The sequence below is a fragment of the Helianthus annuus genome, chromosome 13 (genome assembly GCF_002127325.2).
Source record: "Helianthus annuus cultivar XRQ/B chromosome 13, HanXRQr2.0-SUNRISE, whole genome shotgun sequence".
Lineage (NCBI taxonomy): Eukaryota > Viridiplantae > Streptophyta > Magnoliopsida > Asterales > Asteraceae > Helianthus > Helianthus annuus.
In genome coordinates, this window is record NC_035445.2 from 71,443,035 (window position 1) to 71,515,123 (window position 72,089).

The window sequence follows — 72,089 nt, forward strand, 5'->3', positions numbered from 1 at the left end:
GTGTGAATATTAAACCCGTATAAAACAAGTCTCCGAACTTGTTGGGGTCAGAATCACATTCCATTCACGGTTTTCGCCTTTCACGCGATTAAACCGTATCTACCCCTCGAAACTGACCGGTCTAGGCTACGACTAATATAAAGACCCGTTAGGATTCTAATAGGTTATTTTAAAACCTTCGTTCCAGAATAGGAGCCCCAGTAAAAGATATCTGTGATTTAACCGATTAAGGACAATACTTGCAAAGGTAAATACTTTTAACTTATTTTCCCTTATACGGGCTTGGGTTACGGTATATAAAATACCGCTTGATTGAGCATCAAATCTTCCATCGCTTAGGTGGTTAATTGAATAATTTGATCGGCTCATTTAAACAGTCTTGTTACTTAAAAGCCTTTGGGGGGTTAATGACCATGTCCCGGATATCCTTGGCATCATTCGAAGAAATGGCCACGACCTTGACAGTCGGGTGTAGGCGTACACCCGGTATTATGTCTATACTATTAAAAGACGTAGCCGATGGTTTACCCACCTCGGTTTTACGCAATGTGGTGTGTCTATTGATCGTTAACCCGGACTAGATCCGGGCTACTGAACGCATAGAAGGAACATGTAATTCGTTCACAAGATTATAATTTTAAATAATTCTCCCAAGTTATAAAAGAATTTGTGCCTCGTGCATTCAAATCAATTTTAATAAACATTTTTCAAAAGTGTCGGTTGAATGTATTTACCAGTGTAAACTGACGTATTTTCCCAAAAAGATTAAGTGCAGGTACTACACGTAATCGGCTGGCAATAGCTCCTTAGCATCTTAAGAAGTCTCGCAAGCTTGATGTCTTATCTGTTGAACAATATTTTTATTTATTTTGATCCCTCCTGTGGATACTATTCAACTACTTGTGATACACATGATATTACAGTAAATGGTTGAATCATATTTATCTTTATGCTTCCGCTGTGCATTTATATATTGTGGTTTGACTATATTGTTGCCAACTACGTCACGGTAATCCCCCACCGGGCCCACCGGTGATACACGTGGAAATCGGGGTGTGACAGGTTGGTATCAGAGCCAACATTGAGTGAATTAAACACGATCCTAATGTGTTTAATCTCAGTGACACAATTGCACATACTTGAGTCTAGACAAGAACATAGGACAAATTCAAATTGTTATTCCAAGTTTGTCTTTTCTTTTATTATTGTTATTTAAAGTTTTAAAAAGCAGGAAATATGCCGCCAGTGATTTTCCGAGGAAGAGGAAGGGGAAGAAGAGGCAGAGGAGGGATCGTTACTTACCACGATCACGAAGCTGGACCTTCAAATACGCGAGCTCCTTCGACCACAAGGAGTGAAGAACCGCAAAGGCGAAGAGACCTTTATAAACCTGCGAGGCATTCCACCTCGCATAGCTCGATGCCATCGTACCGGCACTCATTCGGGCCAAATTCCGAAAATGATCCCAACAACCCGCAACCCTCCTTCATACCTCTACAGCGTTCAGTATCGCACTGAAATTTTGACGACCCTACTCCATACTTCAGAGGTCAGTTTAATCCAGCTGACTACATCCAGGAACCTTCAGGCTTTGTTCCGTTAGGACCACAAGATCACTTCTCCGAAGATCATATGGACGAGGATACTGATCCGACAGAACCTGCTCGTGGTACGCCCACGCATCCAATAGAAATCTCTGATGGGTCATCCTTTCATGGTACACCCTATCAGGGACCATATAGCTTCATGGCATTGTTTAATCAACACGAGTGGCACCACACGCCACAGACATCACAACAGCCGCAACATCCGCAGGATCCCTCCGAGGATCCACGTTTCGTGGCAGTTACGCCACCACCTCCGCCACCGGTACAGCCAGTAATGCCTGATCCGCCAAGGCGTAGGAGGACAAATGCTCGTATGTCCACACGAGGAGGGGAATTCCACTTCAGCACCCCTCGACACTCTAGTAGTAGCCACTACCCGCCACTACAAGAAGAAGGACCTTCAAGTCCTGTACAGGAGGCGAACTCCGCACCAGATGCACCAACTTCGCCACCATTTGGGTATGACCACCCAATACCTGCATACATGGGTCCGTCGGCTTACAACCCGTTCGAACCGTCATCACAAGCACATTACAACTACAACTATGAGCGCGACCCATATGTGGTAGCGGCTAGGTATAATGCTCGCTATCCCGACGGAGCTCATGGAAACATAGGAGTACCGGACTACTCAGCTCATAGGTATCCAGCACCTCCCAGACCTCCAATTCCGCAACCGGCGCCACAACCGCGTTTCTCTCCTCCCGAACAAGAAGAAATATTCCACCGTTTGAGCCGTGTGGAAAGAGACTTCGAGGAAGAACGTAAGAGCCACCGAGGATTCCTCAAGGGCTTAGCAAACCTACTGAAGGGCAAGAAGAAGAAACGTGATCATTAGTCCTTATGTATGTTCTAATGTAATGTTTATTTTAAAAGAAGTCCTTGCGTGGACGTTTATCGTATTTCAGTCCCTATGTGGACACTTATCTTGTATTAGTCCCTGCGTGGACTTGTCTCTTATTTTAACCTCTATGAAGGTATGTACTGTTTAAAAGTCCCGTTTAGGGCGGTGTGTAATCGTATTAAAGATTAAGGAATGTTATATTATGAATTTCATTTTGTTATTACTATATATGAAATAAGTCAAAATCATTCCTTTTAATTTGATCTGCCTAAATAAAGAATCTTCAGAGTGAAACCTAGCCAGGTGTCTTTTAAGATCCGGCCAAGATGGTAAGACCTAATTAAAAGATTCAGATTCCCTGTTAACCTCTGTAAGCATGTTAACAATCATGACAGATGTGATTCGTTAAAGTCACACACGTCATTCTTATACAAGAATCCTTTAAAGGATTCCAAAGCCCAAATTAATGATATAATAGATCATGGGTTAAATCACCAATAAAGGTGATCACTTGTTAAACATCCATAAGCGATGTAGTGCCTACGGGCCATACATATTGTCATAATAAGGCAAAAGACAGTGGTGGTTTAAGACTCCCTGTCAGAGGGAGTAAAAGGACTACGGTTCAAACCTTCATACCCTGATTCTCCGTAATCTCGGCTAATATTATAATAACGTCCTCGTGACTAGGCTTTTATGCCACTAGCAATATAAATTATGATTAGGATAAGTATGTTCAAATCCTAAATATAAAGTGGGTAACAAATTAACCGGATGTGGTCTTCGTTACCATGGTTAATGAATTGCCATAAAAGACAATTCAATAATAAACTCCTAAATAGAATTTTCATTATCTTCTGCAGCAGATACAAGCTGCTATGGCGAATCCAAATGGAGAAAATAGTCACACAAGTGAAGATGATATGATAATGCCCAAGTAAATTTAACGGGCGCACAACTCAAGGCTCTTGTCGACAACGCTGTGCAAGCAGCTCTAGATCGACAATATACAGAATCTCGAAGCAGAACAGTTTCCAAACCACCATCAAAGCCAAAGACACACTCAAAAACCCACAGCAAGCCACTATCCAAGCCCAAGAAGGACGAAGATAACCACTCGTCCAAACCCAAGAAAGACGACGACAATCACTCGTCAAACGAAAATAGTGTTCGTCGCGAAAGGGAGTATACTGATGCTTCCCGTACCAGGGGCTGCACATACAAGTACTTTGTGTCTTGTAAACCCCGAGACTTTACGGGGGAGAAGGGTGCCGTCGAATGTATGACATGGCTGGATGAGATGGAAACTGTGGTGGACATCAGTGGCTGCGCGGAAAGGGATGTAGTGAAGTTTGTGTTGCAGTCATTTAAGGGCGAGGCCCTAGCTTGGTGGAGGGCGCTGGTTCAGGCCTCGGGAAAAGCTGTGCTTTACAGCATGACGTGGGAGGAATTCGTTTCTCTCATCAAAGAAAATTACTGCCCTCAGCATGAGGTGGAGAAGATAGAGTCCGATTTTGTGTCATTGGTGATGACAAATCTGGACTGCCAGGCCTACTTAACGAGCTCAACACGATGTCTCGATTGGTTCCATATCTAGTCACCCCGGAACCAAGGAGGATTGCTCGTTTTATCGGGGGGTTAGAATCCGCGATAAAGGCTAGTGTGAAGGCCTCTCGGCCAATGACCTTCAGGTCTGTGACTGACCTCTCTTTGTCCCTCACGATGGACGCGGTCCGACTGAGATCGCAGAGGAACAAAGAGGCCGAAAAGAGGAAGCGTGAGGATGATACCTCGCGAAGGTCGGGAAAGAAGCACCGTGGGAACGGTGATGGCAAGAGAGGAACAGAGTCGAGAAAAGATGGGCAACAAACCGGAGAGAAGCCCAAATGCAAAAACTGCCAAAAATTCCACTTTGGGAAATGCAGGTTTGGGCCGAACTCACAGTCCCAGTCAAAGACACATACTTGTGGGCTGTGCAAGTCCAAAGACCACAAGACTGTGGACTGTAAGAAGATTAAAGACGCGACCTGCTACAACTGTAGTGAGAAGGGGCACATCAGGAGCAACTGCCCCAAGCTCGCCAAGAAGACCGAGGAAACCAAAAAGAATAACGCTAGAGTCTTCAAAATGGATGTGAAGGAAGCGTTGCAGGATGACAACGTAATCACAGGTACTTTTCTCGTGAATAATATATTTGCAAGAGTACTTTTCGATTCAGGCGCTGATAAATCCTTTGTAGACCAAAAATTTTGCAAATTGCTGAAAATGCCTATCAAAACCCTAAATGTGAAATACGAGGTAGAGCTAGCAGACGGCACTGTAGAAACCGTCTCCACTATATTAGAGGGATGTATGATGTCCATTAAGAACCATTCTTTTCCTCTATCTCTACTTCCCTTTAATCTGGCTGGTTTTGACATTGTTCTGGGTATGGACTGGTTATCCCACAACCAGGCCCAGATCGTCTGCAATAGAAAACAAATTGTGCTAAAAACCCCGACTGGTGAATCGCTCACCATTCGAGGGGATACGCAGTATGGATTGCCCGAGAACGTAACTATGCTCAAAGCTTCAAGATGCTTAAAAAGAGGCTGTGTTATCTACATAGCACAAGTGATTATTGAAGAACCCAAACCAAGGATAGAGGACATTCCTGTCATTTCGGAGTATCCAGAAGTTTTCCCCGAGGATCTACCTGGGTTGCCACCAGACAGGCAGGTGGAATTCAGAATAGATATCATCCCTGGAGCAGCTCCTATTGCTAGAGCACCCTATAGGCTAGCACCGACAGAAATAAAGGAATTGAGGACCCAGCTGGATGAACTGTTAGCAAAAGGTTTCATCAAGCCTAGTTCGTCTCCCTGGGGAGCACCTGTCCTTTTTGTGAAGAAAAGGACGGATCGATGCGTCTGTGCATCGATTATCGTGAACTTAATAAAGTCACGATAAAGAATAGGTACCCGTTGCCAAGGATCGACGATTTGTTTGATCAATTGCAAGGGGCTAGTTATTTCTCAAAGATCGACTTGAGGTCGGGCTACCATCAGCTGAAGGTCCGAGATGAAGACGTACACAAAACAGCATTTAGGACTCGCTACGGTCACTACGAGTTCCTAGTGATGCCTTTTGGGCTCACAAATGCACCGGCTGCGTTCATGGATCTCATGAATCGCGTCTGTAAGCCGTACTTAGACAAATTCGTCATCGTATTCATCGACGACATTCTTATCTATTCAAGGAGCGAAGCTGACCATGAGAAACACCTACGATGTATCCTTAAATTGCTGCATCGTGAGAAACTCTATGCCAAATTCTCTAAATGCGAATTCTGGCTACGAGAAGTCCAATTTCTTGGACATGTCGTAAGTGAGCGTGGTATCCAGGTGGATCCCGCTAAGGTAGAGGCGGTCATGAATTGGCAAGAGCCAAAGACGCCCACAGAAATCCGTAGTTTCCTGGGATTGGCAGGATACTACAGAAGATTCATTGAGAATTTCTCAAGGATTGCTGCGCCCTTAACTTCTCTAACCAAGAAGAAGGAAAAGTTTATTTGGGGCCCTAAGCAGCAAGAATCCTTTGATATTTTGAAACAAAGGCTGAGCAACGCTCCTGTGTTGACGCTACCGGAAGGTACTGAAGAGTTCGTAGTTTACTGCGACGCGTCACACACTGGCATGGGGTGTGTGCTCATGCAGAAAGGCAAAGTGATTGCCTATGCTTCAAGACAGTTAAAGGTGCACGAAAAGAATTATACCATCCATGACTTGGAGCTGGGTGCCGTTGTATTCGCGCTAAAACTGTGGAGGCATTATCTATACGGAATCAAGTTTGTGATCTATTCAGATCACAAAAGCCTTCAACACCTGTTCAACCAGAAGGAGCTAAACATGAGGCGACGCCGTTGGATGGAGACCTTAAATGATTACGATTGTGAGATTAGATACCATCCCGGCAAGGCGAATGTAGTCGCCGATGCCCTGAGCCGGAAAGAAAGGATGAAACCCATCCGAATCAATGCTAGGAGAATGGAAGTAAAGAATAACTTGATTGAAAGGATATTAGCTGCACAGCGAGAGGCTGTGATGGAAGCTAATTATCATCAGGAAAAATTAGGAGTAACTGAGGAGCAGTTAACTCTTCACAAGGATGGACTTTTGAGATTGAATGGGCGGATATGGGTTCCTATTTATGGAGGACTACGAGATGTTATCCTCCAGGAAGCCCATAGTTCCAAATATTCTGTCCATCCTGGAGCAGATAAAATGTATCAGGATTTAAAGGCAAATTATTGGTGGATAGGCTTGAAAAAGTCTGTAGCCGCTTATGTAACCAAATGCTTAACTTGTGCGCAAGTCAAGGCTGAGCATCAAAAGCCATCTGGCTTGCTACAACAGCCTGAACTTCCTGAATGGAAATGGGAGTGTGTAACTATGGATTTTATCACCAAGTTACCAAAACGAGCAAAGGAAACGACCCAATATGGGTTATAGTCGATCGACTGACTAAGTCAGCTCATTTCTTACCCATCAAGGAGACTTATAGCTCCGATACATTGGCCCAGTTATATGTTGATAAGATTGTCGCCTTACATGGCATACCTGTGTCTATTATCTCCGATCGAGATACTAGATACACGTCTCATTTCTGGAAAAGTTTCCAACAATCTTTGGGCACACGTTTGAACTTTAGTACGGCTTACCATCCTCAGACAGACGGCCAGAGTGAGCGTACTATTCAAACGTTAGAAGACATGATGCGAGCATGTGCTATCGATTTAGGTGGTAGCTGGGATAAGAACCTACCCCTAATCGAATTCTCCTACAACATTAGCTACCATACCAGCATAAAGGCTGCGCCTTTCGAGGCATTATACGGTAGGAAGTGTAGATCGCCTGTTTGTTGGGCGGAAGTGGGAGAGGTCCAATTATCAGGACCAGAGATAGTTTTCGAAACAACGGACAAGATTGTCCAGATTCGGGAACGTCTCAAGGCTGCCCGTGATAGGCAGAAAAGCTACGCTGATCCAAAGCGTAAGGATTTTCACTTCGAGGTAGGTGAAAAAGTGCTACTAAAAGTATCACCCTGGAAGGGGGTGATGCGTTTCGGTAAGAAGGGTAAGCTGAGCCCGAGATACATAGGACCTTTCGAGGTTATCGAACGTGTCGGGTCAGTTGCCTATAAATTGAACTTACAGAAGAGCTCAATGGAATTCACAATGTGTTCCACATCTGCAATCTAAAGAAGTGCTTCGCTGATGAATCATTGGTGATCCCACACACAGATGTGCATATAGATGAGAGCTTGAAGTTTGTGGAGAAGCCTTTGTCGATTGAAGACCGACATGTGAAAAAGCTCCGAAGAAAACATGTACCGATAGTAAAGGTTAAATGGGATGCCCGGAGAGGTCCCGAATTCACGTGGGAAGTTGAATCCACGATGAAAGAAAAATATCCCTATTTGCGCATCAGCTCTTTCAATTCAGCCCAAGTCATGGCGTACGCTGCAGCCTCTCCTAAGGTTTGAACTTGGAGATTCCACCATGATAGGGCACCATTAGTAAAAAGCCCAGTGATGTATGTGACTTGTTGTCCCGGTGCACATTTGCTCATTCTTATTGTTGTAACACCTCGAAATTTTGTGTCCAATAATGTATTGACACGTGTCGTGAGTTTACACGTGGCATTTAATACTGAATAAAGGACCAATGTTGACAAACCTTGAAAGTATATAAATTCGAGGGTTATAAATGTCAAACAAGGGTAAGTATACTGTAGAGTAACCCTAAATGGTGCTCGTACCTTCAAACGAATAAATCATGGATCGTACGTAAGCGAAACGCGGAAGAAAGTGAGAGATTACAAGCTGCGGGGGTTAACTGTGTCAACATGTTTAATTATACCTCTGAGTGACCCCTTGACGTACCCGAGGCTTTGTAACAGTAAAAATACGCTCACTAGAAGGTAATGTATAAATTCCGCGGAGTTCCGTTTTAAAACGAGAAAGTTATGATCAAATTCGTACGGGAAGGGTTAAAAGCGTCAACAATGAAAGTTAAGGCTTTCCGAATAATTAACAAGATAACCGGGGACTTAACAATGCGGGTAAATAACACGAGGCCCTTAGTTGTAAATAATCAAGGGCCAAATCGCAAAGTTACCCCTTCAAACCCGAAAGGTCAGGTAATTAATTACCGAAGATTTCGTTATTAATTACCAGGATTTTGTCATGATTATAAAAGATTCAAAAATCCAGAAAAACAGACCTAACGCGGGCCGTGATAGAGTTACACTTAAGTTTACGCGGGCCGCGAGCCTTTTTATAACTCGTTTCTGACATGAGGATCCAGGCGACCCGCGTAAAGGGGAGCCTGATCCTTCACGCGGGCCGCGTGAAACGCCCAGAAGCAGAAAACTTGGACTAGCCTGCCTTTTGAGCTAGTGAACGCCCATACATGTAATAAGTGAGGCATGGGCACCCCCTACTCGACCCATAGCACTCTAGACCACCTGCCCATCATCCATACTCACTTGTAGGCTGAGTTGTAAGGATCTTAAAGCCAGTCTTGTACTATAAATAGGCCTATGATATGCATAAGTTCATCACACTTCAATACACATTCTCTTGATCATTTCTGAAGCTCCCAAGTCTTCTTCTAGCATTCCAAATCGTGCTCAAGCTTATGTAAGTTGTTTAGAACATTTATGGTTTAGTTTTGCTTAGTTAAATAGCTAAAAATCAAACCGTCGTAACCACGGTTTGACTTCGAGATAAGTTCTCATTGGCTCAGTCCTAGCTCGAATCAAAAGAAGCTCTGTGTTGGTATTTATGTGGGTAATAAACCCCTAAAAGGGTTCCCACTGATCACCACTCTAACTAGTTCAAATATCGAGTCAAACGTATACTTAAAAAGTCAACAGAAAGCTATTTTTGCGATTCTTGCATAAGCTGTAATATAAATGATATGAAACCTGTTTGAATACTCATAAAACATAATATTAAGTATATAAACTTGTCTAAGCTCGTTTGATTCGGCCATTTGCTATATTGACCCGGTTCGGAGCCGAATGTCACAAAAGTTTGACTTTTGCTTTGACTTCAGTTCTGACCCGTTTTAGTGCAATGTAGATATGCTTTAGGACTCTCTTAGGACCAGGTCACGTGATGGTATCACCTTCTGTGACCGGTTCGTTATTTGTCCGAGTCTTTTACGCATTTCCGTTAATTACTTAAAAGTTGACCGTAACGCCCTTTTTAAAATAAAACGAGTATTTCAGACACGTGAAGGGACCATAACCTTGCTTACTAAATTCTAAGCATGTACCTAAAGTTTCACGCCAATCCGAGGTCTAGAATGGGAGTTATGCTAAATAGCGCATCTATAAGAAACTTTTGTAATAAACGGCGCAATTAGCATAACGCCTACCTAAACCAAGATTTCGTCAGAAAAACTTTTACTCACTGTAGTAAAATAATATTTTGGGATTTTTAAAGATTTTTAATTAATTTTAACCTGCTCATAACCTGCGGTTATAGCTACGGTTCGGTAAATACCGAATATGCCCTTTTCGGCCAAAACTTGAGTTCTACAAGGTCTTTTGACCCGATTCCAGTTGCTACTGATTTTAATTAATAAATAAAGTATTTTACACTTATTAAACTGGTCATGAAACTCAGGTTTTCTGTAGAACTCAGAAAGCCCTTTTAAAGTCTTTAAAATGACCGGAAAACCCCTACGGGGCGTATAATGAACTAAAACTTGTTACGGGCATTATGGAAGGTATCCTACTGATACCACAACCTCTTTAAAGTATATTGACTTAGGAAAACAGTGTAGGACTCCTACGGTTACCCGTTGCGCCTATTGCGCGCACGGTTCGGCTTATGTAACTAGTTTACATAAATTAGCCGATACGGGTCAAACCATATCATTTTGACCCCAAGATTCAGAGTGTGAATATTAAACCCGTATAAAACAAGTCTCCGAACTTGTTGGGGTCAGAATCACATTCCATTCACGGTTTTCGCCTTTCACGCGATTAAACCGTATCTACCCCTCGAAACTGACCGGTCTAGGCTACGGCTAATATAAAGACCCGTTAGGATTCTAATAGGTTATTTTAAAACCTTCGTTCCAGAATAGGAGCCCCAGTAAAAGATATCTGTGATTTAACCGATTAAGGACAATACTTGCAAAGGTAAATACTTTTAACTTATTTTCCCGCTTAGGTGGTTAATTGAATAATTTGATCGGCTCATTTAAACAATCTTGTTACTTAAAAGCCTTTGGGGGGTTAATGACCATGTCCCGGATATCCTTGGCATCATTCGAAGAAATGGCCACGACCTTGACAGTCGGGTGTAGGCGTACACCCGGTATTATGTCTATACTATTAAAAGACGTAGCCGATGGTTTACCCACCTCGGTTTTACGCAATGTGGTGTGTCTATTGATCTTTAACCCGGACTAGATCCGGGCTACTGAACGCATAGAAGGAACATGTAATTCGTTCACAAGATTATAATTTTAAATAATTCTCCCAAGTTATAAAAGAATTTGTGCCTCGTGCATTCAAATCAATTTTAATAAACATTTTTCAAAAGTGTCGGTTGAATGTATTTACCAGTGTAAACTGACGTATTTTCCCAAAAAGATTAAGTGCAGGTACTACACGTAATCGGCTGGCAATAGCTCCTTAGCATCTTAAGAAGTCTCGCAAGCTTGATGTCTTATCTGTTGAACAATATTTTTATTTATTTTGATCCCTCCTGTGGATACTATTCAACTACTTGTGATACAAATGATATTACAGTAAATGGTTGAATCATATTTATCTTTATTCTTCCGCTGTGCATTTATATATTGTGGTTTGACTATATTGTTGCCAACTACGTCACGGTAATCCCCCACCGGGCCCACCGGTGATACACGTGGAAATCGGGGTGTGACAGGTTGGTATCAGAGCCAACATTGAGTGAATTAAACACGATCCTAATGTGTTTAATCTCAGTGACATAATTGCACATACTTGAGTCTAGACAAGAACATAGGACAAATTCAAATTGTTATTCCAAGTTTGTCTTTTCTTTTATTATTGTTATTTAAAGTTTTAAAAAGCAGGAAATATGCCGCCAGTGATTTTCCGAGGAAGAGGAAGGGGAAGAAGAGGCAGAGGAGAGATCGTTACTCACCACGATCACGAAGCTGGACCTTCAAATACGCGAGCTCCTTCGACCACAAGGAGTGAAGAACCGCAAAGGCGAAGAGACCTTTATGAACCTGCGAGGCATTCCACCTCGCATAGCTCGACGCCATCGTACCGGCACTCATTCGGGCCAAATTCCGAAAATGATCCCTACAACCCGCAACCCTCCTTCATACCTCTACAGCGTTCAGTATCGCACCGAAATTTTGACGACCCTACTCCATACTTCAGAGGTCAGTTTAATCCAGCTGACTACATCCAGGAACCTTCAGGCTTTGTTCCGTTAGGACCACAAGATCACTTCTCCGAAGATCATATGGACGAGGATACTGATCCGACAGAACCTGCTCGTGGTACGCCCACGCATCCAATAGAAATCTCTGATGGGTCATCCTTTCATGGTACACCCTATCAGGGACCAGATAGCTTCATGGCATTGTTTAATCAACACGAGTGGCACCACACGCCACAGACATCACAACAGCCGCAACATCCGCAGGATCCCTCCGAGGATCCACGTTTCGTGGCAGTTACGCCACCACCTCCGCCACCGGTACAGCCAGTAATGCCTGATCCGCCAAGGCGTAGGAGGACAAATGCTCGTATGTCCACACGAGGAGGGGAATTCCACTTCAGCACCCCTCGACACTCTAGTAGTAGCCACTACCCGCCACTACAAGAAGAAGGACCTTCAAGTCCTGTACAGGAGGCGAACTCCGCACCAGCTGCACCAACTTCGCCACCATTTGGGTATGACCACCCAATACCTGCATACATGGGTCCGTCGGCTTACAACCCGTTCGAACCGTCATCACAAGCACATTACAACTACAACTATGAGCGCGACCCATATGTGGTAGCGGCTAGGTATAATGCTCGCTATCCCGACGGAGCTCATGGAAACATAGGAGTACCGGACTACTCAGCTCACGGGTATCCAGCACCTCCCAGACCTCCAGTTCCGCAACCGGCGCCACAACCGTGTTTCTCTCCTCCCGAACAAGAAGAAATACTCCACCGTTTGAGCCGTGTGGAAAGAGACTTCGAGGAAGAACGTAAGAGCCACCGAGGATTCCTCAAGGGCTTAGCAAACCTACTGAAGGGCAAGAAGAAGAAACGTGATCATTAGTCCTTATGTATGTTCTAATGTAATGTTTATTTTAAAAGAAGTCCCTGCGTGGACGTTTATCGTATTTCAGTCCCTACGTGGACACTTATCTTGTATTAGTCCCTGCGTGGACTTGTCTCTTATTTTAACCTCTATGAAGGTATGTACTGTTTAAAAGTCCCGTTTAGGGCGGTGTGTAATCGTATTAAAGATTAAGGAATGTTATATTATGAATTTCATTTTGTTATTACTATATATGAAGTAAGTCAAAATCATTCCTTTTAATTTGATCTGCCTAAATAAAGAATCTTCAGAGTGAAACCTAGCCAGGTGTCTTTTAAGATCCGGCCAAGATGGTAAGACCTAATTAAAAGATTCAGATTCCCTGTTAACCTCTGTAAGCATGTTAACAATCATGACAGATGTGATTTGTTAAAGTCACACACGTCATTCTTATACAAGAATCCTTTAAAGGATTCCAAAGCCCAAATTAATGATATAATAGATCATGGGTTAAATCACCAATAAAGGTGATCACTTGTTAAACATCCATAAGCGATGTAGTGCCTACGGGCCATACATATTGTCATAATAAGGCAAAAGACAGTGGTGGTTTAGGACTCCCTGTCAGAGGGAGTAAAAGGACTACGGTTCAAACCTTCATACCCTGATTCTCCGTAATCTCGGCTAATATTATAATAACGTCCTCGTGACTAGGCTTTTATGCCACTAGCAATATAAATTATGATTAGGATAAGTATGTTCAAATCCTAAATATAATGTGAGTAACAAATTAACCGGATGTGGTCTTCGTTACCATGGTTAATGAATTGCCATAAAAGACAATTCAATAATAAACTCCTAAATAGAATTTTCATTATCTTCTGCAGCAGATACAAGCTGCTATGGCGAATCCAAATGGAGAAAATAGTCACACAAGTGAAGATGAGTATGATAATGCCCAAGTAAATTTAACGGGCGCACAACTCAAGGCTCTTGTCGACAACGCTGTGCAAGCAGCTCTAGATCGACAATATACAGAATCTCGAAGCAGAACAGTTTCCAAACCACCATCAAAGCCAAAGACACACTCAAAAACCCACAGCAAGCCACTATCCAAGCCCAAGAAGGACGAAGATAACCACTCGTCCAAACCTAAGAAAGACGACGACAATCACTCGTCAAACGAAAATAGTGTTCGTCGCGAAAGGGAGTATACTGATGCTTCCCGTGCCAGGGGCTGCACATACAAGTACTTTGTGTCTTGTAAACCCCGAGACTTTACGGGGGAGAAGGGTGCCGTCGAATGTATGACATGGCTGGATGAGATGGACACTGTGGTGGACATCAGTGGCTGCGCGGAAAGGGATGTAGTGAAGTTTGTGTCGCAGTCATTTAAGGGCGAGGCCCTAGCTTGGTGGAGGGCGCTGGTTCAGGCCTCGGGGAAAGTTGTGCTTTACAGCATGACGTGGGAGGAATTTGTTTCTCTCATCAAAGAAAATTACTGCCCTCAGCATGAGGTGGAGAAGATAGAGTCCGATTTTGTGTCATTGGTGATGACAAATCTGGACTGCCAAGCCTACTTAACGAGCTTCAACACGATGTCTCGATTGGTTCCATATCTAGTCACCCCGGAACCAAGGAGGATTGCTCGTTTTATCGGGGGGTTAGAACCCGCGATAAAGGCTAGTGTGAAGGCCTCTCGGCCAATGACCTTCAGGTCTGTGACTGACCTCTCTTTGTCCCTCACGATGGACGCGGTCCGACTGAGATCGCAGAGGAACAAAGAGGCCGAAAAGAGGAAGCGTGTGGATGATACCTCGCGAAGGTCGGGAAAGAAGCACCGTGGGAACGGTGATGGCAAGAGAGGAACAGAGTCGAGAAAAGATGGGCAACAAACCGGAGAGAAGCCCAAATGCAAAAACTGCCAAAAATTCCACTTTGGGAAATGCAGGTTTGGGCCGAACTCACAGTCCCAGTCAAAGACACATACTTGTGGGCTGTGCAAGTCCAAAGACCACAAGACTGTGGACTGTAAGAAGATTAAAGACGCGACCTGCTACAACTGTAGTGAGAAGGGGCACATCAGGAGCAACTGCCCCAAGCTCGCCAAGAAGACCGAGGAAACCAAAAAGAATAACGCTAGAGTCTTCAAAATGGATGTGAAGGAAGCGTTGCAGGATGACAACGTAATCACAGGTACTTTTCTCGTGAATAATATATTTGCAAGAGTACTTTTCGATTCAGGCGCTGATAAATCCTTTGTAGACCAAAAATTTTGCAAATTGCTGAAAATGCCTATCAAAACCCTAAATGTGAAATACGAGGTAGAGCTAGCAGACGACACTGTAGAAACCGTCTCCACTATATTAGAGGGATGTATGATGTCCATTAAGAACCATTCTTTTCCTCTATCTCTACTTCCCTTTAATCTGGCTGGTTTTGACATTGTTCTGGGTATGGACTGGTTATCCCACAACCAGGCCCAGATCGTCTGCAATAGAAAACAAATTGTGCTAAAAACCCCGACTGGTGAATCGCTCACCATTCGAGGGGATACGCAGTATGGATTGCCCGAGAACGTAACTATGCTCAAAGCTTCAAGATGCTTAAAAAGAGGCTGTGTTATCTACATAGCACAAGTGATTATTGAAGAACCCAAACCAAGGATAGAGGACATTCCTGTCATTTCGGAGTATCCAGAAGTTTTCCCCGAGGATCTACCTGGGTTGCCACCAGACAGGCAGGTGGAATTCAGAATAGATATCATCCCTGGAGCAGCTCCTATTGCTAGAGCACCCTACAGGCTAGCACCGACAGAAATGAAGGAATTGAGGACCCAGCTGGATGAACTGTTAGCAAAAGGTTTCATCAAGCCTAGTTCGTCTCCCTGGGGAGCACCTGTCCTGTTTGTGAAGAAAAAGGACGGATCGATGCGTCTGTGCATCGATTATCGTGAACTTAATAAAGTCACGATAAAGAATAGGTACCCGTTGCCAAGGATCGACGATTTGTTTGATCAATTGCAAGGAGCTAGTTATTTCTCAAAGATCGACTTGAGGTCGGGCTACCATCAGCTGAAGGTCCGAGATGAAGACGTACACAAAACAGCATTTAGGTATCTCTACGGTCACTACGAGTTCCTAGTGATGCCTTTTGGGCTCACAAATGCACCGGCTGCGTTCATGGATCTCATGAATCGCGTCTGTAAGCCATACTTAGACAAATTCGTCATCGTATTCATCGACGACATTCTTATCTATTCAAGGAGCGAAGCTGACCATGAGAAACACCTACGATGTATCCTTAAATTGCTGCATCGTGAGAAACTCTATGCCAAATTCTCTAAATGCGAATTCTGGCTACGAGAAGTCCAATTTCTTGGACATGTCGTAAGTGAGCGTGGTATCCAGGTGGATCCCGCTAAGGTAGAGGCGGTTATGAATTGGCAAGAGCCAAAGACGCCCACAGAAATCCGTAGTTTCCTGGGATTGGCAGGATACTACAGAAGATTCATTGAGAATTTCTCAAGGATTGCTGCGCCCTTAACTTCTCTAACCAAGAAGAAGGAAAAGTTTATTTGGGGCCCTAAGCAGCAAGAATCCTTTGATATTTTGAAACAAAGGCTGAGCAACGCTCCTGTGTTGACGCTACCGGAAGGTACTGAAGAGTTCGTAGTTTACTGCGACGTGTCACACACTGGCATGGGGTGTGTGCTCATGCAGAAAGGCAAAGTGATTGCCTATGCTTCAAGACAGTTAAAGGTGCACGAAAAGAATTATACCACCCATGACTTGGAGCTGGGTGCCGTTGTATTCGCGCTAAAACTGTGGAGGCATTATCTATACGGAATCAAGTTTGTGATCTATTCAGATCACAAAAGCCTTCAACACCTGTTCAACCAGAAGGAGCTAAACATGAGGCGACGCCGTTGGATGGAGACCTTAAATGATTACGATTGTGAGATTAGATACCATCCCGGCAAGGCGAATGTAGTCGCCGATGCCCTGAGCCGGAAAGAAAGGATGAAACCCATCCGAATCAATGCTAGGAGAATGGAAGTAAAGAATAACTTGATTGAAAGGATATTAGCTGCACAGCGAGAGGCTGTGATGGAAGCTAATTATTATCAGGAAAAATTAGGAGTAACTGAGGAGCAGTTAACTCTTCACAAGGATGGACTTTTGAGATTGAATGGGCGGATATGGGTTCCTATTTATGGAGGACTACGAGATGTTATCCTCCAGGAAGCCCATAGTTCCAAATATTCTGTCCATCCTGGAGCAGATAAAATGTATCAGGATTTAAAGGCAAATTATTGGTGGATAGGCTTGAAAAAGTCTGTAGCCGCTTATGTAACCAAATGCTTAACTTGTGCGCAAGTCAAGGCTGAGCATCAAAAGCCATCTGGCTTGCTACAACAGCCTGAACTTCCTGAATGGAAATGGGAGTGTGTAACTATGGATTTTATCACCAAGTTACCAAAAACGAGCAAAGGAAACGACACAATATGGGTTATAGTCGATCGACTGACTAAGTCAGCTCATTTCTTACCCATCAAGGAGACTTATAGCTCCGATACATTGGCCCAGTTATATGTTGATAAGATTGTCGCCTAACATGGCATACCTGTGTCTATTATCTCCGATCGAGATACTAGATACACGTCTCATTTCTGGAAAAGTTTCCAACAATCTTTGGGCACACGTTTGAACTTTAGTACGGCTTACCATCCTCAGACAGACGGCCAGAGTGAGCGTACTATTCAAACGTTAGAAGACATGCTGCGAGCATGTGCTATCGATTTAGGTGGTAGCTGGGATAAGAACCTACCCCTAATCGAATTCTCCTACAACAATAGCTACCATACCAGCATAAAGGTTGCGCCTTTCGAGGCATTATACGGTAGGAAGTGTAGATCGCCTGTTTGTTGGGCGGAAGTGGGAGAGGTCCAATTATCAGGACCAGAGATAGTTTTCGAAACAACGGACAAGATTGTCCAGATTCGGGAACGTCTCAAGGCTGCCTGTGATAGGCAGAAAAGCTACGCTGATCCAAAGCGTAAGGATTTTCACTTCGAGGTAGGTGAAAAAGTGCTACTAAAAGTATCACCCTGGAAGGGGGTGATGCGTTTCGGTAAGAAGGGTAAGCTGAGCCCGAGATACATAGGACCTTTCGAGGTTATCGAACGTGTCGGGTCAGTTGCCTATAAATTGAACTTACCAGAAGAGCTCAATGGAATTCACAATGTGTTCCACATCTGCAATCTAAAGAAGTGCTTCGCTGATGAATCATTGGTGATCCCACACACAGATGTGCATATAGATGAGAGCTTGAAGTTTGTGGAGAAGCCTTTGTCGATTGAAGACCGACAGGTGAAAAAGCTCCGAAGAAAACATGTACCGATAGTAAAGGTTAAATGGGATGCCCGGAGAGTTCCCGAATTCACGTGGGAAGTTGAATCCACGATGAAAGAAAATATCCCTATTTGTTTGAGTAAATCTCGGGTCGAGATTTATTTTAAGGGGGTGAGGATGTAACACCTCGAAATTTTGTGTCCAATAATGTATTGACACGTGTCTTGAGTTTACACGTGGCATTTAATATTGAATAAAGGACTAATGTTGACAAACCTTGAAAGTATATAAATTTGAGGGTTATAAATGTCAAACAAGGGTAAGTATACTGTAGAGTAACCCTAAATGGTGCTCGTACCTTCAAACGAATAAATCATGGATCGTACGTAAGCGAAACGCGGAAGAAAGTGAGAGATTACAAGCTGCGGGGGTTAACTGTGTCAACATGTTTAATTATACCTCTGAGTGACCCCTTGACGTACCCGAGGCTTTGTACCAGTAAAAATACGCTCACTAGAAGGTAATGTATAAATTCCGTGGAGTTCCGTTTTAAAACGAGAAAGTTATGATCAAATTCGTACGGGAAGGGTTAAAAGCGTCAACAATGAAAGTTAAGGCTTTCCGAATAATTAACAAGATAACCGGGGACTTAACAATGCGGGTAAATAACACGAGGCCCTTAGTTGTAAATAATCAAGGGCCAAATCGCAAAGTTACCCCTTCAAACCCGAAAGGTCAGGTAATTAATTACCGAAGATTTCGTTATTAATTACCAGGATTTTGTCATGATTATAAAAGATTCAAATATCCAGAAAAACAGACCTAACGCGGGCCACGATAGAGTTACACTTAAGTTTACGCGGGCCGCGAGCCTTTTTATAACTCGTTTCTGACATGAGGATCCAGGCGACCCGCGTAAAGGGGAGCCTGATCCTTCACGCGGGCCGCGTGAAACGCCCAGAAGCAGAAAACTTGGACTAACCTGCCTTTTGAGCTAATGAACGACCATGCATGCAATAAGTGAGGCATGGGCACCCCCTACTCGACCCATAGCACTCTAGACCACCTGCCCATCATCCATACTCACTTGTAGGCTGAGTTGTAAGGATCTTAAAGCCATTCTTGTACTATAAATAGGCCTATGATATGCATAAGTTCATCACACTTCAAAACACATTCTCTTGATCATTTCTGAAGCTCCCAAGTCTTCTTCTAGCATTCCAAATCGTGCTCAAGCTTCTGTAAGTTGTTTAGAACATTTATGGTTTAGTTTTGCTTAGTTAAATAGCTAAAAATCAAACCGTCGTAACCACGGTTTGACTTCGAGATAAGTTCTCATTGGCTCAGTCCTAGCTCGAATCAAAAGAAGCTATGTGTTGGTATTTATGTGGGTAATAAACCCCTAAAAGGGTTCCCACTGATCACCACTCTAACTAGTTCAAATGTCGAGTCAAACGTATACTTAAAAAGTCAACAGAAAGCTATTTTTGCGATTCTTGCATAAGCTGTAATATAAATGATATGAAACATGTTTGAATACTCATAAAACATAATATTAAGTATATAAACTTGTCTAAGCTCGTTTGATTCGGCCATTTGCTATATTGACCCGGTTCGGAGCCGAATGTCGCAAAAGTTTGACTTTTGCTTTGACTTCAGTTCTGACCCGTTTTAGTGCAATGTAGATATGCTTTAGGACTCTCTTAGGACCAGGTCACGTGATGGTATCACCTTCTGTGACCGGTTCGTTATTTGTCCGAGTCTTTTACGCATTTCCGTTAATTACTTAAAAGTTGACCGTAACGCCCTTTTTAAAATAAAACGAGTATTTCAGACACGTGAAGGGACCATAACCTTGCTTACTAAATTCTAAGCATGTACCTAAAGTTTCACGCCAATCCGAGGTCTAGAATGGGAGTTATGCTAAATAGCGCATCTATAAGAAACTTTTGTAATAAACGGCGCAATTAGCATAACGCCTACCTAAACCAAGATTTCGTCAGAAAAACTTTTACTCACTGTAGTAAAATAATATTTTGGGATTTTTAAAGATTTTTAATTAATTTTAACCTGCTCATAACCTGCGGTTATAGCTACGGTTCGGTAAATACCGAATATGCCCTTTTCGGCCAAAACTTGAGTTCTACAAGGTCTTTTGACCCGATTCCAGTTGCTACTGATTTTAATTAATACATAAAGTATTTTACACTTATTAAACTGGTCAGGAAACTCAGGTTTCCTGTAGAACTCAGAAAGCCCTTTTAAAGTCTTTAAAATGACCGGAAAACCCCTACGGGGCGTATAATGAACTAAAACTTGTTACGGGCATTATGGAAGGTATCCTACTGATACCACAACCTCTTTAAAGTATATTGACTTAGGAAAACAGTGTAGGACTCCTACGGTTACCCGTTGCGCCTATTGCGCGCACGGTTCGGCTTATGTAACTAGTTTACATAAATTAGCCGATACGGGTCAAACCATATCATTTTGACCCCAAGATTCAGAGTGTGAATATTAAACCCGTATAAAACAAGTCTCCGAACTTGTTGGGGTCAGAATCACATTCCATTCACGGTTTTCGCCTTTCACGCGATTAAACCGTATCTACCCCTCGAAACTGACCGGTCTAGGCTACGGCTAATATAAAGACCCGTTAGGATTCTAATAGGTTATTTTAAAACCTTCGTTCCAGAATAGGAGCCCCAGTAAAAGATATCTGTGATTTAACCGATTAAGGACAATACTTGCAAAGGTAAATACTTTTAACTTATTTTCCCTTATACGGGCTTGGGTTACGGTATATAAAATACCGCTTGATTGAGCATCAAATCTTCCATCGCTTAGGTGGTTAATTGAATAATTTGATCGGCTCATTTAAACAGTCTTGTTACTTAAAAGCCTTTGGGGGGTTAATGTCCATGTCCCGGATATCGTTGGCATCATTCGAAGAAATGGCCACGACTTTGACAGTCGGGTGTAGGCGTACACCCGTTATTATGTCTATACTATTAAAAGACGTAGCCGATGGTTTACCCACCTCGGTTTTACGCAATGTGGTGTGTCTATTGATCTTTAACTCGGACTAGATCCGGGCTACTGAACGCATAGAAGGAACATGTAATTCGTTCACAAGATTATAATTTTAAATAATTCTCCCAAGTTATAAAAGAATTTGTGCCTCGTGCATTCAAATCAATTTTAATAAACATTTTTCAAAAGTGTTGGTTGAATGTATTTACCAGTGTAAACTGACGTATTTTCCCAAAAAGATTAAGTGCAGGTACTACACGTAATCGGCTGGAAATAGCTCCTTAGCATCTTAAGAAGTCTCGCAAGCTTGATGTCTTATCTGTTGAACAATATTTTTATTTATTTTGATCCCTCCTGTGGATACTATTCAACTACTTGTGATACACATGATATTACAGTAAATGGTTGAATCATATTTATCTTTATGCTTCCGCTGTGCATTTATATATTGTGGTTTGACTATATTGTTGCCAACTACGTCACGGTAATCCCCCACCGGGCCCACCGGTGATACACGTGGAAATCGGGGTGTGACAATTGTCGTCTCCGTCTTTTCAGTCCAACGAGTGAAAGCTACGGCACCTCCAGTGCCATCAAAGTTTTGCGGCTTGCAATCTAAGAATTGCTTGAAAGTACACCCATTAGGAGGGTTGTTGTTGTTGTTCAAAATGTTTCCGCTTGAGTCTCCTTGAGAAGCAGCATATTGTGCAATTGCGGCAACGATGATTCCTTGCAGTTCTACCTGGTTAGTCGGCATGCGTGTGTCACGTCGTGGAGGCATTTTCTAGAGGATGTTCCATATTGGTCAGGTCATAGTAAGTATGATAGTCTTACGTATATGTAGTAACATTCATCATTCACATAACATCTCATGTCATAATCATAACAAATAATCAACAATGCATGGATTTAAAAGACTTGCGATTTAAGTTTCATAAACAAACCACCAATACAGTTTCACAGTTTCACCATATGTCAAAATATACTAAGGGCAACATCACCCTTGTCTGGGTACAATAAATCAAAAACCAAAATCGTGGTCTCAAAAAGGTCTTCATGATCATGGCTCTAGCGCTGTCTTCCCACTAAGAGTAGCCGGTTTGTAGAAGATCTGAAATCTATGTTGCCCCGAGTATATCCCTAAGCTGACGGTGGAGGAGGAGGTGGAAAACGAGAGAAAATCAATCGGCCCAACTGCACTAAATCCTCCTCAAGTGCATAGGCAAAACGCAACACGAAAGCAACCTGTTGATCGTGAGGGAGGAAATGAACGTCTGACTCCTGAGATGAGGGAAAAGAAGTGTGCGATGCTGAAAACTAAGTCTGACAGGGACAGTGAGGATGTGGAGCTCTCTCCAACCGCTGGACACATCGTCTCAAGGCGTCACGCTGTAACTGAAGTGACGTGAGTGTGTCCTCTACAGAGTATCCGTCATAGAATGGATGATAAGGGTCGGATACAGGCATGACATGGGGTGCTGACCATAGGGATGGTTCACCCACCGGGGCTGAAACCGGAAGTGTAAAAATGTTTGTAAAAATGTTTGTGCCCTGGATCTGGACTTTTAGTGTATGCAAATGTAAAAACGTTTGAAAAACATTTTCGTGAGAGCCCTAATGATCATAGTCTAGACTCGAGAAGGAATCCTAGTTCGCTATGATCGAGGCTCTGATACCAAGCTGTCACACCCTGGCTTTTGCGGAAGCGTGGGTTTATTTGGTGTGACTTCTTAATACCATAGCAACAATCACAACATGCTATATGATAAAAAAAAACATATGATGTTCATCCATTAAAATAGTTAAAAATGCATAACATATTGTCTTGAAACAAAAACATCAACCACAGGATACGTTACAAAACATGACTTGTTCAAAAAGAGTTCATAAGACTCGACGAAATGCTACCAACGACACAAGGATTTGAGACATGCAACTCGTCCAGGAAAGAGTTACACTTCCCAAACCTACGACTCCGGATGACATCCTTATTAAGTACGCAGCTAATCATGCATCACTTGCCAGATCCAAGTTAATTCCCTGAAATACATGTAGTTTAAAAAGTGAACAAAAAGTTGAGCGAGTTCATGTGTAAGTCTGTGTGTATAATCCGTTCTAGTAAGTCTGTAAGTAAAAATAGTCCCTGGTATGTAGCAATAAGGAAAAATGATCACCATTGGGTTGCAAATCCAATAGTATATGCGAATTATGCAGGAAGACTCAAACCTAGCAAATTTGTCTCCGGTATGAAGACATAGTCACCACTATGGGCCCCCGGCCTCATGGGTGTGGGCTCGCTACACCCAAATAGATCTATCACTCATGTCCCGTGGTCCTACAATGAGGATTAATGGCCTTAAGTGTCATGCCCACCACTCACTTGATCGCGTAATAAAAACCCCTCCTTAAGCTAATCATACCTATTATAAAATGTCTGAAATAATTTGTAAACATGTATTCCACCCCCAAAGTATAAAACCAAAAACAGTAAAGGAATAGGGGGTCATGAACTCACCGTAGCGCGTCTTGACTCGAATCTTAACTCTTTCCACTACACGACAACCTACAACGTACTAATGTCTATTAGACGAGCGGGCCGTGCCTTGGCTTAGAGTTTAGTGTTTTGATTTGCGTTACTTAGGTATTATATTGTTAAAATAAAAATAATTATTTTAACTTAACTATCGTTCTTAGAAAAATAGTTAGACAACTATTTCGAATCTATTTTTCTCGAATATTTTACTAAGTGTTCGGATTCTCGGAAAATTTCGGCAGAGTCTCCTCTGTAAATAGGGGTGTCTATGCTTAAATAGCATATCATTTTCTTTTACATATATTCAATAGTTCATTTTTCAATAACCAAACCGACATATCGACAAGCAAAACGTTACTTACTTTATTTCAGCTTCATTACTCAAAACCGGACTGTTTTCAAGGATTTTTATAAAATAGTTAACCTTTTCTAAAATTTCTCAAATTTTTACAGAAGGTTCTATATGTTCCAACATTTATTGTGTAAAAATATCAAAGTCCAGTTCGTTACCCATATTTTATAGAAAATCATTTTCTCGACTGCAATCAGATTTGTTACTTTCTGATTGCAGTTTACGGAAATATTCACTAAAAATTAACCGTAAGTCCGTTTGACGAAATTCCAGTTGGAGGGTCGTCCTGACAATGGTGTCCATCTACTGTAAAAGTTTCATGAGTCGGCTTTACTCAGGTTTCAGGTTATGACTTCGAAAACAACATACTTTTTCTGCAGTAAAAATGCAGCTTGAGCTGCTTTCCAAAAATAGTCTTTTAAAAATAGTAAACGGTCTCGAAAAATTACGATTCCAGTGCCATTTGTTTAGTTATTCCAAAATACTCATTTTAGCCTTCAGAAAATCCGTTTTTCGATTTAAAATGATCCCGTTACAGCCTGTTGAAGTTGGCTGGAAATCCAACTCAGCAAGCTATTTACATGGTAGAAGTGACTAAAAGTGCATAAACGAAGATCCTAACCATGGTTTATTGGTGAACAAATGTTAAAACTTCAATCATGCTTTAACCAACCCTAAACCATTCAGATTTCAACCTCACACAACCTTTTTATATGTGGTTTTTAGGCAGAATTTTAAGTTCACATTTTAGTGTTTAAGCTTTTGGGTGACATGAACATTCAAACAAACATAACAAGAATCAAGGTGAAACAAGAGTGTGAAGAGACTTACTACTAGCACAAGGCTAGGGTAGTAATCTTAGGATGAGATGTTGGTGAAATGTTGGTGACAAAACTTGAATCAAGCTTCCTTGAAAACCTTCAATCTTGCACTTCTATGGATGAATCCTTAATCTTTGAATGAGAGCTTTTGGAGAAGAAAATGGAGGTGGTGAAGGAATGTGGTGGTGAATTCGGTTATGGAGAGGGGGGGGGGTGTGGCCGAAATTAAGGGGGGAGGAGAGAGGAGGTTGGGTGTAATCTTTGTAATGATGGACATCTCCTTGGAAACGTGCAATCTTGAGCTTAGGGTAATCATACCCAATCTCTTGGCCAATAGAACAAGGATTCTCTGTTCACATAATCTAAACAAAATATTTTTAAATCATTAGGGCAGATTTTCGGTTGGGGGGGGTAAAGTGTAAATTTTTGGTAATTAGTAGGTAATTGATTAAAAGGTTAAGGGTATTTCTAAGTATAGTGGGTGTATGTCATGTTTACATGGTATATAGGGATTTTGGTGACCATAAATATTTTAAAATGATAAAATAATATTTCTGACAATATTTTCGTGTCTCGGGTAATGTCTGGTTGTTCGGTTTCGCATCGTTCCGTTAAAGCGTTTAATTGTCCCGTAAAGCGTCTTTTGTGCATCTTTTTGTAACGAAATTAATTCCAACACTTAGGAAAGTGTCCAGGACCATTTAGTCAATACTCTGTATAATATGAGTGTGTTAAAAGCTGAATTGTTACTAAAAATGCGGAATTCTGTAATTAAATTGCGTTTTAGGCACTTTCTGGCACTCAAACTATCACCTAGTGACATAGTCTTATGGTCCTCACTTCCCTACACTCCATATTGGTGTAGTATTTTATCTCTGGCCCATACTGGCCTAAAAATAGTATATGTCTAAGTGCTGGCATTGTCAGCATGTGTCTGAGTTATCCGCTTACTGTGCTAACTGTGCTTTGCGCATCAGGTTTGTCACTAAGAGTCTGTGTGAAATGAATAGAGTGATTGTATGTGTCGCGCCCCGATGATTCCGCCATCGGTTGGGGTGTGACAGATTGGTATCAGAGCCATAACTATAGGGAATTAGGCAAGACTCGACCTAGTCCGGGTCGACGTCTTAGAGAATGACCTAGTCTATAGTCTAAGCACCCACAGGCTGCCTCGTACGAACCCTGTAGGGTTTGTATTGCGCCTACCTGATGCTTTCAATCGAAATAGCAAAAACTACGACTTTGTGTGAACCCCGCATACTACGACATTCATACAAAGAAGCTTTTCCTAAGGCTGAAATACTACTTAGTCTTTCCTAAGGCTGACACAATACACATGTTTTCGAAAATACTCGCATCTCACAACCGAGTGATCCGGTCGAGACCAGGTGTGAAAACCAGTAACTCTCGATAGGATTGCTCACTCAGCGCATTATTCTGGCACGAGAATCTTTCGTTGAGTTAGGAGTGACATCCATACCTCGACGAAAGCCTCCATTTCGAAATTCTAGTGGAGCTCACGGATTCATTCGATGAGAACGACCACAATTGGGAACGAAACCGTTAAGTCAAGGGTGAAACCCGTACCTTAATGAACCGTTCCACTCCCTAAAATATTTTTCAAAAGCTCTCACTAGGGACTCGACCATCACAATGACTCGAGCCACGCGACGACTAGGAGGACGAATGCCATGAGCTGCATCCCAGTGGAAGCATAAATCTCCAAAGACAACGCGTGTGCACGAAATTGTTGGATGTGATTGAGTTACCTTGGGTAGTCGACGCCTAAACAACCGAGGCACTCCGAGTATTTTACTAAGCCTACAACTCGCCGGATTTTACGATTTGATGAACTCAGTTATGTTTTATGTGTTTAATTGCGACTATCAATTTTCGCTCCCTGTTTTACAAAACGCACAACTCGCACAACCATCGCAATCCAAAACGAAGACCGAATGATCGGAACAAAACTAATGTCCAATTGTCCGATTTCTCTCGCATTCCCTCTCTCAACGCGTCCTCGCGCATTCTAAATCACAATATATGTGTGTAAGTATGAACTACAATTACCTATATCTAAGTACAATCAAGACATCGTGTGAAAATCTAGGAAGTTCGTGTCTCCTATATGGCTCCTATGTGAAGTCTATTTATATTGCACATTACAAGTTTCGATCGCGCTTAATCGCATCGTAAACCCGAAATCATTATGATCGAATCTCATTCCCAATCTCTCTCTCTGTCTAGATACCTTCCAACAACTCTATCTCGAAACGAATAGCTAGGAGAAGAGCCAAACGAAGCACCGATAAGAGGATTGCCTCGCTTGTGACCAAGGAAGTGGTCAAGCTCATTCCTCAAATTGTCGCTCAAGTGCACTCTCTCAGCAACGCTCGAGCCGCGAAGGACTCTAAGACGGAAAAGCCGCAATCTACTTTCCTCTACAAACACTTCAAAGCCTGTGACCCGATGGAATTCACAGGTGAAGGAGGTGTGACCCAACTGCTCCAGTGGTTCAATTCTATCGAAGTCACCCTTCGACAAAGTGGGTGTCCCGATAGTTTCCGTACTACTTGTGCTACCGGAGTATTTCAATCGCGAGCACTCGACTGGTGGACCGCCGAACGCAACAAACGTGGGATCTCCGCAGCTTACGCCCTCTCTTGGGACGAGCTGAAGGAACTCATGAAGGAAGAATATTGTCCTCCTCACGAAGTCCAGAAGCTAGAAAACGAATTTTGGGAAATCAAGCAAACCGAAGGTGACAATGCTGGCTATACAGTAAGGTTCAAGCAGCTTAGTACTATCTGCCCAAGTCAAGTCAACACTCCAGAGAAAGCCATTCCAAAGTACATCCGCGGCTTACCTGAGTGTGTGGGTAATTTTGTCGAAGCTGCAAGACCTGTTACCATCGAAGAAGCCTACCGTTTAGCCGCAGAGATCAACAACAAACGAGTCTTGGACGAATTCTTCTCCAAGAAGCCTGTCAAACAAGCTCATCAAGCAATCATCATCAACTAATCCGACGATTCCTCTGGCGAATTGGTCGATGGATCATCCGACAACTCCTCAGAAGGTTCTTCTAAGGATTGCTCCGGCAATGTCTCCGTCAAATAATCAGGCGAATCCGACAACAACACTACACCATCTCAGGAAACTCAACCTAGCCGCAAACGAAAGACCGTGAGCCCGGACTCTTCAACAACTGGACTGCCGCAACCAGAACCTCTCCGAGCAGTTCCAGTTCAACCAAAACGTGCTTACAATGGGCCTCATCCCCTGTGTTTCATATGCACGTATCATCACCCGCCAGAAGCAAATTGTCGCTATTGCACAAATTGCAACTGGTATGGTCATCATACACAGCACTGCCGCGCATGTGGACTCTATTTCTCTTATATTCGAGCACCGTCTAAACGCTAGCACTATGTACTATATAACGTATTTTACCCTTACAACACTCTTAGAATGAGGTACGATATAAGTGCAAGGAACAACTAATCGCGGGTGCACACGGGATTATTTGGTCAGTGCACGGAGATCGTAGTGAAGTTCTAATGGTGCCATAACGTTTAAAAAGCATGGTCAATGGTCTTGGCCATGTCAACAAAGCGTGACACCAAAGCACGGGGCATAAGTAGTAGGGGTAACGCAAGGTGTGCTTTACCATACTACCGAAGCTTCGTGAAGAAAGTGCCATGTGGAGTTGAACGTTATTAGACCTATTATATTATAATGGTTATTTTCGACACAATACAAATCAATCGCAAGGCGTAACAAAACTAAATCCCATCACTGCGAGACTTCTCGCAAGTCTGCGTACGCAACGCAATTGCCACATCGATGGACTTGGGTAAGTTCACCCCGAAGAGCAATTGGAGCAACGCAAGACTGGTCGTAAGTCTACATCGTAACTCAATTGCAGTTTTGCTAGATCTATCTCGCGATCAAAATCACCCGATATGTGGCTCGAAATCGCTATCGCATCATGTGTTTAACTCGCAATCTCTAACGCTAGTTGTTGACTACTGTGTGAACTTCTACCGCCTGGTGTGGATCGCTTATTGTGGATCGCTAGACGAGTATCGAAAATCACTCGCCGCTTTTCGCTTTAACGCATTTCGCGCCTATCTCATCAACTCGATACTCTCATCGCTTGTCGCTATCACTCATCGATACTCGTGTTACCTATGTTATGTTAGCACGCACGACCCCGCTTCACGAAACAAAACTAATAGGGTCGAAACATGGTGGTGTTTTAACCATATTAGCAGACTTCGTGGAAAAAGGCCATGTGGGCTAGCATTAGTTATAATTTATGGTATACTCAACTCAATCGAATCGCATGTCGCTCGCAACGCAACAATCGTCACTTATCAACTATCAGGTTCTATTGCCTATCGATATTCGGTTATCGCTTGGAAGTCATCGCAGTTGTGTAGAATCAGGGTACATGACATCGCTTCACGGGACAAAACTAACATGGGAAACGTGGTGTTTTCCATATTAGCAACTCTCGTGGAAACAAGCCATGGGGGTTTTATGTGGGAACAAATCGAAATCGCATCTAGTCGAATCAAAATCGCGTCATTCGCTATCGCTTATCAATCATCATCTAACCCTGTGTGCCATATCAATGTTTCGTATGATCGAACTACTCGCATTCGCTATCTATGCTTTGTTTGCATCCGACTCGCTCCCATTCACGACTCGTTCTGGCATCCTATCGCTCGAACCGACGGAACGAAATTCTATCAGTGTCTTATCGACGCACGTGACACCGCCTCACGAAACAGAGGTAATATGGGCAAAACATGGTGGATACGCCGCTGGTACTTCCTATAAATAAGTGTTTTAATCATATTAACAAACTTTCGTGGGAAGTGGCACGTGGGGTTCGACGTAAATTATTTTTCCGTACTGTTAAAGAAAACCAATTTTTATAAAATTTTGTTAAAACCATTGGACAAGTTAAATTTCCTTACAACATGGAGAAAACATCGAATCAGTTTAGCTCCGTGCCCAATGGAAGTTTCATAAGTCCAGTTTTTCCTTAAAACTTTTGCAATGACAAAAAGAAATCTTCCCGAAAACGATGGTTCGACAATCGAGTTTCAGCTCGAACTCACGTTGTAGGAAAATTTTCTTAAAACTTATTTTGCCACCAAATTCTTTTAAAATATATAACTCAAAATCTGTTATCAAAATAACAAAAACCCTCCCCATAGCATTGGTGTGGACATCGATGCAGTTAGCGCCGCGCCATGAGGGGATTTTCCTAAATATCTTCGAAGATTAATCGATTATCGGTAAGTTTAAAACGTTATGGAATCGCTTTTGTGTGTGTCATCGCTTTTGGTTATTCGAAACGTATCTTCTCGCCGCTCTCGCTCGTCGAATCTTAATCGATCGCTCGCTTATCTAGACGCTTTTAATCGCTACTCTCATTCGCATCACTCTTACGACCCTACTAATGGATTAATTTCGGGACAAAATTTCCTAAAGCAGGGGAGACTGTAACAACCCGCACCTTCGTGCGTTGTTACTACTCGATACACTTGTTACGCCTAGCACCAGAGATTCGGATCATAATGTAACAATATCAGGTACATCGCTATATCGAAGTATAATCGAATAATTACGCATATTTTATCACTATTACAAAGCTATTTTCGCAAATAATAATGCTCACGATGACATTGAGTGAGGACCTATTCTACCCTCCTCGATAACCGTGAGGTGTCAAAACGTAAACAAGCAATGCTAACAAAGACTATCGGGAGAGTACCATGTCTCCAGCCATCTTGACGATGATGGCAATACAGGCAAAGTAGTACCCCGATAATCATTGTGGCACATCACGTCGAAGAACGCACTCGAAGGCACGCGAAACTCGATCATCACACCGAATATTGGATATATAGATGCGTATATGCGACCCTTTCATGATTAATTAACATAAATAAATAAATAAATAATATAAATATATGAAAATACGGCCCAAACAGTCGTAAACGCACCAAAAACGAGAATCGAAGGGCTTCCGTACGGACGGGCCAGCCAAACGGCTGGGCCAGTCGATCGAACGGACCAGCAGATCGGCTGGGCCGGCCGATCGAACGGGCCAGCCGATCGGCTGGGCCGGCCGATCGGACAGGCCAGCCAACCGGCTGGGCCGCTCGATCGAACGGGCCAGCCGATCGGACAGGCCAGTCGATCGGCTGGGCCGGCCGATCGAGCGGGCCAACCGATCCAGCCCACTTTTTCTCCTTTTCCCTCCTCCCTTGCCTATAAATACCCCTCATTCACCCCAAACACTTGTTGTTACTGCTGCTGCTCGACCAAGACATTCCAGCCCCTTAATCTCTCGATTTCTCGCGATTCTTGTAAGTTTTCAACCCAAATCTTGTACTTCCTTGATCTATATGCATTCTTTCATCTTTCTACCTTTCGATTTTCGACTTTTAACCGTGAAATCAAAGGATTTCGAGTGTTCTAGGGTGATGTCACCATGGAGTTCTTTAAGAGTGATGTCATCCCATGAAGAACAACTCAGATCCGAATGGCGTATCGCGCTTCTCTCCGAGAACTATGATCGTCTCTCCATCGGCCATTGGGATGCGGATGGTCTTCTTGTGACAAACCACTTCGGCTTTGTTGCTAGACAGCTAATCCATCCCTATTACCACGTCGAAGCTTCCCAACTCGACTGGCAGTAGGTCTAGCGTAAATTCGTGTCCTCCCAGTTCTATCATGCATCCCCTGATAACTTCACCCGTTTCCACTAGTTTCCCATTCGCCAATTTAATAGAGTACGGAACGTCTAACTTACTAGCAGTTAACCCAAGCATGTTCTTAAATTCTAACGATACGAGACTATAATCGGCACCGGTATCAAAAAGAACAGATGCATAGCGTTGATTTATTGGGAACGTACCAGTGACAACATTCGGATCTTGGCGCGCTTCCCTCGCACCAATGTTAAAAACTCGGCCTTGAGTTTGATTTATCTTTAGGCATTCCCTTTTGAAGTGCCCAACGTCCCCGCAGTTGAAGCATCCTGGCCCTCGGCCATTCCCATTACCATTTCCGTTTCGATTTCCTTTTGTTCCCCGGTTACCAGCTTGATTCGGGGCATTCCCACGATTTCCGTTTCCCCCATTATTTCCTTGCGGCCTGTTTCCATTACCACGGTTGTTGTTATTATAACCCCTTTGACCACCTTGGCCTGATCCAGCCCAACATGTCTCCTTTGAATGACCTGTCTTCCCGCAAGATTCACATTTTCTGAGTCGGCATGGGCCGGGATGATGGAACTGACATGTACCACACTTGGGCAAAGTGCCCATGTAACCTTTTCCCCTGTTTTCATCACCAGTCTTGGCCCTGGCCGGTGTGTTTGATTCACTTCTCTTGCTACCACTGCTGGTTCCTTGCTTGAAGTTGGAAAACTTCCTTTTGTTTTCCCCCGACGACTCCACATGAGTCTCTTTCTTTTTCTGATCATCCTTTGAAAACTTGTTTAGCCTGATGGCTTCTTCAGTCAGTGAGATGCTCAAGTCGATGGCTTCAGTAATGGTTGCCGGTTTAGACGTTGTGACCATACTCATAATCTGAGGTGCTAACCCCCAGATGAAACGTTCCACGCGCTTGAATTCAGGCGTGACCATGTACGGCACCACATGGGACAGATCATGAAACCTTTGAACATACTCAGCGATTTTTGGACCTTCCATCCTTAGGTTCCAAAATTCGGTTTCCAATCTTTGGATCTCGGCTCTGGAGCAATACTTCTTGCGCATCAGCTCTTTCAATTCAGCCCAAGTCATGGCGTACGCTGCAGCCTCTCCTAAGGTTTGAACTTGGAGATTCCACCATGATAGGGCACCATCAGTAAAAAGCCCAGTGATGTATGTGACTTGTTGTCCCGGTGCACATTTGCTCATTCTTATTGTCGTCTCCATCTTTTCAGTCCAACGAGTGAAAGCTACGGCACCTCCAGTGCCATCAAAGTTTTGTGGCTTGCAATCTAAGAATTGCTTGAAAGTACACCCATTAGGAGGGTTGTTGTTGTTGTTCGAAATGTTTCCGCTTGAGTCTCCTTGAGAAGCAGCATATTGTGCAATTGCGGCAGCGATGATTCCTTGCAGTTCTGCCTGGTTAGTCGGCATGCGTGTGTCACGTCGTGGAGGCATTTTCTAGAGGATGTTCCATATTGGTCAGGTCATAGTAAGTATGATAGTCTTACGTATATGTAGTAACATTCATCATTCACATAACATCTCATGTCATAATCATAACAAATAATCAACAATGCACGGATTTAAAAGACTTGCGATTTAAGTTTCATAAACAAACCACCAATACAGTTTCACAGTTTCACCATATGTCAAAATATACTAAGGGCTACATCACCCTTGTCTGGGTACAATAAATCAAAAACCAAAATCGTGGTCTCAAAAAGGTCTTCATGATCATGGCTCTAGCGCTGTCTTCCCACTAAGAGTAGCTGGTCTGTAGAAGATCTGAAATCTCTGTTGCCCCGAGTATATCCCTAAGCTGACGGTGGAGGAGGAGGTGGAAAACGAGAGAAAATCAATCGGCCCAACTGCACCAAATCCTCCTCAAGTGCATAGGCAAAACGCAACACGAAAGCAACCTGTCGATCGAGAGGGAGGAAATGAACGTCTGACTCCTGAGATGAGGGAAAAGAAGAGTGTGATGCTGAAAACTAAGTCTGACAGGGATAGTGAGGATGTGGAGCTCTATCCAACCGCTGGACACATCGTCTCAAGGCATCCCGCTGTAACTGCAGTGACGTGAGCGTGTCCTCTACAGAGTATCCGTCATAGAATGGATGATAAGGGTCGGATACAGGCATGACATGGGGTGCTGACCATAGGGATGGTTCACCCACCGGGGCTGAAACCGGAAGTGTAATGTGTGGGGTAAATGCAAACTGTGAAGTGATATGGGGAAACTGGGTCACGAGAGGTGCAGAAAATGACACTAGTGGAACAAAATCTGAATAAGGGACCTGCGTTAAGAACTGGCTATCCTCTGGCATGAATGGGGGTGTGGCCGAAAAGCTGACTCGACGATCCCTCCCCAGGTTGGGGCGGAGGAATGTCCTGAAGGAAAGTGATAGGAAGGTCAGTACCATGGGTATCGGATGTGGACGGAGGAAACAAGGGAGCATCGAGTGGTACAGCAGTAGATGTGGGAGGGGGAGTGACTGGGACTACGTACGGAGGGTAGCCATCCTCCTCAATCCACCCATTGCTGGAGTGGGCGTATCTCGGGTCAATGTGGGTAGCGAACGGTGCAAGGTCATCAAAAATAGCCATGGGATCGGGTATGGGTGCTACATCGGGTATCTCAACGGCTGGTGGTGCAACAACGGGTGTATCAGTGACAGTAACAGGGTCAATGGCAAGAGCGGGCTCGGAAGTGACTGGAGCGGGCTGACAATCAGCAAGCATGGCAGGAATCGGATCATCTGGAAGAACAGGAGCCACAGCAGGCTGCTCCAACTCCATCTCCTCATCAGCGTCCATGCGAGGAATGTAACCGAGTCCCAACGGTGGGATATGAGAAGCTATCGACTCAAAGGAACCTGAAGCGGACGAATTAGACTGAACCTCCATACCAGGAAGCTCGCCCATGGGAACAATAGGATCAACAACTGGGATATCAACATGCGGAACACCGTCCTCCACCGGGGCCCCACCATCCTGGTCTCCCTCCGGGGGACCCTCAATGAGTAGGTCGATGTCACAATCAGGTAACGCGTCGATAGGTTGTTCCTCAAAGGGAACTGCAGCGAAGGGGAGACGGGCTGGGATTGGGACAAGAGGTAGGTCCTCTCCTGGTGGGCCGTCAGCTAAGGGTACATCATCTCCGAAGATCGGTAGGGCAAAAGGCTGAAAGTCGTCTTCATTGGTGCTCATGGTGTCTGAGGTGTAAACTCCCGAATCAGTAGCCATCTCGTCATCAGAGGTAAAAGCCCTCGGGTCACTCACGTCGGATACTCCACTACCAGATGATGCCATGGTGTCTGTAACACAACCACAACATATGCACACAAAATAAGGTAAGCATGTAAACAAATAATAATGAAGTCATGTATGCATCCTAGTCTTCCCAGACTATCCCACCCAATCTCTAAGACTGAATTCCCTAGTCTCTCAGACTAACTACCTGGCCTCTAAGACCAACCTCCCAGCCTCTAAGACTAAAATTTTCCCCAGCCTCTAAGGCTAGACTTCCCCAATCTCTAAGATTGATCCCCTCAGTCTCTAAGACTGAAACCTCCCTCAGTCTCTAAGACTGAACTCCCTCAGTCTCTAAGACTGAACTCCCTCAGTCTCTAAGACTGATACGAAAATTTTAAAAAGTGTATTTGTGCCCCTTTTTGTTTGTAAAAATGTTTGTGCCCTGGATCTGGACTTTTAGTGTATGCAAATGTAAAAACGTTTGAAAAACATTTTCGTGAGAGCCCTAATGATCATAGTCTAGACTCGAGAAGGAATCCTAGTTCGCTATGATCGAGGCTCTGATACCAAGCTGTCACACCCTGGCTTTTGCGGAAGCGTGGGTTTATTTGGTGTGACTTCTTAATACCATAGCAACAATCACAACATGCTATATGATAAAAAAAAACATATGATGTTCATCCATTAAAATAGTTAAAAATGCATAACATATTGTCTTGAAACAAAAACATCAACCACAGGATACGTTACAAAACATGACTTGTTCAAAAAGAGTTCATAAGACTCGACGAAATGCTACCAACGACACAAGGATTTGAGACATGCAACTCGTCCAGGAAAGAGTTACACTTCCCAAACCTACGACTCCGGATGACATCCTTATTAAGTACGCAGCTAATCATGCATCACTTGCCAGATCCAAGTTAATTCCCTGAAATACATGTAGTTTAAAAAGTCAACAAAAAGTTGAGCGAGTTCATGTGTAAGTCTGTGTGTATAATCCGTTCTAGTAAGTCTGTAAGTAAAAATAGTCCCTGGTATGTAGCAATAAGGAAAAATGATCACCATTGGGTTGCAAATCCAATAGTATATGTGAATTATGCAGGAAGACTCAAACCTAGCAAATTTGTCTCCGGTATGAAGACATAGTCACCACTATGGGCCCCCGGCCTCATGGGTGTGGGCTCGCTACACCCAAATAGATCTATCACTCATGTCCCGTGGTCCTACAATGAGGATTAATGGCCTTAAGTGTCATGCCCACCACTCACTTGATCGCGTAATAAAAACCCCTCCTTAAGCTAATCATACCAATTATAAAATGTCTGAAATAATTTGTAAACATGTATTCCACCCCCGAAGTATAAAACCGAAAACAGTAAAGGAATAGGGGTCATGAACTCACCGTAGCGCGTCTTGACTCGAATCTTAACTCTTTCCGCTACACGACAACCTACAACGTACTAATGTCTATTAGACGAACGGGCCGTGCCTTGGCTTAGAGTTTAGTGTTTTGATTTGCGTTACTTAGGTATTATATTGTTAAAATAAAAATAATTATTTTAACTTAACTATCGTTCTTAGAAAAATAGTTAGACAACTATTTCGAATCTATTTTTCTCGAATATTTTACTAAGTGTTCGGATTCTCGGAAAATTTCGGCAGAGTCTCCTCTGTAAATAGGGGTGTCCATGCTTAAATAGCATATCATTTTCTTTTACATATATTCAATAGTTCATTTTTCAATAACCAAACCGACATATCGACAAGCAAAACGTTACTTACTTTATTTCAGCTTCATTACTCAAAACCGGACTGTTTTCGAGGATTTTTATAAAATAGTTAACCTTTTCTAAAAATTCTCAAATTTTTACAGAAGGTTCTATATGTTCCAACATTTATTGTGTAAAAATATCAAAGTCCAGTTCGTTACCCATATTTTATAGAAAATCATTTTCTCGACTGCAATCAGATTTGTTACTTTCTGATTGCAGTTTACGGAAATATTCACTAAAAATTAACCGCAAGTCCGTTTGACGAAATTCCAGTTGGAGGGTCGTCCTGACAATGGTGTCCATCTACTGTAAAAATTTCATGAGTCGGCTTTACTCAGGTTTCAGGTTATGACTTCGAAAACAACATACTTTTTCTGCAGTAAAAATGCAGCTTGAGCTGCTGTCAAAAATAGTCTTTTAAAAAGAGTAAACGGTCTCGAAAAATTACGATTCCAGTGCCATTTGTTTAGTTATTCCAAAATACTCATTTTAGCCTTCAGAAAATCCGTTTTTCGATTTAAAATGATCCCGTTACAGCCTGTTGAAGTTGGCTGGAAATCCAACTCAGCAAGCTGTTTACATGGTAGAAGTGACTAAAAGTGCATAAACGAAGATCCTAACCATGGTTTATTGGTGAACAAATGTTAAAACTTCAATCATGCTTTAACCAACCCTAAACCATTCAGATTTCAACCTCACGCAACCTTTTTATATGTGGTTTTTAGGCAGAATTTTAAGTTCACATTTTAGTGTTTAAGCTTTTGGGTGACATGAACATTCAAACAAACATAACAAGAATCAAGGTGAAACAAGAGTGTGAAGAGACTTACTACTAGCACAAGGCTAGGGTAGTAATCTTAGGATGAGATGATGGTGAAATGTTGGTGACAAAACTTGAATCAAGCTTCCTTGAAAACCTTCAATCTTGCACTTCTATGGATGAATCCTTAATCTTTGAATGAGAGCTTTTGGAGAAGAAAATGGAGGTGGTGAAGGAATGTGGTGGTGAATTCGGTTATGGAGAGGGGGGGGGGGGTGTGTGCCGAAATTAAGGGGGGAGGAGAGAGGAGGTTGGGTGTAATCTTTGTAATGATGGACATCTCCTTGGAAACATGCAATCTTGAGCTTAGGGTAATCATACCCAATCTCTTGGCCAATAGAACAAGGATTCTCTTTTCACATAATATAAACAAAATATTTTTAAATCATTAGGGCAGATTTTCGGTTGGGGGGGGGGGGTAAAGTGTAAATTTTTGGTAATTAGTAGGTAATTGATTAAAAGGTTAAGGGTATTTCCAAGTATAGTGGGTGTATGTCATGTTTACATGGTGTATAGGGATTTTTGGTGACCATAAATAATTTAAAATGATAAAATAATGTTTCTGACAATATTTTCGTGTCTCGGGTAATGTCTGGTTGTTCGGTTTCGCCTCGTTCCGTTAAAGCGTTTAATTGTCCCGTAAAGCGTCTTTTGTGCATCTTTTTGTGACGAAATTAATTCCAACACTTAGGAAAGTGTCCAGGACCATTTAGTCAATACTCTGTATAATATGAGTGTGTTAAAAGCTGAATTGTTACTAAAAATGCGGAATTCTGTAATTAAATTGCGTTTTAGGCACTTTCTAGCACTCAAACTATCACCTAGTGACATAGTCTTATGGTCCTCACTTCCCTACACTCCATATTGGTGTAGTATTTTATCTCTGGCCCATACTGGCCTAAAAATAGTATCTGTCTAAGTGCTGGAATTGTCAGCATGTGTCTGAGTTATCCGCTTACTGTGCTAACTGTGCTTTGTGCATCAGGTTTGTCACTAAGAGTCTGTGTGAAATGAATAGAGTGACAGTATGTAAAGAATGCACATGTATGTATATAACATAAATCAGTAAGCAGTTTAAAGCGTCAGATGTAGTCAAGCACAGTCATTAAGCACATAATTAGGGTTAATTAATTTGTACAGTACCTGTAATTATGCGGGTTGTCACATTATACTCGTGACGTCCCACCACGACTAGTATAGTACTATTACGCCCGACGGGGTCTAGTTATGCCATCGAAGAATCGAGCATCGAGGACTTAGCTGGTAGTATCAGTTTTGTGAGTATATATGTCGTGTATTACGTTTATGCATGTGGAAATTCGCAGCACTTTTAATCTACTATACTATTACATATCAAACCTGTATACTCGCCAATACTTTTGTATTGACAATATTTTAACGTATGTTGCAGGTTTAGTCGAAGTCTACATCAAATCAAGCTAGCAAGTCTAGAAACTCACCTAAATCTAGGTTGTCAGATTTGAATTGTTCGAGAGGACAAGAAATCTGTGATAACTTATGTGATTGTATTGTTTGTTAGTATGGGATAACAAATGTAATGAATATTATCGCAATATAGTCGTTATGGATTCTCTTGAGCAATCTGATTCGCCTAGTGTCGCGCCCCGATGATTCCGTCATCGGTTGGGGTGTGACAGATTGGTATCAGAGCCATAACTATAGGGAATTAGGCAAGACTCGACCTAGTCCGGGTCGACGTCTTAGAGAATGACCTAGTTTATAGTCTAAGCACCCACAGGCTGCCTCGTACGAACCCAGTAGGGTTTGTATTGCGCCTACCTGATGCTTTCAATCGAAATAGCAAAAACTACGACTTTGTGTGAACCCCGCATACTACGACATTCACACAAAGAAGCTTTTCCTAAGGCTGAAATACTACTTAGCCTTTCTTAAGGCTGACACAATACACATTTTTTCGAAAATACTCGCATCTCACAACCGAGTGATCCGGTCGAGACCAGGTGTGAAAACCAGTAACTCTCGATAGGATTGCTCACTCAGCGCATTATTCTGGCACGAGAATCTTTCGTTGAGTTAGGAGTGACATCCATACCTCGACGAAAGCCTCCATTTCGAAATTCTAGTGGAGCTCTCGGATTCATTCGATGAGAACGACCACAATTGGGAACGAAACCGTTAAGTCAAGGGTGAAACCCGTACCTTAATGAACCGTTCCACTCCCTAAAATATTTTTCAAAAGCTCTCACCAGGGACTCGACCATCACAATGACTCGAGCCACGCGACGACTAGGAGGACGAATGCCATGAGCTGCATCCCAGTGGAAGCATAAATCTCCAAAGACAACGCGTGTGCACGAAATTGTTGGATGTGATTGAGTTACCTTGGGTAGTCGATGCCTAAACAACCGAGGCACTCCGAGTATTTTACTAAGCCTACAACTCGCCGGATTTTACGATTTGATGAACTCAGTTACGTTTTATGTGTTTAATTGTGACTATCAATTTTCGCTCCCTGTTTTACAAAACGCACAACTCGCACAACCATCGCAATCCAAAACGAAGACCGAATGATCGCAACAAAACTAATGTCCAATTGTCCGATTTCTCTCGCATTCCCTATCTCAACGCGTCCTCGCGCATTCTAAATCACAATATATGTGTGTAAGTATGAACTACAATTACCTATATCTAAGTACAATCAAGACATCGTGTGAAAATCTTGGAAGTTCGTGTCTCCTATATGGCTCCTATGTGAAGTCTATTTATATTGCACATTACAAGTTTCGATCGCGCTTAATCGCATCGTAAACCCGAAATCAGTATGATCGAATCTCATTCCCAATCTCTTTCTCTGTCTAGATGCCTTCCAACAACTCTATCTCGAAACGAATAGCTAGGAGAAGAGCCAAACGAAGCACCGATAAGAGGATTGCCTCGCTTGTGACCAAGGAAGTGGTCAAGCTCATTCCTCAAATTGTCGCTCAAGTGCACTCTCTCAGCAACGCTCGAGCCGCGAAGGACTCTAAGACGGAAGAGCCGCAATCTACTTTCCTCTACAAACACTTCAAAGCCTGTGACCCGATGGAATTCACAGGTGAAGGAGGTGTGACCCAACTGCTCCAGTGGTTCGATTCTATCGAAGTCACCTTTTGACAAAGTGGGTGTCCCGATAGTTTCCGTACTACTTGTGCTACCGGAGTATTTCAATCGCGAGCACTCGACTGGTGGACCGCCGAACGCAACAAACGTGGGATCTCCGCAGCTTACGCCCTCTCTTGGGACGAGCTGAAGGAACTCATGAAGGAAGAATATTGTCCTCCTTACGAAGTCCAGAAGCTAGAAAACAAATTTTGGGAAATCAAGCAAACCGAAGGTGACAATGCTGGCTATACAGCAAGGTTCAAGCAGCTTAGTACTATCTGCCCAAGTCAAGTCAATACTCCAGAGAAAGCCATTCCAAAGTACATCCGCGGCTTACCTGAGTGTGTGGGTAATTTTGTCGAAGCTGCAAGACCTGCTACCATCGAAGAAGCCTACCGTTTAGCCGCAGAGATCAACAGCAAACGAGTCTTGGATGGATTCTTCTCCAAGAAGCCTGTCAAACAAGCTCATCAAGCAATCATTATCAACTCATCCGACGATTCCTTTGGCGAATCGGTCGATGGATCATCTGACAACTCCTCTGAAGGTTCTTCTAAGGATTGCTCCGGCAATGTCTCCGTCAAATCATCAGGCGAATCCGACAACGACACTGCACCATCTCAGGAAACTCAACCTAGCCGCAAACGAAAGACCGTGAGCCCAGACTCTTCAACAACTGGACTGCCGCAACCAGAACCTCTCCGAGCAGTTCCAGTTTAACCAAAACGTGCTTACAATGGGCCTCATCCCCTGTGTTTCACATGCACGTATCATCGCCCGCCAGAAGCAAATTGTCGCTATTGCACAAATTGCAACTGGTACGGTCATCATACACAGCACTGCCGCGCAGGACCGCAACTCTGAAGGAAATCGGCAACAACCGCAGTCTCCGCAGGTGCCCTTCACAGCAACGTTAGTTTACTTCTAATATTGTTGTAATAATACGACTTATCGCTATCGATTTCTTTTATGTGTGGAGCTTATTTCATCTATCGTCGCATGTGGACTCTATTTCTCTTATATTCGAGCACCGTCTAAACGCTAGCACTATGTACTATATAACGTATTTTACCCTTACAACACTCTTAGAAAGAGGTACGATATACCTGCAAGGAACAACTAATCGCGGGTGCACACGGGATTATTTTGGTCAGTGCACGGAGATCGTAGTGAAGTTCTAATGGTGCCATAACGTTTAAAAAGCATGGTCAATGGTCTTGGCCATGTCAACAAAGCGTGACACCAAAGCACGGGGCATAAGTAGTAGGGGTAACGCAAGGTGTGCTTTACCATACTACCGAAGCTTCGTGAAGAAAGTGCCATGTGGAGTTGAACGTTATTAGACCTATTATATTATAATGGTTATTTTCGACACAATACAAATCAATCGCATGGCGTAACAAAACTAAATCGCATCACTGCGAGACTTCTCGCAAGTCTGCGTACGCAACGCAATCGCCACATCGATGGACTTGGGTAAGTTCACCCCGAAGAGCAATTGGAGCAACGCAAGACTGGTCGTAAGTCTACATCGTAACTCAATCGCAGTTTTGCTAGATCTATCTCGCGATCAAAATCACCCGATATGTGGCTCGAAATCGCTATCGCATCATGTGTTTAACTCGCAATCTCTAACGCTGGTTGTTGACTACTGTGTGAACTTCTACCGCCTGGTGTGGATCGCTTATTGTGGATCGCTAGACGAGTATCGAAAATCACTCGCCGCTTTTCGCTTTAACGCATTTCGCGCCTATCTCATCAACTCGATACTCTCATCGCGTGTCGCTATCACTCATCGATACTCGTGTTACCTGTGTTATGTTAGCACGCACGACCCCGCTTCACGAAACAAAACTAATAGGGTCGAAACATGGTGGTGTTTTAACCATATTAGCAGACGTCGTGGAAAAAGGCCATGTGGACTAGCATTAGTTATAATTTATGGTATACTCAACTCAATCGAATCGCATGTCGCTCGCAACGCAACAATCGTCACTTATCAACTATCAGGTTCTATTGCCTATCGATATTCGGTTATCGCTTGGAAGTCATCGCAGTTGTGTAGAATTAGGGTACATGACATCGCTTCACGAGACAAAACTAATATGGGAAACGTGGTGTTTTCCATATTAGCAACTCTCGTGGAAACAGGCCATGAGGGTTTTACGTGGGAACAAATCAAAATCGCATCTAGTCGAATCAAAATCGCGTCATTCGCTATCGCTTATCAATCATCATCTAACCCTGTGTGCCATATCTATGTTTCGTATGATCGAACTACTCGCATTCGCTATCTATGCTTTGTTTGCATCCGACTCACTCCCATTCATGACTCGGTTTGGCATCCTATCGCTCGAACCGACGGAACGAAATTCTATCAGTGTCTTATCGACGCACGTGACACCGCCACACGAAACAGAGGTAATATGGGCACAACATGGTGGATACGCCGCTGGTACTTCCTATAAATAAGTGTTTTAATCATATTAAAAAACTTTCGTGGGAAGTGGCACGTGGGGTTCGACGTAAATTATTTTTCCGTACTGTTAAAGAAAACCAATTTTTATAAAATTTTGTTAAAACCATTGGACAAGTTAAATTTCCTTACAACATGGAGAAAACATCGAATCAGTTTAGCTCCGTGCCCAATGGAAGTTTCATAAGTCCAGTTTTTCCTTAAAACTTTTGCAATGACAAAAAGAAATCTTCCCGAAAACGATGGTTCGACAATCGAGTTTCAGCTCGAACTCACGTTGTAGGAAAATTTTCTTAAAACTTATTTTGCCACCAAATTCTTTTAAAATATATAACTCAAAATCTGTTATCAAAATAACAAAAACCCTCCCCATAGCGCTGGTGTGGACATCGATGCAGTTAGCGCCGCGCCATGAGGGGATTTTCCTAAATATCTTCGAAGATTAATCGATTATCGGTAAGTTTAAAACGTTATGGAATCGCTTTTGTGTGTGTCATCGCTTTTGGTTATTCGAAACGTATCTTCTCGCCGCTCTCGCTCGTCGAATCTTAATCGATCGCTCGCTTATCTAGACGCTTTTAATCGCTACTCTCATTCGCATCAACTCTTACGACCCTACTAATGGATTAATTTCGGGACAAAATTTCCTAAAGCAGGGGAGACTGTAACAACCCGTACCTTCGTGCGTTGTTACTACTCGATACACTTGTTACGCCTAGCACCAGAGATTCGGATCATAATGTAACAATATCAGGTACATCGCTATATCGAAGTATAATCGAATAATTACGCATATTTTATCACTATTACAAAGCTATTTTCGCAAATAATAATGCTCACGATGACATTGAGTGAGGACCTATTCTACCCTCCTCGATAACCGTGAGGTGTCAAAACGTAAACAAGCAACGCTAACAAAGACTATCGGGAGAGTACCATGTCTCCAGCCATCGTCACGATGATGGCAATACGGGCAAAGTAGTACCCCGATAATCATTGTGGCACATCACGTCGAAGAACGCACTCGAAGGCACGCGAAACTCGATCATCACACCGAATATTGGATATATAGATGCGTATATGCGACCCTTTCATGATTAATTAACATAAATAAATAAATAAATAATATAAATATATGAAAATATGGCCCAAACAGTCGTAAACGCACCAAAAACGAGAATCGAAGGGCCTCCGTACGGACGGGCCAGCCAAACGGCTGGGCCAGTCCATCGAACGGACCAGCAGATCGGCTGGCCGGCCGATCGAACGGGCCAGCCGATCGGCTGGGCCGGCCGATCGGAAAGGCCAGCCAACCGGCTGGGCCGCCCGATCGAACGGGCCAGCCGATCGGGTGGGCCGGCCGATCGGACAGGCCAGTCGATCGGCTGGGCCGGCCGATCGAGCGGGCCAACCGATCCAGCCCACTATTTCTCCTTTTCCCTCCTCCCTTGCCTATAAATACCCCTCATTCACCCCAAACACTTGTTGTTACTGCTGCTGCTCGACCAAGACGTTCTAGCCCCTTAATCTCTCGATTTCTCGCGATTCTTGTAAGTTTTCAACCCAAATCTTGTACTTCCTTGATCTATATGCATTCTTTCATCTTTCTACCTTTCGGTTTTCGACTTTTAACCGTGAAATTAACGGATTTCGAGTGTTCTAGGGTGATGTCACCATGGAGTTCTTCAAGAGTGATGTCATCCCATGAAGAACAACTCAGATCCGAATGGTTTCCATACGATTCTACATAAATCTCGTCTAAATCTATGTTTTCCAATCAAGAAGTTATGGATTTGAGACGTTCTAGCGTGATGTCATCATGAAGTTCTTATGAACTTCAAGTGGTGGCCTCATTCCACCAAGAACAACTCAGATCTAAGAACTTCCGCAAGAATAATCAAGGTTTTCACATCAGATCTATACTTAAAAACGGTAGAACCAGAGCTTATACCAACCTTCTACTCATTCTTAGTGTCGTGTTGGTCAAAGATCTGATTCTTAACGATGAGACGACCAATTTCGGGTTAAACACGGAAAAACCACCAAGAACGGCCAGTTCTGATGGAACGGGTGATTCCCGGCCGTTAGAACAGGTCGGAATTGATGGGATTTCAGTTGTTCAACACGTCACAAAACGTCTCGGCCAAACCACCGAAAAACACGCGAAAATCTTCAAAAAACAGCTGGACAGGCTGGCCGATCGAGCGGCCCAGTCGATCGAGCGGCCCAGCCGACCGAGCGGTCCAGCCGATCGGCCAGGCTAGCTGATCGGACGGGCTGGCCGATCGGGCAGCCCACTCGATCGAGCTGACCATCCGATCGAACAGCCTATCCGATCGGACGACCCATCCGAATGGGCCAACTTTCGACCTAATTATCGTCCAATTTCGTGTATTCCGATACCATTTAGCGTGTAATCCAATACTCATGTAATCAGTCTGAAATCAGGGCATTCTCAGGCATCATCCCGTCAATCCAACCAAATACGCACTGTGAGTATACTTGACCCCTTTTTAACGAATTTTGGGTGTAACATACGTTCCTTATAAATCGAACTTATCAAACAAATGATTCAATTGGTCAATTTATCACTTGCGAATAACTGTTTGCATATATATACGTGATGCTAGTTGCATGTATGCTAGGACTTATACTCGTGACGTCCCACCACGACTAGTATAGTACTATTACGCCCGACGGGGTCTAGTTATGCCATCGAAGAATCGAGCATCGAGGACTTAGCTGGTAGTATCAGTTTTGTGAGTATATATGTCGTGTATTACGTTTATGCATGTGGAAATTCGCAGCACTTTTAATCTACTATACTATTACATATCAAACCTGTATACTCACCAATACTTTTGTATTGACAATATTTTAACGTATGTTGCAGGTTTAGTCGAAGTCTACATCAAATCAAGCTAGGAAGTCTAGAAACTCACCTAAAATCTAGGTTGTCGGATTTGAATTGTTCGAGGGGACAAGAAATCTGTGATAACTTATGTGATTGTATTGTTTGTTAGTATGGGATAACAAATGTAATGAATATTATCGCAATATAGTCTTATGGATTCTCTTGAGCAATCTGATTCGCCTAGTGCCGCGCCCCGATGATTCCGCCATCGGTTGGGGTGTGACAACTGATGTGCATCCAAGGTCCTTCAGACCAATTGATTCTTTGGAATCCAACCACCAATCAATTTTTGAATTTATGTGATACGAAACCTAAACGTTTTTTCGATATCAAGGCAGATGCCAACTTATCATGAACATATCCGGATTGCAATGACAACTTATCATTAAAACTTACCAAATCATCATAATAATCAATACATATATATTCATGGTTTTTAATCATAACACGAGACTATATCCCATTCGTTACCAGAACTATGTCACTAACATACCGGTTTCAAGAAGTCCCAACTATAATACCATCCTAGTCTTTCTGATGCACCCACACACAATCACATTCGCACATGCTATTCATCTCAAGATGTCCATGAACCGATCCTTGATCACAGATTATATCCTAAGCATCCTAATAGCATGTGGAAACCCCCATGAGGTCCACACAAGCATGTTTCCCCTTTCCTTTATTAGGATGCTTAGGATATAATCTGTAATCAAGGATCGGTTCATGGACATCTTGAGATGAATAGCACGTGCGAATGTGATTGTGTGTGGGTGCATCAGAAAGACTAGGATGGTATTATAGATGAATAGCATGTGCGAATGTGATTGTGTGTCGGTTCACGAATTTGTGAAGCAAGCAACCAACTTGCATTAATGATCTACAAACATATAACAGAGAAATAATTAATCGTATGAAGACGAATGACAAACTAAAAACAAATAACAATAAGAGATAAATAACCAAACCGAAATCCCGAGTTGTAGATAATAACCTTATCTGTCAACACATCTAATCTGACCCACTAAAAATGCTTTATTTATAATTCCATTTGAAGGTAAATATTTATAGTTAATGAGCATATTTTATTTTAAGCATGAGATGTAATAGATTATATAAAATTTAATTAAAATATTAACTCCATAATTAGATAAATCGGCCATACATCTATTTCAATTTATAAATATTTATAATTAATGAGGATATTTTATTTTAAGCATGAGATGTAACCGATTATATAAATTTGAATGAAATATTGACTCCATAATTAGATAAATTGAACATACATCTATTTCAAATTATAATGATTGATAATACATAAGAATGAATAAAAACGTAAAAGAGTGTGCTTGATTAACGGAAACAAATAAGAAAGATTAATCATTATTCATAAACATAAAAAACGGACAATCATAGGAAAATAAAAAACCGATGAAGCAAATGAACGCCCATGCAGCTTCTCAAATGTCATCTTACCAATGTATTACTAACGCGATTCATTAAAATTATGTAACCACATTAACATCTTACCACTATTACTAACACGATTCATATGTATGCAAAAGATATTTAAAAAAAAAAGGTAATAAGATTACAAGCCTTTTCTTAAAATCCAAAATCTCTTTTACTTCAGTGTTTATGAAGACTCGAGTTACAGTATACAAATTGGAGACACACAAATTACCTGTTTATTTAAAGAAACATGTAAATAAAAAACAACTTGAATAAATTAAATATGTACTTGAATGATAAGTGACAGTGACCGTATATAATATACCTCCCCAAGATCTGTACTTCCCAAACTGAACAACGACCACAACATTCTTTTCATCCTTATGGTTCTTCTCAAATTCTATAATCTGATCAGCATAACCACCCCATAACGTCACGTAAATCTGCTGGTGTCTACAACAAAACGTCTAAATAGTTAAGTTGGTAGTTGTAAAATACATAAAATGGGAGAAATATATAAGTAAATGTATGTATATATAAGAATGTACTGCAAATCTTCCAGAAGAAAGGTAGTCTTCTTCTCGTCTTTGCCGTTATTATGTTCACTTTTATCCTCTGCCGGAAGACACTTAACCACAAAACCAATAAAATCTAAAAAATACAAAATACTGTAATTAAAAGTACATAAAAATATAATATTAAATATGAACAACACATTTTTAAATAAAGTACCAATCGGGCTTTTGAAAGACTTGTTGTCATCATCAGGGTCATCCACAACAGAATCAAATGGAGAAAAATCAAATCCCCATTCAGCACCAACAGGCTCGTTGCATGCCTCGACAGTAGTGTTGTCATTTAGATTGATCTTCAACGAACTATGAACATATTTAACTTTCTGACAATTTTCGCCCATCGAAGGATTACGAATAGTTAAACATTGATTTCCTTTCAGCAAATGCTCATAAGCAGTAGTGTTTTTTTTTTTTTTTTTTTTTTTTGTAAAACAAATGCCTGCATTTTGGTGCCCTACAACACAACGTTTTATAATTCAATATAGACAGTACCACATTAAATTGAAATTGAAAAAACGTGTGCATTGGCCTAAAAAAACCTCCTGGTCCATGAATATCATGTCGTAGCAATAAATCTTCCTAGGATTGTTGAAGGAAGGTCTTGTCCATAGCCGGACTATACGGATTCTAATAGTGTAATCATCAACATTTAGATCAACATTATTCAGAAGTGTGATAGCAGCCTGTTCCATCTCTGCAATTCATGAAAAAAATTAATATTATAAACTTGATGATGATTTACAATAATCTATGAAGAAAAGTCCATGAAAAACATAAGATGTTAACTCAACAATACAATAAGTATCTGAATTACAATGAAACCCATAATACTCATACTAGAAGATATGTATATCAAAATATACAAAGTCAGTAGCTGGGTGATGTGTGTAAAATGCAACGTATAAATTAAATCAAATGAGGTGTAAAACTAACCCTTTTTTAATACTAATGTTGGAAAAAGTGTGCTTTTGTCTTCCTTTTGTATTTTCAGGACCAAATGAGCTTAATTGAACAAAAGGAACAAATATGCAGCAAAATCTAACATAAATACAAAGAAAAGGAATAAACGTGGCATGCCCGACCCCTCGACAGCATCTTCCCAAGCAAAAACAAGAAACAGAAGACTGACCACGACCCCGTGCCCAGGGAACACGAGGGCACGGTCAGGTGGCTGCAGAAAGTGACAAAGTTATAGAAGCTTCTATTCCCAGCACGGGGGCATGCCCAGCTCAACACGGGCCGTGGTCAACGCTAAGATTCGCAGAATCTAGCAAATCTTAATAGTACATATACGCTTCTGCACACAGGGCCATGCCCAGCGGAGACGTGGGTGTGTGGAGCCTAATGCAGACAATTGCAACTAATGAAGAAAGAGAAAGTGGATGGCCACGGGGCCGTGTCCGGGCTTCTGTGCAGGCTATAAATAGGGGTGCTTGGTTCACTTCAAAGGCATCTCTTGGCAAACCACCTCTCTCCCATTTCACCACCACTCCACCACCACCACTACAACACCCACATCCACCACCATCATCCATCATCTACCTTAGAGTGTGTGTAGTAGTCTCGGGATCCAAGATTGATAGTAAGAGTTCTTGACAATCAAAGGCCATGTTTGCCTAAGTCTCTTACATCACTTGGTGAACACAAACATTTAATGTAATACTTTTGATTTTTAATCTTTTCGCACTTTTTATTTGGTTTTGTATTAATGACTTTAATAGCTAGTTTCTTATGTTGAAGGTGAAACTTCCTTATCATTTGTCCGTGGTGTCTTGGCGTTATTTTACTGTCTATATAAAATAAAAGATTTTCACCATTCATATCTCTACGGTCTATATAGAGATATGTTGGCTACCTGGTCGGAGGTTAAGGGAATGGTTTGGTAAGATTCTTGCCTTGTTCAGTGTATAGATCCTGCAAGGACCTGGGTCAAGCTTACTAGGACCTCCTTCAATACCCACTTGTATTGGATGGTGGGGGTGCGAATGGCTTGATCCCCTCATATGTAAACTACTGTTAATACATTAACCCGGCTACTTGGGATTGTATCCCTGCTGACTCAAATCACTTAGCCGAGGGTAACGTCGCCTTCAAAAGAGGGGTCTACGGCCTTCCACATTACGCATTAATAACTTAATTAATTATCTTTCAATATTCCGACCCTTTGGGATTGTATCCTTGCTGACTCAAACCACTGGGTTGAGGGTAACGTCACATTCAAAAGAGGGGCCTACTACTATAACTAAGATAATCTCTTAAAAAGTACAAAAGTGCGGAAATCATCAAAGGGTAACGTCACATTCAAAAGAGGAGCCTACTACTATCTGTTTTTATTTTTATTTTTATTTTTATTTTTATTTTTATTTTTCAGCATTTTTAGTTTTCATTTTTCATGTCTAAAACCTTTTCAAAAAAATTTTGATTTGATTAGACGTTGAGGATAAACCGATACTAGAAGCTCTTGTGTCCTTGGACGACCTCGGTATCTTACCAACACTATACTACGCTCACGATGGGTGCACTTGTCCATATGTGTGTTTAGTGTTAGTAGAATATCGTGTTTTATAAATTTAAAACTTGACTAATGTGTTAAAAAGGGCTTAAATATAAACAAAAATATATAATGCTACACACGCGTCACTGGGATGTGTATGAAACATAACAAATAAGACTTATTTATAACAGAAGGTGAGCACATAATTTTGGTAACAATATTTTCAATTTTAATTATAATTGTCAACCTTTACTAAAATATAAAAAACAGGGTAATATAAATTTTTATGATTGATCAGTTTCCATAATTCTAAGACTATTCCAAAGGAAGGACGAAATTTTGAAATTTATACCTATTAAGTGAGAGTTGACTTGATATTATAATTATAAATTATAAATTAAAAATGTTATTATAAAACCAAAATATAAATTACATTCGTTACTTATAATTTGATGTTACAAAGATTACGTGATGTAAAATGCAAGATGGGTGTTATTACATTACATACGTAATACAACATTTGTACAATCATCAACTTATGATATTAATATCTCTCAATACAGGCTATATTAAGTTATTTTTAAGGTTATGTTATTAAGGTTAAATTGAATTAAATAATTAAATAATAATAAACAAAGTATTATAAACATTATCTAAATTCTCTGATGTAAAATGCAAGGTGCTTCACATTACACTTGTAACATAGCATTTGTACAAACAGTAAATTATGATAATGTCGGAATTAAATTTTTTATTCCTCTTATTCCTGTATGTAAAGAAAACATTGTTATAATGAATGATAAATCATAAAAATTTGTCTACAACCAAAATAACAAAAAAAGTCATTCATAAAGATCACTTCAAACCTGCAAATAATGCTACCTAAATTCATAACCTATTTTATGTTACAATAAGTAGGTGAGAAATATCATAAAGGTTCACGCTGTCATCAAATTCATATGGGTCGAAGATATCCTTCATGTAACACATATTCAAGAAACAGAAACAGCAGCAAAATCTTATAGTCATTGACATAATGTTTTTCGAGTGCATCTTCACCGGAATGAACGTCTTGAACAGAAACATCAGCAACATCTTTTAATACATAACTCGTATGATGTGATCATTGACATGGTAATTACGTTGCAAATTTTAAGGAAAACAATTGCAAATGCTAGAAATAAGTATTTAATTTAACTTTCATGATAATCATGATCACTTTGTAATTGACTAATCATGAAAGATTGTTAACCAGAATCAGAAACAATACATATTATGAAATCAGCTAATTCGTTTAGTTATAACAAGAAAACATAAATCTTCGTGTCATGTTCGTGATAGATATTGGCTTATGAAACAACCACAAAGTGACTTCCTGCTCATTTCCCTATTCTTTATGACATACCCACAAAAGAGGGTGTTCTGTTAAATTAACACTTGAATAAATTAATAAAACTAAAAGAGGAAGTGAAAATAAGTGGTGATACAGACCTTTCAATAGAAGAAGGTGAACACGCCCTTGAGTTAAAAGTCCCTCTTTCATTGGAAATCTTTAGTTTTCACATCGTCCCATGATTTTGAAAATATAACCTCTGAATTCCTATAAGATACTAAGAGATGAAAGTTAGTAATGAATTTAAAAATAAATCATTACCAAAATTCATCATGTTTGAGAAACTAAATTAAATCAAAACAAAACAAAGACGATTCATGATAATTTCTATAATCATTTTCATACTATTAGCATGATTCTGACTATTTAGAGATCAAACTCATCTCATGTATAATTTTGAGATAATAATATGATAAAAAAACTGAGTCCTTAACTTCTTATCTGATTCTAAACTTAATATAATCACTGGAAGCCCTAAATATAACAGTAACTTATTAAGAGAAAACAAAAACTACATGCTAGTATCCAGAAGCTGTAAATATCGGTACACCAACATACGGTGTAGTGTACCAACGCGAAACCCTAAAATTCAGTATTATTCAATATAATAGTAAAGTAAATATAAGTGAGTAAACTTATTTATAGTTAAGTCTAAGTGTACATGGACTATTTTTTTAAGCAAATGTTCCAAATGAATCACAAATAATAAGATCCCAACATATTAAATTTAATCGTGCATTATTAAGATATGTTTGCAATAATCATTAGCAGAAAATGCACATACACATACATGATATGAAACATAAACAAAACCAACTTCAAAATCAGATCATGACCATAAACATCTTAGCATAACAATTGTGTAAATTGTTTATGAAAACTATAAAAATACCTATTGTAGAATATGGTTTTTTTTTTAACAAACAGGCTGCAATTGTCGAACCAGCCACAATCGTTGACAACCCGAAATAGGGTTAGGGTTCACATCAACTGTCGATTCCTCTCTTTCTGTTTAAACATACATTAAAATATAATCATCAAAGAAATTTAGGTATAAAACATTAAATATTAAACAATCACTAACCGAACAGATGTATACAATCTTTACCATTGTACCGACAGTCTCCGTAATCGTAACCAGAACCACCACCACCGTCATCTTTGTTATCATCAACCATTACCACCATTTGCTGCAGAGGAAACCCTAGCTGACCGGTGAACACTATTAAAAGAAAACTTTGTTGGATCGTGTGTGTGTGTGTGTGTATATATATATGTATATAGTGTGAGGTTCAACGGTGAACACTAGAAAAATGGGGTACCAGGGAACAATGCATTTAACATGTTAAATATATCATAAAAATTTAATTTAAAATGCTAAAAATTATCTTTTCAAAAACAAATTCGAAACTTTTGCATATAAAGATGTGTAGAAGCTATTCCAATAAAAAAATCATTTTTGTAAAATTTTTTTACTTTTTTTTAACTATTTAAAGCAATTTTTTAAAGTTTTTAGGTTAATTTTTCTATTAAAAATGTTTGTACATGTATTTATATGCATAAATCTCCGAAAAAAATAATTTTGACAGTTCTCTATTTTTTTAGTGTCCGTACTGAACCCAATCCTGTGTATATATTAAAACAATTAAAACTTTTCAAGGGTTACAATTAAAGTTTTCTACACATTTATTTCAATGACTATCAACGACAACTTTAAGGTTTCAAACCATAAAAAGATACATCTTTAGATAATCCTATTAAAAAACTTTGTTGGTTGTGTATATATATGTGTATATATTAAATCAGAACTTTTCAAGGTTTACTATAAAAGCTTTCTTCACACTTATTTCAATGACTATGATAACCATAATTTTAAGGCTTCACACTATAAAAAAAATTCTCCCGTTATTCCCATACCCAAGTATCTTATTTACAAACTTTTTTTCACACACACTCTCTTTCTCTCTCTCTATATATATAGAAAGAAATAGAGAGAGGAGTGTGTGAATATTAACTCCCTAAAAAAGATACACTAGATAATTCTATTAGAAGAAAATTTGGTTGGATTGTGTGTAAATATATAACTCCCTAAAAAAGATACATTATTAGATAATTCTATTAAAAGAAAATTTGGTTGGATTGTGTGTGTGTAAATATATGTATTAAAATATTTTTTTCAACTTTAAAACTTTAAATTGTTTTATTTTTGAGCTTTTCAATAACTTTATAACTTTTAATTTTGAACTGTTATTATTCAGATAATTAATAAATTAAGATTTTAATATTTTGTGACAGTTTACTTGGTATTATATAATACGAGTTAAAAAAATTGGTTATTAAACTTAATTAAATAAATGTATATTATGGTGATAAAGCTATCTTCTTATTTTCTAATGGAGAGTAAATTTATATTTGAGTAAACTCTAATTTTACACCCTCTGGTTTACCCCGCTGAAAACTTTACACCTTGTTTTGAATTTTTGTCAACTTTACACTCCATCGTTTCCGGGATGAATCAATGTTGGGCCCTGCACCTTAACGTCGTTTAATTTCAACGTTACTCATTAACGGTCAAAGCGCAAAAAAACTACCATTTCACCATGCTTTTACTTAACCCGATGAAGAGTAAACTTCTGTTTTGCTCCCTGTGGTTTGGTCACTTTAACGGTTTTGCTCCAAACCTTTAAAAATAGCCATTTTACACCCTGATGTTTTGGTTTTTTTGCCAGTTTGCTCCCCGCCTCTAACTCCATCCAAATTGTTTGTTTTTCCATTTTGCTCCTCGCAGGAAGCAAACTGGCAACAAAACCAAAATATCAGGGAGTAAAATGGCTATTTTTAAAGGTTTGGGGCAAAACCGTTAAAGTGACCAAACCACAGGGAGCAAAACGGAAGTTTACTCCCCGATGAATTACACCCCCTCCCATTTCTTAACCTGCTTGCTTTTACACCCTATCATTCACACACAAACGTCAATACTCAAGTCCCCTTCTCCGGCGAACTATTCCAGCCACAACAGGAGCACCTGCATATCATGTTTTCCACTACAACATAAATCATGCTGATTAGAACAATGATCATGAATCGTATTAAAGCCAATACATGTAGAATTCTAGTTCAATCATTACAATTAAGGCTATGGATCGTTATGGTTTATTCATTTTAATATAATCATGGACAAATGTGATGATTTAGGGTCTTATATAAGCTTAGTAAACTGATTATAAGTGATTATCATATAAAGTTGATCCGGATTAACTGTTCAGGGTTAAGAACTTTGATTGTCACTGTTGACTAGGGTTTACTTGATTGATTTTGTTATTGACGATGATACAGAGGTTACTGAAATGTGATCACGGTTAAGAACTTTGATTGTCACTATTGATTTAAGATTTGATTGTCATTGTTGATTGGGGTTTACTTGATTGATTTTGTGTATATCAGATAATTACAGTCAAATATGTGTGTTTATTTATATCTAGTTTATTTGTGTAGTATCTGTCGCAACCCCCATCCCCTAATTACCCGGGAACGGGCGGCCGTGGCCATTTTCGGTGGTATCGGTGTTTATCATTTTGGCAGCGGAATTTACATCAGGACCGTAGTTTGGAAATATTTTATCAGAGTAAAATATCACGCTTTTAATATATTAAACACATGGGAAAATCCCAAGTTTCAAGTACACGCATTTTCATAGGGATAAACCCCATTTTATTTAATTGAAAATATCTCTTTATTTTAGGTAACTTTTTAGCCACTTTTCCAAGCCTTCAGGGCTGTCCAGCTGGCTTCTATTTGGCTTTCACATTTTGTTACCTGAAACGCGTTTAAAAACATTTTGTCAGTGGGAAATACCAGTGAGTGAATCCCAGTTTAATCAAGATAAGTAAAACCATTGTACAGTATTGAGGGCGGTCGCACAATTACATTTGTTTCCATCTACTTTAATTACCACCCATGGTACTGTCAACCCGACTTGTGGTCATGTTACTACTCACAATGTAGTAACAAATTTTGTATACAAAACCCCAACATACCGACGATAATTGTAGAATACAAATACTCAATCACTGTTTAATAATGTTAATTATTTGAGGTTTTGTAAAAACAATTTACAAAAGAGAGATTACTCATAAAAAGGTTTACACAAAAAGAGGATTACTCACATTGCTGTCTTAGGGTTGTCATTAAGGATTTCCTGGTGATTATCTATAATTTACACAAATGCACATGTGTTAGTATAATAACCCAATATTTACATTAGTAATACCCTTCCTGAGACGGCATTCTAACGACTACGTCGGGCAGAACCACGATAGCCGTTACGAAACCCTAGATCAATCGGGCAGCGTACCTAATACGTAACCGGGGTTATGATACTTACAACGAGGCAGGGCTTTGCTAATTAGGGGGTATACTACCCGAATATCACTTTAACTATGCAGAAATTCGAGAGAGAGAAAGAGAATTAAACGGTTTGGGACTGAAGCTGATGCCCTCAATTTATAGGGCTGGTTTCGCAATTCCTCGCGGCCGCGAAGACACACGGGTCTTCTTACGCGGCCCGCGACATAGGGGGGTAAGGCCTAGCTATGACCAGTCAGCACTCGTAGCCTCGACACACCACCCGACACGTGGCAGCACCGGGTGCAGCCTAATCGCCTATCTGTCACGCCCCGCATAGGCCGAAGGCAAAGCCTTCGCGGCCCGCGAGCGCCCTTAAAACTTGATTGTTATTTTATTTTTAATTATCTAAGGGTATTTGGGCTCAGTTTTCGTATACAGGGTGTATTTTAAAACATATAGGGACATTTTAAATATTTTAGGGGTGTCGAAAATTATTTAGGAGGGTTGTTATATCCTCCCCACCTTGTTTTAGAGCTGGTCCTTGACATCTACTGGAACAGGTGTGTATATTTCCTTTGCATTTTTTATTCAAGCTCTCATGTGTATTCTGGTCCTCTCTTGGAGTCCCATCTTACTTTGACCAGAACTAGTCTCTTATGCTTGAGATTCTTGACTTTCCTGTCTTCAATTCGTAGAGGCTTCTCTACAAATTTAAGTTGTTCATTTACCTCTATATCCTTAAGAGGTACTAGCAGTGATTCATCAGCTAAGCATTTCTTGAGATTAGATACATGAAATACATCATGTATTCTTGCCATTTCCTCTGGCAGTTGTAGCTGATAGGCTACAGGTCCTATTCTTCTAATAATCTCAAAAGGTCCAATATACCTGGGCTTAGCTTTTCCCTTTTGATGAATCTTACCACTCCTTTCCAAGGAGAGACTTTCAATAACACTTTGTCTCCTACCTGAAATTCCAATGGCTTTCATCTGTTATCAGCATAACTCTTTTGTCGGTCACGTGCTGCTTTCAATCGTTCCTTGACTTGGATAATCTTGTCGGTTGTTTCTTGTACTATTTCTGGTCCAGATAATTGCTTTTCTCCAATTTCTGCCCAACAAACTGGAGTTCGGCACTTTCGTCCATAAAGTGCTTCAAATGCTGCAGCATTGATACTTGTGTGATAACTGTTATTGTAAGAAAATTCTATTAATGATAGATGATCGTCCCAATTACCTCTGAAATCAATTACACAAGCTCTAAGCATGACCTCCATTGTCTAAATTGTCCTTTCGCTTTGTCCGTCTGTTTGAGGATGATAGGTTGTGCTTAGATTCAACTTGGTTCCCATTGCTTTTTGGAAACTTGTCCAAAAATGAGAGGTAAAACGGCTATCTCTATCAGAAATAATTGATAAAGGAATTCCATGCAATGAAACTATTTCATTTACATACAACTTAGCTAGTTGTTCCATACTGAAAGTTTCCTTCATTGGTAGGAAATGAGCTGACTTAGTTAGCCTGTCTACAATCACCCAGATTGTATCATTACCTTTTCTTGTTTTGGGTAATTTGGTAACAAAATCCATTGTTATCAATTCCCATTTCCACACTGGCATTTCTAACTGCTGCAATAAACCTGAGGGTTTCTAATGTTCGGCTTTGACTTGGGAACAGGTTAAACATTTAGAAACATAGGCTGCTATATCCTTTTTCATCCCTATCCACCAGAAGTTCCTTCTTAAATCCTGATACATTTTATCATTTCCAGGATGCATTGTATACTTAGACTTATGGGCTTCTTCTAATATACGGTAGCGTAGGTTTCGTAATTTGGTATCCACATTCTTTTCCTATGGAATCTCCAAATTCCATCTATTCCTTGTTCTAATTCCTTAATCATTCCCTTCAACTTTTCAGTATCATCCTTGATTACTGATTCTTGTGCTTTTCTAATTTTTTTCATTTAAATCTACTTGTAGATTTAATTAAAGAGAACGCACTCTTTTTGGCTTTTCATGACACTTTCGACTTAAAGCATCAGCCACTACATTTTCCTTTCCTGCATGATACTGGATATTGCAATCACAATCACTAAGTATCTCCATCCAGCATCTTTGTCTCATATTCAATTCCTTTTGCCCAAAAACATACCTTAAACTCTTATGGTCGGTGAAAATGGTAAATTTACTGGCATAAAGGTAATGTCTCCAAATTTTAAGGGCAAAAATTATCGCTCCTAATTCAAAATCATGGGTTGAATAGTTTTCTTCATGATTCTTAAGTTGTCTAGATGCGTAGGCTATAACCTTTTGTCGTTGCATCAACACATATCCATAACCTAACTTAGAAGCGTCACAATAGACTACAAAGTCTTCAGTTCCTTCTGGTAATGCTAGTATGGGTGCATTGGTTAGTCTTTGCTTAAGAATTCTAAAGGCTTCTTCTTGTTTTGGTCCCCATTCAAAGTTAACAGATTTACAGGTTAGCTTAGTTAAGGGAATGGCTATTCTAGAAAAATCTCAAATAAATCTTCTATAATAACCGGCGAATCCTAAGAAACTTCTAACCTCGGTTGGTGACTCAGGGGTTTTCCATTTGGTAATTACCTCGATCTTGGTGGGATCTACATGAATTCCTTCATGATTGACTAAATGTCCAAGAAACTGTACCTGTTCTAACCAAAACTCGCACTTTGAAAACTTTGCATAAAGCTTTTCTTTTCTCAATAAACTTAGAAGTGTGTGCAAATGCTTTGCATGTTCCTCTTTACTCCTAGAGTAAATGAGAATATCATCTATAAAGACAATTATGAATTTATCCAAATAGGGCTTACATATTCGGTTCATCATGTCCATAAATGCGGCTGGGGCATTTGTTAATCCAAATGGCATGACAGTAAATTCATAATGGCCATACCTTGTTCTAAAAGCGGTCTTAGGAATGTCCTCTTGTCACGACCCCCGACCCCACCCTGGACGGAATCGGGAGCCGCGAACCAGTTCTGTGGTACCGGTGGTTTTTTAGAAAAGTAGTGCAGCGGAAATTTCATCAGGACCGTGAGTTAGGAAAATATCAGAGTTTAGAAAACACCGGATTTTATTTATTAAATAGATGGGATAAAACCATGTTTTGAAAGGTAGCTTTAATATGGGATAAACATGAATACATAAAACAACTTTTCTTAATTTAATTTAATTGATAAATTAAGCCACTTTTGTAAGCCTTTTGGTGCCGTATCCAACTCTTATTCCGATCTACTGTAATTACCTGAAACGAGTTTTAAAAACATTTGGTCAGCAGGAAATACTGGTGAGTTCATTCAGTTTATATAAAATGACACCTTAGTTATTAATTACAGCATAAGAGCGATTACAATGGCTTCTATCTTATTTTTATCTGGCGCCGTGTCACCTCCTGGTGACGATGGTCATACCACTATTGGGCCCTTTCACCCAAGTAGTTATGATTATCACTGTTAGGATTTATTAGCCTAACCGTGAGAAAATAGTAATGTGCACAATACCTCACTAGCCAGTGATTCAAGATAACCACGACTTAATCCCTGTAATTATAACTTTTGAAAATAATTTGGAGTATTGTAAAACTTTGTAAATTAAAAGAGAATGACTCACATTATAAGCATGCAGTATTGATTTAACAAGCTTCTTGATTCTACTCCTTCTGATAATTAAGCATATACTTTATTGTTTTGAACCTTCTGATGATTCAGCATCCATTTTGATTGTAGGAGTATGGTGTAGAGTTTCGGGTAGTTAAACATTTAGTTTAATAGAGTGGAATACGTATTAGTGTAAAACCACATCAAACCTAACGATGGTCACGAGATCCGAACCTCAACGAAATTCACAAAGTATAGTCTTTTTTAGACAGCACTTTCGCATCCGTTTAATGAAATTCACAAAGTATAGCACTTTCGCATCCGTTTAATGAAATTCACAAAGTACAGCACTTTGGCATCCGTTTAACGAAATTCACAAAGTACAGCACTTTGGCATCCGTTAGTTGGTTCTTGAATCGATCGGACAGAACATCGCATCGGTGATTATTGGTTAGAACACCAACGTATAGAGAAAAGAATAGAAGAAATGAGCAAAGGAAATGAATTCCTAGGCTCCCTATTTATAGGTAAGAAGTATGAAATTTCTAGGAAGTTTCATATAGCTTTTCTAGGAAGTTACCTATACATTTTCTAGTAAGCTTCCTACCTACATATATATCTTCTTACACCTTCCTAGCACCTTCCTTTGATATTATCTATCTCATATATATTTATTTTTCATGTATATCTATCTAGATGTCTTATTTAGCTTAATTAATCTTGCTTAGCTTAATTAATCTTGCTTAGATTAATTAATCTTACTTAACTTAATTAATCTTGCTTACCTTAATTAGCAGATTAATTAATCTACTCAGCTAGCTTAACTGCTAAGTTTCCTTAACAACTAAGTGTACGTAATTAGTAAGTTTACTTAGTGACTAAGTTTATTTAATTACTAAGTTTACTTAACTATTAAGTTTACTTAGTTGCTAAGTATTCTATTTTAGCAGCCCCCTAGTTATGAGTTAAAATTTCTAGACACAACGGAACTCGCATTAGTGTATTAACTCAATTCAACTTTAACGATAATCACGAGATCAAATCCTCACAATGAATGACAAAGTATAGCCAACTGTTGGCAGCACTTAAACATCCATCGGAGCTGTTTCAATCGATCGGATAAAGTATCGTACCAGTGATTAGAGTTATTACCCTAATAACGGGCAGAGTTTCGGGTTTTAGAGTATAATACTCGAGCTATATTTTGCTATAATAGAAGCTAAAAGAAGAAAAGAATTGAGCGCATTTCAACTGAACTCGAATTCCTTATTTATAGGGCTGTAATCGGGGAGTATCGCGGCCCGCGTAAACTTAAAAGGAACTTTACGCGGCCCGCGAGGGAGTTTGGATCAGATCGGAGGTTGCTGAGTCATCGAGGGTCTTGACACGTGTAACGACACGTGGCCTTGATCGTTATCCGGTAATTGCATTGCTGTCGCGACCCGCGTAAGCTTGGCTTAACCTTTACGCGGCCCGCGAGCGAACCAAAAATCTTGTTTTCTTGATTTCTCCAATCACGAAGGTATTTCGGGCCCGTTTCTCGCACTCGGGGTGTATTTAGGAGCATTTAGGATTACTTTAAGGGTTCTAGGAGAGTCGTTACACCTCTTCCTGTACCTTTAATTGATGATATCCTGATCGTAAATCGATTTTAGAGAAAAATCGAGCACCTTGCAATTGATCGAACAGATCATCGATTCTTGGTAATGGATACCGATTTTTAATCGTGACCTTGTTCAATTCACGGTAATCAATGCACATACGCATTGATCCGTCTTTCTTCTTAACGAATAAGATCAGTGCTCCCCATAGCGATGAACTTGGCTGTATGAATCCTTTCTCCAACAATTCGTCTAACTGTTTCTTCAGTTCCTGCATTTCTACGGGTGCCAAACGGTAAGGTGCTTTGGCAATTGGTGCTGTTCCTGGTAGTAGATGAATTCTGAATTCAACTTCTCTGTCTGGCGGTAGTCCTGGTAATTCTTTTGGTAAAACATCTGGAAATTGAGATACTACTGGAATATCCTTCAGTTCTTTTCCTTTAGTGTTAGTGATTATGGAAATCAAATACACTAATGACCTTTTTCTTATATAACATGTTGTTTTCATCACAGAGATGAATTTTGTGGATCTAGACGGTTTATCTCCTTTAATTGTGATCTTTTCACCCCTTGGTGAATTTACTTGGATTGACTTTTGATCACATAAAATACTAGCTTTGTTGGCTATTAACCAATCCATTCCTAATACGACATCAAATCCTACCAGATTCATTGGATAAAGGTTTGCAATAAACTTTTGATTTAAAAATTCTATTCTTGCTCGCTGCAAAATTTCAGAAATCTTAATGATTTCTCCATTTGCTGTTTCTACTAGACATTCTTGTGGGAGTTTAGTTAATGATTGATTGAGAAGTTTGCAAAATTAAGTATTAATAAAACTTTGGTTCGCACCAGAGTCAAATAATACTTTAGCAAAAACATCATTAACTAAAAACGTACCGGCTATCACGTCCGGAATCATCTTGGCTTCTTCTGCAGTCAGAACAAATGCTCTAGCATTTTTAGTAGTCTTGTTGTTCATGGCTGGAGCTAGTTTCGGACAGTTCGGCTTGATATGACATTTTTCTCCACAATTGAAGCACATTCCATTATTAGGTTTCTTCCTACAATCTTCTTCCTTGTGTCCTGATATCTTGTAGAAATTACAATAGGTGGAGCATCTTCCTGAATGCTTCTTCTTGCAAGCTTTACAATAAGGCGCAGAGGTAAAACCTACATTTTTCGCATGGTTGGAATTTCCATAATGAAATTCTTGGGTAAGCCTTTGAGCTAGGTTCCTTCTCTGGTCTTCTTCTCGTGTACGCACTAACTCATCTGTCAAGGTGTTTGCTAGTTCTACAGCTTCTTCTATAGTTTGAGGTCTAGCTGCCTTGACTACATGCCTAATCTCACTGATTAATCCCCAGATGTAACGGGAGATTAATACTGGTTCTGGTGATGCAAGGGTTGGCACTATTCTAGCATATTCAAAGAATAACGTAGTATAACCCTTACTATCTATTCCAGTTATTCTAAGGTTTAAGAACTTATTTGCTATCTGTTCTTTTTCATTAGGAGGGCAGAATTTCCTTTCCACCATGTTCTTAAATTCCTCCCATTCCATATTGTAAACCCTGTCACTTCCCCTAGACTGGAGGATAGTGTTCCACCATTCTAAGGCTGAGTTCTTAAATAGATTGGAAGCAAACATTATCTTATCCTCTTCCGCACAGTTGCTTATTTTTAAGACAGCCTCAGTCTTTTCTATCCAGCGTAGAGCTGCATCGGCCCCTTCATTGCCCGAGAATTCCATTGGTTTACAAGACCAGAATTCTTTATAAGAACAACCATAAGACATGGTTCTTCTTCTTTTGGGAATGGGCACTTGAAGTATAGGTCCATTGTTTACGCTGTGTTCAGTTTCAGTTGGTCGTTTACTGCCATGATCACTTTTGTTTTCTGCTTCCTTAACCGTTTTAATAATATATGGCATCGCATCTATTATTCCTTGTGCCACTATGTGTTGAATTGCACTGTTATCCACTGGGTTTCCATTATTATCATTGTTCGGGTTATCGTTATTCGGGTTATTGTCATTCCGGTTTTCCTGGTTCACTTCGTTGTCCATCTGAATTTTAAACATTTGCCACATATTAATATCACAAGATAATATTTAATCAATCACACAACACGCATATTGATCAAAATCGTCGAACATTGCGACTTACTCTATTTTATACTATGCATCCATATATATTACAGTACAACTGAAATTGAAATTACACTACTATTAGGCATCCATAGCTATTGTCTAGATATTTTTTTTAACATACACGCATATTATATATTATTATTTTATTATTATTATCACCATCATTGATATGGGTTCATCCAGAACTTCATATTACGCTCGTCATACTTCCAGACGAGTCGTTCTCCGATCTGCCTCATTCTGTCACTACTTTCCAAAATCTCCTCACCAAAGGTTCGGAGTCCTTGCACATTCTCTGCACTCATTGGGGGTGCAGGGGCTGGTACTGGGTTTGGGAACTGGGCCGTGGGTTCTTGGTAAGGATAAGGATTCTCTAGAATTTCCCTAATGTATTGGTCATTATCATAGTAGGGATCTAGAGGGTCCAAATCTGGGTAGGCTGCTAGGTTTGGCATGGGTTTATCTTCTGTTATTGGGTAGCGTTGCTGGTAATCCCTATGGTCGTCAAACCACGGGTCGTAGTCTGGGTCTAAGGGATTGGCTGCTGGTACTCTAGGTATCTCGTCTGGGTTGAAATCAGGCATTGGGATTTGATTTTCTGGATTGTTTTCAATTTCCATTGGCTGGGTGGGAAACAGTGGTAAGGGCTGGGGTGCTATGAGTTGCTCCAGGTTAGGGTCTGTAGCTGTGGTTGCTAGGATATGGAAATTTGCTAGACTCCTATTGAGCATATCCTGGGTGTGAGCATCTGTTTCTCTCTTGGCGGCTGCTACAGCACGCTGTTGTTGTAACTTTTTCATTCTTTTCCTACGTTCATGCGCTCCCCTACTGAACCATCCTCTCTTTTTAGGAGGGAATGGCTCTTCAGACTGAGCTTAAACACGAATATCCCATCTTCATTATTAGCTGAATACCCTGAGAGGGCAGGCTGTGAAGAGGTGCCTTCGCTCCTAGGTGAGTTGGACAACTGACGGTAGGCGTCGGAAGGTCCTTGGTCGCTCATACTGTAAACTAACAAATAGTCAAATAACACACAATAATAAAATACAAATATGCACGTAGTTCCGTAATGTATTTCCTAACATATAATATTTTGGTGTCAGCAGAACACTTCTATGGCTGAATCAGTGGCTTAGCTCTGATACCACCTTCTGTCGCAACCCCCGTCCCCTAATTGCCCGGGAACGGACGGCCGCGGCCATTTTCGGTGGTATCGGTGTTTATCATTTTGGCAGCGGAATTTACATCGAGACCGTAGTTAGGAAATATTTTATCAAAGTAAAATACCACGCTTTTAATATATTAAACACATGGGAAAATCCCAAGTTTCAAGTACACGCATTTTCATAGGGATAAACCCCATTTTATTTAATTGAAAACATCTCTTTATTTTAGGTAACTTTATAGCCACTTTTCCAAGCCTTCAGTGCTGTCCAGCTGGCTTCTATTTGGATTTCATATTTTGTTACCTAAAACGCGTTTAAAAACATATTGTAGTGGGAAATACTGGTGAGTGAATCCCAGTTTAATCAAGATAAGTAAAACTATTGTACAGTATTGAGGGCGGTCGCGCAATTACATTTGTTTCCATCTACTTTAATTACCACCCATGGTACTGTCAACCCGACTTGTGGTCATGTTACTACTCACAATATAGTAACAAATTTTGTATACAAAACCCCAACATACCGACGATAATTGTAGAATACAAATAATCAATCACTGTTTAATGTAATGTTAATTATTTGGGGTTTTGTAAAAACAATTTACAAAAAAGAGATTACTCACAAAAAGTTTTACACAAAAAGAGGATTACTCACATTGATGTCTTAGGGTTGTCCTTATGGATTTCCTGGTGATAATTTACACAAATGCACACGTGTTAGTATAATAACCCAATATTTACGTTAGTAGTACCCTCCCCGAGACGGCATTCCAACGACTACGTCGGGCAGAACCACGCCAGCCGTTACGGAGCCCTGGATCAATCGGGCAGCGTACCTAATACGTAACCGAGGTTATGATACTTACAACGAGGCAAGGCTTTGCTAATTAGGGGGTATACTACCCAAATATCACTTTAACTATGCAGAAATTCGAGAGAGAGAAAGAGAATTGAACGGTTTGGGACTGAAGCTGATGCCCTCAATTTATAGGGCTGGTTTCGCAGTTCCTCGCGAGCCGCAAAGACTCAAGGGTCTTCTTACGCGGCCCACGACATAGGGGGTAGGGCCTAGCTATGACCAGTCAGCACTCGTAGCCTCGACATACCACCCAACACGTGGCAGCACCGGGTGCAGCCTAATCGCCTATCTGTCGCGCCCCGCGTAGGCCGAAGGCAAAGCCTTCGCGGCCCGCCAGTGCCCTTGAAACTTGATTTTTATTTTATTTTTATTTATGTAAGGGTATTTGGGCTCGGTTTTCGTATACATGGTGTATTTTAAAACATATAGGGACACTTTAAATATTTTAGGGGTGTCGAAAATTATTAAGGAGGGTTGTTATAGTATCATTATTTGTGTTACATACTAGTTTAGGATCATTAGTTGTGTGTATATCGTAGACCAAATTATTTGTGTGTAGGATCATTATTTGTGTGTAGGACCATTATTTGTCTGTATAAAATATACTAATAATGTAATATGTTTTGCTTAATGTACATAGACTTAATGTGTGTAAGATGTTGTATTGGTTCATGTACAAATTGACTTAGTAAAGTCAAACTAAAATGTGTATGTAAACAATTATTATTATTATTTTTTTTTTGTAACTAAATATTTTGACTTAATGTATGTTTACTGGTTTTTGACTTAACTATAACTATTAGGGAGTTTTTGATGATCTTGATGTTAAAAGGTAAGTAATTTTTACCAAGATCATGGTATGACTTATCAATTGATGTTCTATTAATTCAATTGATGTAATTAAACTATGTAATTCAAACATTTAGAATGTGTTGAATATTTAACTATTTGCTATGGTTCATTATGTAATTCAAATAAGATTATGGGTGACTTGATTATGCTCAAACAAAATGCTCATTTGCAGGGTCATTTGACTTGGGAAGGTCAAACAGATCATGTTCCTTATGTGATTCAAGGCCTGAATTGGCCATTTGACTTGGCAAGGTCAAACAGATCATGTTCCTTATGTGATTCAAGGCCTGAATTTGCCATTTGACTTAGCAAGGTCATACAATCAACGTAATGCAAAGGAGTTGGTGTTTGACTACAAAAGTTAAAGTGTTTGTAAACAATGTTTGTGTTTGTGCATAACAGTCAATGTTTGTGTATATTAATGTGTGTGTTTGTGTTTATCGGGAGTTGAACAAGATAGTGTAACAATCAGTAGTGTGTGTTAGCAGGGTCATACTTGTATGTTCTAATTGGCCATTTGATTATGTGAATCAAACAGAACCGGTCACTAGACTTTACAGGGCCAAACGGATAATGTTTGATTATATGAATCAAGGCTTGTTGTGAATCAAGGCTTGAATTGGACATTTGACTTTGTTGGTTCAACCTTAATTGGCAATTTGACTCCACAAGGTCAAACAAAATTTAGGCGGGAATCATTAACCCGGTGCAAGGACTAAAAATGTTAACTAATAGAAACTACGGGGTGTGAGCCCGAAAGGGTATAACTGTCATTTCACAATGTCGCAACCCCCGTCCCCTAATTACCCGGGAACGGGCGGCCGCGGCCAGTTTTAGTGGTATCGGTGATTATCAGTTTGGCAGCGGAATTTACATCAGGACCGTAGTTAGGAAATATTTTATCAGAGTAAAATACCACGCTTTTATAATATTAAACACATGGGAAAATCCCAAGTATCAAGTACACACATTTTATAGGGATAAACACTATTTTATTTAAGTAAAAACATCTCTTTATTTTGGTAACTTTTATAGCCACTTTTCCAAGCCTTCAGTGCTATCCAGCTGACTTCTATTTGGCTTTCATATTTTGTTACCTGAAATGCGTTTAAAAATATTTTGTCAGTGGGAAATACTGGTGAGTGAATCCCAGTATAATCAAGACAGGTAAAACCGTTTTACAGTATTGAGGGCGGTCGCGCAATTACATTTGTTTCCATCTACTTTAATTACCACCCACGGTATTGTCAACCTGACTTGTGGTCATGTTACTACTCAGAGTGTAGTAACAAATTTTGTATACAAAACCCCAATATACCGACGATAATTGTAGAATACAAATACTCAATCACTGTTTAATATAATGTAAAACAATTGAGGTTTTGTAAAAAACAGTTTGCAAAAAGGAGATTAGTCACATTGCTGTCTCAGGGTGTTCCTTTAGGATTTCCTGGTGATTATCTATTAATTACACAAATGCACACGCGTTAGTATAATAACCCAATATTTACATTAGTAATACCATCCCCGAGACAGAATTCCAACGACTACGTCGGGCAGAACCTCGACAGCCGTTACGGAATCCTAGATCAATCGGGCAACATATCTAATACGTAACCGGGGGTTATGATACTTAGAACGAGGCAGGGCTTCGTTATTTAGGGGTGTATTATGCCCGATTATAGCTTCTACACTATAGAAATTTGAGAGAGAAAGAAAATTTTGAACGATCGAAAATGAAAACTGATGTCTCATATTTATAGGTGTGATCGTCGACCTTGTCGCGCCCCGCGACGGAAACCAAGGAGGGCTTCGCGGCCTGCGACGCCAGCTAGGGTAGGCCCTAGCTTGGCTGACTCGGATGATAGCCTCGACACGAGTCCGACACGTGGCGGCACCGGGTCACGCCGGTTGTCTCCTAGCTCGCGGCCCGCGTAGAACTAGGGATGAGCATATCGGTATCCGATACCGAACCGATACCGATACCGCCTAATACCGATCCCGAATTTCACCCAAACTAGGTACCGATACCGATACCGAAACATGTCGGTTAGGTATCGGTACGGTACGATATCGGTATTATACCGTATTTTGAGGGTCGGTATCGGTATAATACCGATACCGTACCGTACCGATACCGAAAACGCCAAAAAGTGGATACCGATCGGGATACCGATCGGGATCGGTACGGGATCGGTACGGGATCGGTATGGGATCGGTATTCGGTGGCATATGCTCATCCCTACGTAGAACTAAGGGCAGTCTGTCGCGGCCCGCGACAGACTTGTTTTTATTGTTTTTGTTTTATTTTTAATTATATAAGGGTATTTAGGGCCAGTTCTCGTATTCGGGGTGTATTTTAGGACGTATAGGGATGTTTCAAATATATTAGGGGGTGTCGGAAATAATTTTGGAGGGTTGTTATACACAATAAAGCAAACAAAATATGATGTCATTCGACAGTAGGGGCACAACATTGATTCATTTTGGAAAAAGATAGAATGTAAAGTTGACGAATTTTTAAAATATGATGTAAAGTTGACACTCGGTGTCAACCACATGGTGTAAATTTATAGTTTTTTTCTTACTATTTTGTGAAACGAGTATTTCTTTCGGGTATGAGAGCTGACTAACTATTAACTAATGGTTCAAATTGTTTTTTTTTTTTCTCTTTAAGTCTTTATTGAAAATGGTAGGTGTTATATAACAAACTTTGAAGCATAGGTGTTTAGATCCTCCGACCAAACAAAGTTTAAGGACTATAAACGGAATTTTGAAGCTAGTAATGTGAAGAGGATGATATCAAAAGGATAACGGCCCCACTTAAACCCCCACCCCCATATAACAACCAAGAAACTTGCAAGAACTTTCCATCAAATATTTAAAACATGCTTAGTGGATAAAATTCAATTATTTTAACAACTTCACCTATTTTTTCATGATTCTCAAATCAACCTTCCCTTACTTCGATATTTTCAACATATGACAGTAAGATTTGATTTACGTTGGTTTGTGTTATCTCTCTCTATATATATTTGAATTATATATATACTAGGTTAGAACCCCGTGTATTATATGAGGTTGAATAAATGCAATTTTATATACTAAATAATAAAAAATATATCTTTAAAAATCTTGTTTATTACACGAGTTGAATAAATGCAATTTTATATACCAAATAATAAAACAATATATATTTAAAAATCTCGTTTATTACATTGGTTGAATAAATGTAATTTTATATATTAAATAATAAAAAAAGTTATATCTTAAAGAACCCCGTGTATTGTACGGGTTGAGTAAATTTAATTTTATATATTAAATAATAAAAAAGTTACATTTTTAATGGATTATGAAATTGCGAAACAAAATTTTAAAATTGGATCAATACATCCAATTGAATGAGTATGAATAAAGAATCCATGGATGAAGATATACAAGTAGATTTTTCATCGTAACTAAATCTTCAATTTTTGTTTTGATTCGAGCTGAGGAGCGAGACTAAGTTCGACCGTTAGGGAGACTAAAGCGGGAGGCAGTGTTATACGGGTTGAACACATGTAATTTTATATAACAAACAATAAAAAGTTATATCTTTATAAATCCTATGTATTATATGTATTGAATAAATCTAATTTTATATACTACATAATAAAAAAAAAAGTTATATTTTTAAAACCCCAAGTATTACACGAGTTGCATAAATATAATTTTGTATAGTAAAAAATAAAAATGTTATATCTTTAAAAAACCTCTTTTATTACACGGGTTGAATGAATCTAATAAAAAATTATACCTTAAAAAAAACTAACGGATATACTCGATATACGATGGATGGGGTGATTGCGGTGATTATTTTTATAAATGTCACGTAAACATAGTGATTACCGCATTTGAGTTGAGAATTGAACACGAAAATATAAGTATGGAACTGATGCGTGTGTAGTGTAATATATTTTAGACATATAATTAAGCCCTTTTTACACCTTTAGCCAAGTTTTAAATTTATAAAACACGATATTCACTAACACTAAACACACATATGGGCAAGTGCACCCATCGTGGACGTAGTATAGTGTTGGTAAGATACCGAGGTCGTCCAAGGACACAAGAGCTTTTAATACCGGTTTATCCTCAACGTCTAATCAAATCAAAAGTTAGAAAGAATGTTTTTAACTAAGAAAATAAAAACTAACTAAATGCTGAAAAATAAAAATAAAATAAAAACAGATAGACAAGATGAATCACTTGGTTCCGACTCGTGTATTAGTATAACCTTTGATTATTTTCGCACTTTTGCACTTGTTTAAGAGATTATCTTAGTTATTGTAGTAGGCCCCTCTTTTGAAGGCGACGTTACCCTCAACCCAGTAGTTTGAGTCAGCAAGGATACAATCCTAAAGGGTTGAATTATTGGAAGATAATGAATTAAGTTATTAATGCAAATTGTGGTAGGCCCCGCTTTTGGCGGTGACGTTACCCTCGGCTAAGTAGTCTGAGTCAGCAGGGATACAGTCCTAAATAGCCGGGTTATAGTATTAATAGTAATTAACTTATGAGGGGGTCAAAGAGTTTGGATCTCTGCCATCCAATACCTATGGGCATTGAAGGAGATCCTACTAAATTTGACCCAGGTCCCCTGCAGGACCTCTAAACGCTGAACAAGGGCAAGACCCTTACCAAACCGTTCCCTTAACCCCCGACCAGGTAGCCAACATACCTCCATATAGACCGTGGAGATATGAATGGTGAAAATATTTTATTTTATATAGACAGTAAAATAATGCCAAGACACCACGGACAAACGATAAGGAAAGATCACCTTCAACATAAGCAACTAGTTATTAAAGTCATTAATACAAAACCAAATAAAAAGTGCAAAAGATTAAAAATAAAAAGTATTATACTAAACACTTGTCTTCACCAAGTGATGTAAGAGACTTAGGCAAACATGGCCTTGATTGTCAAGAACTCTTACTATCAATCTTGGATCCCGAGACGACTCACACACTCTACGATGGACAATGGATGATGGTGGTGGATGATGGTGTTATGGTGGTGGTGGGTGGTGGATGAAGTGTGAGAGAGGTGGTGTGCCAAGGGATGGATTGGAATGAAACCAAGCACTCCTATTTATAGGCTGAACAGAAGGCTGGGCACGGCCCCGTGTCCGCTGGACACGCCCCCGTGCCCGTCTGACACTCTCTCTCTTCATTAATTGTAATTCGCAATTACAATTAATGCGCCTGCTGTACTTTCGCCACGCCCCCCGTGTTCACTGGACACGGCCCCGTGGTGGGCAATAGAAGCTTCTACAGGTTTGTCTTTTCTGCTGCTTCTTAGGCACGGCCCCGTGCTGGCTGAGCACGGGGCGTGTTCAGGCTTCTGTTTTCTCTTCTTTGCTTGGGAAGATGCCGTTGAGGGTTCGGGCAGTCTACTTTTATTCCTTTTCTTGTATTTTTGTTAGAATTAGCTGTCTTTTTGCTTCTTTTGTGAATTTGAACTCATTTCATCCTGAAAATACAAAAGGAAGACAAAAACACTCTTTTTCCAACATTAGTACTTAAAAAGGGTTAGTTTTATGCCTTAATTGATGTCATTTATATGTTGCATTTTA